Source organism: Myotis myotis, unplaced genomic scaffold, assembly GCF_014108235.1.
Source record: "Myotis myotis isolate mMyoMyo1 unplaced genomic scaffold, mMyoMyo1.p scaffold_m19_p_1, whole genome shotgun sequence".
Lineage (NCBI taxonomy): Eukaryota > Metazoa > Chordata > Mammalia > Chiroptera > Vespertilionidae > Myotis > Myotis myotis.
This window is the reverse complement of record NW_023416313.1, coordinates 213,431,216-213,503,304: the sequence shown is the minus strand read 5'-3', so window position 1 is coordinate 213,503,304 and position 72,089 is coordinate 213,431,216.

The window sequence follows — 72,089 nt, the reverse complement described above, 5'->3', positions numbered from 1 at the left end:
TTTGGTCCATTATCTACAAGCTGGAAATAAAAATCTCATGTCATTGATACCAAACATCTGTTTTTAGAGAACTGCACTGTAAAAATCCAAGATTTCTATTGCCTTGTATTTTAAACAATCTTAAAATCTCTTGTATGACATAACATTTATTCATTCCTTAAATGTTCCATGACTGCCTATTAAGTATTCTTAGTCAATGTCCTAGTTGGAGTTAGAGAAACACATGTTTCTGACCTTCAAAAATTGAGGAACTGGAAGAAAAGAACCATTTTTATGATAATTTTTACTTAAATATTAATCATCTCTGCTTTATTATGAACTCGATAAAGGTAGAATTAATATGCAATTCCTTTTAGTTTCATTGGTACCTGATATAGTGCTTACAAATAATACTCAATTCATGTTGATTGGCACAATGTTAAAGAAATTAGTTTATTTGACAATTATCTCTTTTTTCAAAGGCATGTGTAATAGTACAGTAATAAAACAGCAACTGTAATAAAAAACCTGTGTGGTTTTTTTGTTTGTTTGTTTTTTGTCTTCCAATTTTTCTGAAACTTTATTCAGGCATCTTGTGGAGCCAATCTTCCCTGCTTCAGAATAAAGACTCCAGAAGATCCCATGTGTTTGTCTTGTGATTCTTAGTAACTGTCAACACTTTAAGTCATAGATAGAGTCTCAAAGCAGTAGTGAGACTGTCCAGTCACAGATAAAAATTAAAGCTTGAACTTGACATAGGGTTAAGTATTTCTTTCTCCAGGTCAGAACTGATTCACTCTGAATCAGAGACCAGAGGTGATAACTCCATCTTCTTACCCCTGTTCACCTCCTGCCATCCTTGCTAATTGCCATTTGCTTCTGCCAAGGCCTCTCTAAGAATGAGTTTGTGTTGAGGGATAGGAGAGAGGGTATGGGTGCCCAGCTTACCTGGCTGTGTCTGAACATCTCTGGGCCATGGAGATTTGTAATGCTGTCTATCATCATTTCCCATGGCACTCTATAGGACAGTGATGGTGAATTTATGATACGCGTGTCAGAGGTGACACGCGAACTCATTTTTTTGGTTAATTTTTCTTTGTTAAATGGCATTTAAATATATAAAATAAATATCAAAAATATGTCTTTGTTTTACTATGGTTGCAAATATCAAAAAATTTCTATATGTGACACGGCACCAGAGTTAAGTTAGGGTTTTTCAAAATGCTGACACGCCGAGCTCAAAAGGTTCGCTATCACTGGTATAGGACCTTGGCAGTTTCCCTGCAAAGCCCTTCTCTACTGTAGATGTCTTTTCTAAGTCCTGACCTTCTGAGGTATAGCTCAGTTGCTTTCTGCTGCTTCTCCTTCATCTTCTTAAAGGGTCTATGGACAAGATACAGAGGGAGCTCCATCCCAGTTCCCTCAGGAGTGGGGTGTTCACCTGACACCAAATGAACAAGAAACACACACTTCTGCATTGTCACTGTAGGGGAGGAAAGATGCTTCTTCTATCATTTTAAGTTTTGTGACTGGGGTCTATGAATTAAACCAAAAAAGGACAGATTGATAAGAGAAAAAAGCATTCACATTTTTTGATGTTGATATTTTTATGTGACACGGGGGTTTCACAACAAGAAGAAAAAACTCTAAAGAAGTAGTTAGACCTGAGAGCTTATATGCTAATTCAATTGAAAGTGATCACTTGTGGAGATATGACAAGACAAAGGTAAAAGGAGTTTGGACAAGACTAGGAAATATGTGAAGGAAGCAAATAGACGATAGGGGCTATTTTGGTAAGGTTTGTTTGTAAAGACTCATCTCAGGAACCACTCCCTATCTCCAGTGATAAGAATTTTTTTCTCTTTCTGATATAGGTATGTCTCATGTCTCATGTCTCAGGAGAAATTAATGCCCCGCTTCTAAGTAGAAAGGAGGAGGGCAGAAAACCTTCCTACATCTGCTGTTTTTCAATTGCCTTCAACTCAAAATAATCAATATGTCAAAATCGCATTTTTCTGGGTGGTATGTTTTGTTCCTGTTCAACAGACTCCCAGGGGGAGTCCTAGAACTATAGCACTCTCCTGGGATGGCCTCCCAAATTATGAATCTGGGTGTTTCTTCAGAATTCTTGTTTCTGGGTGAATCTTGAGTTCCAAATAAGAGTTAGAACTGTGTCCACAGTCTTTTTTAGCTTTCTCGTAAGATCTACACTATGAATTTTGTGTCTCCTTCGTTCAGGAAATACATTTTGGAGTTTTCTGATAGTTTCTCTCTCTCTCTCTCTCTCTCTCTCTCTCTCTCTCTCTCTCTCTCTCTCTCTCCTCACTGTAGTACACACATATACATATACTGAGTGTGGACTTAGAAAGTAGCAAGGTTATTCTCCGCTGCAAAGGGAAAATGCTCACAATACATCAATAGAAATTCCAAAGAAATATTTTTCCTAATGGCCAGATAATTTTTTAAAAACGTTTATCTTTATTGTTAAAAGTATTACAGATGTCCTCCTTTTCCCCCTCATTGACCCCCTCCACCCTATACCTAACCCCTTCTCAGGACTTTACTGCACTAATTGTCTGTGCCCATGGATTATGCATATCTAATCTAATAAAAGAGAAACATGCAAATTGACTGCACCCCCACTATGCCCCAAGCCACGCCCACCAGCCAATCAGAGCGACTATATGCAAATTAACCCAACCAAGATGGCGGCTGGCAGCCATGGACCTGGAGCAAGCAGGAGGCTTGGTTGCCCCGGCGATGGAGGGGCAATCTGCCTGCCCTGGCCGGCTGTGGCTTCAGCTCAAGGCAACAAAGTTTCAATTATAGAAGATAAATAAATCCCAGATACCTGCATCCAGCCAGCCTCCACTGGAGCTTGAGTGGCTGGGGGCCATGGCCAGCCTGCAAACAACCATCAGCCCCTCACCCAGGTTGGCCACACCCTCATGGGGTGAGGGTCCCGCTGGGGGGCTTGGCCAGCCTGCAAACAGCCATCAGCCACTCATCCAGGCTGGTCCTGAAGGGGGTGTGACCAGCCTGAAAATGGCCCTCAGCCCCTCACCCAGGCTGGCCAGGCACCCCAGCTGGACCCCCACCCTGATCCAGGACACCCTTCAGGGCAAACCAGCTGGCCCTACCCATGCACCAAGCCTTTATCCTATATCATAAAAGGGTAATATGCAAACTGACCCTAATAGGAGAAGGACTGGGAATGACTGGTCACTATGACACACACTGACCACCAGGGGGCAGATGCTCAATTCAGGAGATGCCCCCTGGTGGTCAGTGCACTCCCAAAGGGGGAACTCTGCTCAGCCACAAGCCAGGCTGACGGCAGCCAGCACAGTGGTGGTGGTGGGAGCCTCTCCTGCCTTCTCAGCAGTGCTAATGATGTCCGACTGCAGCTTAGGCCTGCTCCCCGCTGGCAAGTGGACATCCCCTGAGGGCTCCTGGGCTGCCAGAGGGATGTCTGACTGCCATCTTAGGCCCAATCCCTCAGGGAGAGGGCCTAAGCCAGCAGGTGGTCATCCCCCGAGGGGTCCCAGACTGTGAGCGGGCACAGGCCGGGCTGAGGGACACCCCCGAGTGCACAAATTTTTGTGCACTGGGCCTCTAGTCTATATATATAAAAGCCTAAGTGACCAGAATGATTGAAACGACTGGTCACTATGACACACACTGACTACCAGGGGGCAGATGCTCAATGCAGGAGCTGCCCCCTGGTGGCCAGTGCACTCCCACAGCCAACCTCCCCTGGCCGGCCAACCTCCTGCAGTCCCCTGGTCCCTGGGCTGGGATGGGGAACGAGGGATGTGTGGCGGTGGATGCAGCCCCTTTCCCAGGGGGGCAGCGGGCCGGCTCCCTCCTCGGGCAGGCAGCCAAACTCCTGTGCGCTGTCCCTCCCCCAGGCCAGAAGGATCCAATCAGCCTGCTGCCTGCCTGCTGCGGTGGTGGCACCGCAGCGAGGGAAGGAGGAGGGGGAGAGGCGGAGAACTATGCAGTGGCAGAGCGCTGATGATGGTTGCATCAGCATCCAGCGTCCATTCCTTCCACACACAGCCTGGTGACCACTGCCTCCTCTCGGGCCCGGCCCTGATAGGCTTAGCCCTAATTGGCCCTGATCGCCGGTAAGGCCTAGGGACCCCACCCATACACAAATTTTGTGCACCAGGCCTCTAGTATGCATATAAATTCTTCGATTAATCGCTTTCTGACCCCTACCCTTTCCCTCTGAGCTGAGATTTGTCAGTTTGTTGTATGCTTCCATGTCTCTAGATCTATTTTGTTCTTTTTATACCCTTTATCACTCTGAGGTGTGCAGGTATGATAGGAGAGTTTCTACCTCACACTCATTTTTATTTTATTTTTTTAAATCAGGAGAGCTTTGTTTTTGTACCTCCAGACAAACTGAGGCAGAAGGTTCAGATCTAAGACCCCAGCTATGGAACCAACAGAGTTCACCAGTTCTCTGGTTTGCTTCCTCTCAGAGCTCTGTGTGTGCAATGAACATGTTGGCCTTGTATAGCTGTAACAAAGAGTTATCCGAAATAGCCAGTATTGCTTGAAACATGCTCTAGTGTGACAAGGAGAGTGATATCAATCAGTTTTTCATGCCCCTGATAATGGTGATTATAAAAACCTTGGATTTGATGATAATGACCAATGGACGTACAATAGAAGCATAGGCTGAGAATCTTTCATCCAGAACAGGGTAGGCAAACTACATGCTGTGAGCCAAGTCTAACCCACCACCAGTATCTATAATAATAAAAGCGTAATATGCTAATTAGACCAGACAGCCAAATGACCTTCCGGATGAAGCTGGGGCAGCGAGGGCTGAGGCAAGCCGCCGCTGCTGCTAGTGCTGAGCCCCTTGCTTGAATTTCATTCATTGGGCCTCTAGTATTTAAATAAAGGTTTATTGGCAACAACTTATGCTCATTTGTTTATATATCATCTATATATTTTTTAATACTACAATGGCAGGATTGAGTAGTTGCAACAATAATCATATGATCTAAAATACTATCTAGGCCTACAGAGGAAACATTTGTAACCTCTGATTTTAAAGGACTCCCAAATTGATTACTATGCAAAATACACAGGAAGCACATCCAAACAAATGGTTCTCTTTCCAGATAATAAAATAAGAAAAAAAAAATCCATATTTTATATTAATTGCATTGCTTTGCTGGGAAACAAGGAATCTTGCTGCTACTTCTGACCTGGAATCTGTTTCACTTGATTTTTGGGGGGTTGCGATGTTTTGGAGTGTTTTGCGTTGAAACTCTTTTTTCATGTTGAAACTATGGGTATACTTTCTATTTATTCATTCACTTAACAAATATTATTTGAAGGCCTTTCACAAGGCAGACACTAGGCTAAGTGTTAGCAACATAACGTGAAACAGATTAAGCCACTTAACTCATTCGTTTCTTAGGATCTGGTGGAAGGTAGATCAGAGTGGGCAGTTACAGAACCCTGGTTACAGTTACAGAACTGAGTCAAGCACAGATGTTAAGGAGTTTATGGAGGTGGTACCTTATGCAGTTTTGTACTGTTGCACGGGGCTGGGGGGGGGGGTGGGCATCCAGGAAGGCCTATGACAAGAAACAATGCCAAAGATGAGAACTGATTGCTGAGGAGAGGCCAGGCAGCCATGGAGGAATTAGGAAAAGAAAAGCTATTTTCAGGTAGAGGAAACAATAAAGCTCAGAAATATGAAGGCATTCTATAGTGAATTCAAGAATTAGAATCATCAGTGCTTCTGAAACATCATCTTTTATTTAAAAGAACACACAGAAAATGATAACATTCGTATGCCATCATGTTCAACAGAGTTCTTCAGAGAAACAGAACCATTAGGATGTGTATATATTTAGAAAAAATATTGCTATGGGAATTGGCTCATGTGATTATGGCATCTTGCAAGTCAAAAATGTGAAGGGTAGACTAGCTGGCTAGAGATCCAGGAGAGCTGGTGTTCCAGCTTGAGTCTGAAGGTTGCCTTCTATAGAACCAGGAAGAGTCGACACTGCAATTATTACTGGACTGAAGGGGCCCATTGGCCTGGCATATCAAAGCCCATAAGACACACATAGGATTTTGCAGCCAAGAAAGTAAGGGTTTATTGTGGCACATACTCAGAGTCACAGGTGAGATGATATTCAAAGACCTGGCTCTCTGATGGCTTCTAAGGGATGGTTTATATAGGGGGAAAATAATTAGTCACAGTGGCTATGTGAGTTAGGGCCATGGTCTCTTCTGATTGGTAGGTGCTAGAGTTGAGGATAGTTGATCAGTGCATCTGGTCCTGATGCCGGCCACAGTGTCACTTCTTCTGGTTTTGCTGCTTTTCTGGGTCTGGTGTTGAAACACAATTGAGGCCTAGATATTATCTTTAGTTTAATTAAAACTCTGTCTCTATAGTCAATAGACTCAAGGCTTTGTTCCTAAGATTGTTTTCGGCTGATCAGGGCTCTCATTGTCCTAAGGGCTTGATAATGAAGGGAGTGGACATGTAAGAAAGAAGAAGGTAAGTCAGAGTGCTGGATGAGGCCACTTTTACTCAAAAGAAAACAAAGGAGAAAAATGTCAGATTAAAGAAGATGGGGTTTCTGTGCCATTACACAATAAAGTCCAAAGGTACTCTGTTGGAAAATTCTCTCTTGCTAGGAAGAAGCCAGTTTTGTTTTTCTTTTCTTTTTTTTTAAATATATTTTATTGATTTTTTACAGAGAGAAAGGGAGAGAGATAGAGAGTCAGAAATATCGATGAGAGAGAAACACCAATCAGCTGCCTCCTGCACATCTCCTACTGGGGATGTGCCCGCAACCAAGGTACATGCCCTTGACCGGAATCGAACCCGGGACCTTTCAGTCTGCAGGCCGACGCTCTATCCACTGAGCCAAACCGGTTTCGGCAGTTTTGTTTTTCTTAATCAATCTAAGCCTTCAACTGATTGGATGAGGCCCACCCATATTGTGGAGAGAAATCTGCTTTACTTAAATTCTAGTGATTTAAATGTTAATCTCATCTAAAAACACCTTCACAGAAATACTGAGAATAATATTTTACCAAATATCTGAGCACCCTGTAGCCCAGTCAAGTTGACATATAAAATTAACCATTATAGTCACCATGAAGCAAATAAAAGAGGTTGTTTGTAGCCCAAATTACTAGCCTGTATTAGATCACCCCAGGTTAAGAGAGTATCTGTATTTCAGCACATCTGCAATTCTCCTATCACATCACAAAGGGCCTTGTAGGCCCTGTTGAGTGATCTGCATTATAGTAGGAGAAAATTGCAGAATCATTGAAGGGTTTTGTTCTTTGAACTTTAATGATTTGTTTAGACTGGAGGAGAGTATTTCTATAAGTACATGTGGTTAAAGATAGACACATTACCACCAAGAAAATGCATTTTTAAAAGTATTTAGCACATCAGTAGGGTCACTGTGTGCTTTGTCAATCTCATTTATACTTCACTACACTGCCTCCCTAAAGATAAAAAGAAAAGGAAAGTATATTTATTGTCAACTATATGCTTGCAATTTTGAAGTTATTATCTTATTAAACCTCACTGTCACCCAGTCATATAGGCATTAATATTCCCATTTCCATAGTTGAGGAAGAAGACCCTGAAATTTTAAATAATATTCCCAGACCCACAAATCTAGAAAGTTGCAGAACCAGAAGCTAAAGGTGTGCATGCATTGACCAGGTAGAGATGAAGGCGAGTGTTCCAAGAAAGGAAAGCAACACTATCCAGGACCAGTGGAGAAAGTTCAAGGAATGGTGAGAAGTTGAACTTTAGATTGGTATATTCCACACTATAGACTAGGTATGAATAGGTATTGCATAATAGCTGGATTTTATGTTCAAATAAATTTGTGAAACAGGAAAAAGGCAATTAAATCTACCTTTTTTAAAAATTTAAGACCACTTTGAGAATCCTAATGAATCGTTCAGTATTTAAAATATACGTTTGTGGTGTTCCAAAACCCTGTACAACCACTGAGCACTAGTGTAGCACCAGATAAGGTAAGGAGTCCCTGGGCACATTTCAGGGAAGAGATGCTGGGGTGCATAGGCAGATAATAGTCTGATATGCCATTGAATGACCCAAGTGGTCAGGGAAAGTGAGGATTGTTTGGTCACCTTATGATGATGAGTTTTCCATTTATATATATAAAAGGCTAATATGCTAAGTATCCAACCTTCTGGGTAATGGCATCTTGTAGCAATGCCCGGCTTCCTCTCCCTAGTGACTAGCCTCCTTGGAGTTTCTTCAGCTCAGGAACACGACTTGCTTTATAGCCAGGTGGAAACATTTCACACTTTAACAAAATGCCTATGAAGTGTTTTCCCGTGCCTCATCTCATTTGATCCTCACAGAAGTCCTGGAGTAAGTAGATAGGAGACTCAGTGGAATCCTATTTTCTTTTCACTAGCCAGAAAACAGAGATTTAGAAAGCTTAGAAACTTGACCCCACTGAAAAGAAGTAAGAAATGGTGGACCTTGAAAATGACTTCATCTTTGTGTTCCTCTCTGAGAGATGTCTGATTCTGCTGGCACTGTGGCACCTATGGTAGGTGCTCCTCCATGAGTAATAAAAAAGTAAGACTTGGAAAATATATGTCATGAACAAAACAATAGCTTTACACAATAACACAAAAAAACTGAAGCTCGAGTAAAATGGTAATTTACTAGTGGGAAGGAGACATGATTGTCCCTAATTAAAAATTAAGAATAAATGCTAGATATTTAAAAAAAAAGAAAATGACTTCAGATTTTCTTACTGCAAAGGATATAGTCAAACACTGCTGCAGTTAAATAGTTTACCCTTTGTTCTCCCTGGGTGATCTACATTAATAATCTGCTTTGACTTGATATTTATGGCTTTGTTGCTGACAATTACCTGAAAGAGAAGTTGGGGTGCTTCACTGGGCGGGAAAAAGTTTAGCTAAGTCAGAAAGCAGGTCTAATTAAGCAAGTTTATTCTATATCTATAAAAAGCTAAGTTGACTTCTGCATGCACGATACATATAAAGCTCTTGCTGGCACCAATTGCACATGTGTGTTTCCATCTGCCATTGTTGATCGTGAATTTGGTTGACACTTCTATTATAGAGAAAGGGTGAATAGCAATATTAAAATATTTCTTCTAATTAATTTCGTTTCAATGTTCACGGATTTGTGCACTGGGCCACTAGTGAATAATAAAAAGAAATTATTTCTTTTTGTTTTTCACATTCTTTTTTGAGCATTTTATATAAAAATGTCAAATATTTAAAATTATTATTTTCAAAAAAAGACAAAAACATATTACTCATAGTAGCCACATTACCAACCACCTAGTCAGTGGTCGGAAAACTGCAGCTCGCGAGCTACATGCGGCTCTTTGGCCCCTTGAGTGTGGCTCTTCCACAAAATACTGACTTCTGCACATGGGCCACGAAGTTTCAATTGCACTGTACATGCATGCCCGCACGTGGTATTTTGTGGAAGAGCCACACTCAAGGGACCAAAGAGCTGCATGTGGCTCGCAAGCCATGGTTTCCTGACCATGGACCAAGATTCTACAATTGTGTTTTTCCATACTTGCTTCATTTTATAGTTAGCCATGTATCTGGCCTTCAGTCTATCTATTCATTAAACTTTTTATTTGCTTTTGGGGTGGGGGTGGCTTAGGTAGGCAGAAATGAAAATATATTATCATTTGATTATGTTACTTTATTTATTTTTCCTCTTTATTGAATTTATTGGGGTGATACTAGTTAACTGAATATGTTATATCTGAGGTCCTTATAGAATACTCAGATTTGGAAAATCAGTGGCCAGAGGTATATAGACATGAAAGGGGTAGGGCTACAGAGAGATAGAGACCAGGCTAGGGGATTGGAATAATAGGAAAGGAGGACATTTTACAAGGATAATATGTAAAAAGACAGTTGGAAACAGACCATAGGAAAAATTCAAGTTTACAGATAAGTACAGAGGAAAGAATAACGAATTGCTTGACAAGGTCACTCAGTAAGTTCTCTTTTCTACTTGTGGCTTCTTCCTCCTTTTTGTCATCAGAGAACTCTCCATTTGACTTTTAGAGTAGAGAAGAGAGTAAGAATTACATATGGGTAGTTTTTATTGACTAGGTCTAGAAGTGGCTCATATCACTTCCATTTACTTCTAGTGTCAAAACTCAGTCACAAGTCCATGTGTAATTGCAGGGGACCTGACGATTGTGGCTTACATGTGTGCACCAAAAGAAGAGATCCACTTAGATAGTATGGAGATCTAGCAATCTGTCACAAGAAAGAATGGGCGGTGGGGTGGGGGGACAAGGGGGAGAGATAAGAGATCAACCAAAGAACTTGTATCCATATAAGCATAACTAATGGACACAGACAATTGGGAGAGGGGTGGTGAAGGCTGGGGCTGAGTGGTGGGGGCAGACTGGAAGAGGACAGTGGTGGGGAAGAGGGGACGTATGTAATACTTTCAACGATAAAGATTTAAAAAAAAAAAAAAACACGAAAGAATGGTCAGAGAGGGAGGACAAAAACTAACCTCAAGCACCATTTCTGCCCTGGAGAAAGTCAGTTCAGTGCGGGAAGGAGACAGAAAAATGCCTAATGACCATACAGAGTGAGCTGGCAGTCACTGGGGTGCATCCAGAATGCTGAGTCCTCTCAGAGGAGGTGCGCATAGCACTCTGGAAAGAGTAAGGCTTGAGCTTAGACTTGACATATGAGCCGATGCTTCCTTAGGTGTTCTATGCTTTTCAGAAAATAAAATGAATATGCAATCGGGGACCTAGTTCAGGCAACATATTTGTGCCATTTGTGCAAAGATGATTTTTTAGAGGGTTTGATATTTTGTTATTATTATACGTTCCCTTTACCAGAACTTACTGGAGAAGAGCAAAACTGAGATGAAACAAAACAAACAAAAAAATGGCCTTTATCTAATAACCAACAGAAAATACTAGTAAGCTGGGGTGTTTGTATGAGCCCTCCAGCCACCCAACTACAATAATTTGGGACCTTGGTCATAAATTTATAAAGCACACATCGTTTTGAAAGAGGGCTGCTGAAGTGAGAGCAGGCTGAACAAATTAAGTACAAAAGAAAAGGACTCCACACAGGATATGGAGGAATAAAGGAAATTAAAAGGCGATTGGCTGAAGCACTTTGTGGATAGAGGTCTCCATCACATAGAGGGGATGAAGTCACACAGAGGACTGAAGAGAAAACTGGGGCATAAAAATAATGACCACAGTTATGGAAACAGTAGAATAACCAGAAAAGCATTCTTAAGTGCTTTCTGAGTGAAATAGGAGAGGTGGGATTGGAATCCTTGAGCTCTCCCCAAAGACGTGATGAGAGGAGCTAAGCCAGGCCAGCCAGGATGCTGGGGCCTCATACTCTGCACTGACTTTGCCTATAAGCTCACCTTTGACCTCTGCTTGGGAACCTAGTGTCCCAGGGAGGGAGGCCTTCTTAATGATAGCTCTCAAATTCACAGGAATTGAACAAATGGAAATTTTTCTTGGCATTCCCCAATACTTTCTCACTTTCTGACAGATTTTTCCACCAGGAGAGCAGAGAGGAAAGGAAGCAGTGGAAATCTCCCATGCATTCGGATTTCTCAGATGCCTACTGAATACAGCACCTTGGAGAACAAGCATCCAGCACGGGAGCTGCAGGTAGGGGATACCTTTAAGGTTGGTTATTTTCACCAGGAAAGAGGAAGCTTTACATCTGGCCCCAGCTCTGTGTGTGTGTTTCATTGTGTGTGTGCTCTCTAAAATGGTTTATTGAATACAGATGCTGCTCAACTTCTAGTGGGGTTACATCACAATAAACCCATCTTAAATGGAAAATATCGTATGTTGAAAATGCATTCAATGTACCTAACCGACCAAATATCATAGCTTAGCCTGGACTACCTTGAACATGTTTAGAACACTTACATTAGCCTTTGGTTGGCAAAATCACCTACCACAAGGAATACACTGTATAGTATTTGCCCTCCTGATCACAATACTGACTGGGAGCTTTTCAGTTGGCTGCCACTGCACAGCATCACGAGAAAATATGGTACCACATATACTAGCCCGGGAAAAGATCAAAAGTCAAAATTTGATCAAAAGTCAAAATTTCTACTGAACATCACAAAGTCAAAAAATTGTAAGTCAAGCTATTGTAAGTGAGAGACTCTTCGCTGGTGACTGAAGAATAAATATTTGGTGATCATATTTATTGCATAAGCGCTTTTTGAGAGAAGAAATGGATATAGCTGCTAAACAGATATATACACAAATAAAATGTGACAGTTTTTTCCTTTCTAGTTTTAAATGTGGTGTTCGTCATCCAAACACAAGGCAACTCTGTCTTCCTTTCCTTTATCCCATGAGAACCTTGAGGATGAAATGAAACATCTTGCTCCAAGAGCTACGGTAAGGGGTCAAATAGCCCTGGGATAGAGTGGGTTGCAGTTATGAAACTTGATCCCCATTGGTATTAGGGTAACAATTTTCAGAAATGCAAGGGATAAATCTTGGGCAGAACCGACGTGCTAAAGTGTGTACACCAGTAACAGAATCCCAACCCCTGGAGCAGTATATGCTGATACTCTATGACTATGACGGATGCTACCAATTACCTCAAAAAGCTCTTGGTATCTTCGGTTGGGAATCAGTGGTGCTTTTTATTTCCCAATGTGTTTCAGGCCACTTCCTATATAAAGACCACAAGTGGAATAATTAAAAAAAAATAGATACTGTTTTAGAGCTGGAAGGGATCCTAGAAATAGGTGGTGTTCACTTTGCAGGTCACTGAAGTCCAGAAAGCAGCGCTGCTCCACCCAATATCACTGAGCCTGGTTATGGCCCAGCTAGAGACACAGCATATGTGTACTGACACCTAGTGCAAGCCTGTTTCTATTGAATATCTCTTCTTGGTCCAGCAATGACTTCTATTTACCAAAGGAAAAAAATTCCAAATTCTGGAACATGGTTCTTCAAGGTCTGCTAAAATATGCTTCCTTCTCTAACATTATTTCCCCTTGTTCTACCTTCCCATTTTCGTTACCTTCTTTCTTCAGGTGCATTTAACTTCAGCCACTTCCAACTTCCCACAGTTCCCTCCAAACCCCACGAGTGAGCTGTGGTCCTTACCTGCAACACATACTGAATTATTGTCTGTTCAGCTTCTTTAATTAATACTCAGATAGCATCTTTCCTTCTCCAGGAAGCCTTCCTCACCTGTGTCCTATGTCATGCTAACTTACTTCTCCCAGAATTCTCCATTCACATCTCAAAGCAGCCATTCAGTGGCAACAGTTGGAAGAATTTTTAAAAATTGTTAGTCTTCCTCCTTAAAGACCAAGATCTTGTCTTACGCGTTGTCTTATTTTCTCTTCAGTCCTTCCTGTCCCTGAATTTGGCACAGACCCTTAGTAAATGCTAAAGGAAGAAATGAGTTGAGCGAGCCCACTGGACTCTAAATTGACAAAAAGGAGAGTAATTGGCTTAGACGCTTTTATAACCAATAACCCATAATAGTCACACAGGCCATTTCTGTGGCTTGAGTGACTGCTCATACAAAGCTTAGGCCAATGTGACCAAATCATAAGATTGGCATCTTCTTTGTGGTTAGTAGCACAGACTTTGGAACCAAACTTCCTTTGTTCAAAGCCCAATTCTGCCATTACTAGCTAGTGTGTGGTAGTTCACAGGCTACTTATCTTTTATGGGTCTCATAAAAGTTGCCTTTTCTGTAAAATTGACAATAATAATAGTATCTAACTCTCAGGGATTTTATAAAGGTTATATATTTATTTAGAACAAATAATTGGCAAGTGTTACATAAAAAGTGATTTTTTCTTCTCCTTTCCTGTTTCCTTCCTAATATAACAAAAGCTACTCCCAAGTTTAATAAGTGAGAGAAGGCAGAAGCTAAGAAATGAAAAAAAAAAAAAAAAAAAAGACAGCAAATGATGTCATAGTGGTTAAGAGTGCAAAAACTGAAAGATATACTAGTATTTGGGGTATCTGCAATAGTGTTTACTGGACTAACCCATTCACAACACTTGCTAGAACCCTAGAAAATAGATGTTATTATCTTCATTTCACAAATCATAGAACAGGTTCAGAAAAGAAAATTGTCCAAGGTTGCATAGCTGATAAAATTTACACCTAAGATTTATTATGTGGTTAATGGTGAATGTATAGTTTCTGGAGCTAGACTCCTGAGTTCAGATGTGCATCATGAGCTGTTGGGAGATTATACGAATTAAAACATAAAAAGTGTTAGGAACAGAGCCATGAAAGTATGTGTTGTTGTTTTTTCTACTCCAGTGGAGCAAGGCACTGAATCTTCTGATGAAGTTACTCAGAGTTACTGAGACTGCCTTTTTGTATTTCTTCTGTCTAAATAGATGAACAATATATGAAACCTGTAAATAATAAAAAGAAGTAAAAGAAGAAATAAGACTGCCTATGTAAAGGCTATTTTTCCTTATTATCATGTCCATTTAATTTACTAGGTTCAGCACATAAGTGAAGAACAAAGGACAGCTGTCCTATCCAGAAAAGAGGGTCTTTCATGGGTCTATTAGATGAACAGCATTCAACAATGACCAAGGTCTGGGCCAAGTGCTTAGTATGCACATAGAGTAGTAACTGTTGAGAATGACTTTTGCTGGGAGTCAGCTTATCTGACTCCACAGATCAACAGGTGCAGAAGAGAACACAGAACACAATACCGATATGCACATAACTGTCTCTTCAGTATGTGCTCAATTCAACCAAAGCAGAGGAAGGGCTCCACAAATAAATCATTTCTATCCCCACTACCCATCTCACTGAACTTGGTTCATGACACATACAGAGCTCTAAAGCACTCTGTAAAGGGTGACATACTTGCTTTTAATTAGCACTTATTAAAAGCTTGTGCTTGGAACACAATAAATAACTTCAGCAACACAATAAATAACGCTAGTATTATATTATAACCCAAAGAATCAAATACCCATGAATTCATATTAATATAAATTTATAACTGAATAAGTAAATGAATGAGAAGCAACAATTCTGCCCTATAGAAAAATTTTAATAAGTGACTATGGAAAGATTGAAGAGATTAGAAAATCACCATTAGAATGCCACAGTAATAATTTCCACAGACAAGAAACAACAATCACAGCTGAATTGAATGCACAGAAGTTTAAGCAGAAATGGGAATATTTGCATAATCTCAAAGTCTCTCCTTCAAGATATTTAGTAATTATAATTGGAAAGGAATATTTTTAGAGTGGAGAATCACAGCAAACACTGTCTTAACTAAATAGCCAAGGTTAACATCATTGCCACTACATATAAACATCGTTCACTTATTGTTTTATTGCACTGAGAAGGGCACATCACCTCTGTAGAATCCTTTTCAATAATATATAACCTCAAAAAAATTATGAGAAAACATCAAATAAACCTAAATTGAGGAACATCCTACAAAATAGCTGATTTGTTGTTCTTCAAAAGTGTCAAGATCATAAAAGACAAGGAAGGACCAAGGACCTGATGGATGACAAAGAATTTAACAACTAATGCAATGCTGGATCTTGGATTAGATCCTGGAACAAAAAGAGAACATAATGGAAAAACTGATCAAATCTGAAAGTGTTCTGTACTTTAGTTCATAGTGTTGTCCCAAGTTAATTTCTTAGTTTTGATAAAAGTTCTACGATAATGTAAGTTGTTAACGTGAGAGGAACTGTGTAAAGTGTAAGGTAATGTGTAAGGTATATGGGATTCTCTATACTATTTTTGAAAGTCTCCTGTAAATCTAAAGTGATCTCAAAAAAATAAAAGTTTCCTGACAGGGACCATTTTCTATTTATGTAATGTGCTTTCTTTTTTATTGTTGGACTGAAGGTCAGAGAGCCCAGTCTAATTGCTGTACAATTGCTATTGAAACGATAATGTTGTGCCCTCCAAACTTATAGTCATTGAAGCAAAAGAACCATATAGGCCTGAGGGGGGGGGGCAGGTGAAGGATGGAAGGGGTAAGTAGGGGAGTAAGGGAACATCTGTAACACTTTCAACAATAAAGATAATTTTTTTTTTTTTAAAAAAAGAACCATATTGAATCCCAAAGCTGGTCTTGTTTTCTTCTGTCCTACCCTAGAAAAGATTCCTTTCTACATGGGTCAAAATTTATTTTAGTCTATTAAATAAATATTAAATAAATACGTACAGGTAGTATAGAGAACGACTTGATGTTTAAAATGGGATCAAGTCGGACAATAGTAGAGGAAGACTTCAAAAGAGTCTGTGTGTGTTTGGTTTGGCATTTCTCAGAAAACAGAACATTAATCTTACAAGATGTCAAGAAGAAGGGGTTCCATGTTAAATAAGTTTGATAAATCCCTACACATTACATTTCTTGGACAATCAGAAGGCATATTGGCAATGGCAAGCTATGGGTTGTCTTGCTGCTAAGAAAACAAAGAGAAATGCAAAACTATTTAACATTACACAAACTGCTAAATCCTAAACATTTGAAGGAAGAAAATTTTCATATACTACCTATTAACATTGTGAGGGACTGGTATTCCAGAAAGTTTAGGGATGCCATTCTATCATATAAGTTCTCTCTAAAAGCTCTACACAGTCACAAAAGTAAAATTAGAAATGAGAAGGTCAGTGGTGAAAAGTATGGTCCTTTCACTTTTACTACTCCTTGGAATTAAAAAATAAAGATTTTAATATCCTGTAGAAAAGGAAGCTGGAGATCAAATGTAAAGGGAGATGGTAGGCAACGAAATGAAATTTCATGGTCTGGGAGCATTTACTACACTGTTGAGAAATGTAACTTTTGTGTTTTTGTTTTGTTTTTGCTCTAAGTTGTAAGAATTGTAATCCCCTTAACATTCTAGACCTAGAGTCATGATTTAGACAGATACTTCAATTTAGTACATAGGAACCAATTATAGACAGGAATATTTTACTAAGCTAACTAACCTGAAATTAATAGTACTTCCCCTAAAGACTGGAATTAAATTGTACCACTTTCAGCATTCTGAACACTGCCATTATTGGTGTTCTATTTTACTTTGTCTTTCCTTATTCAAAATAAAATAAAATATGCATACTTAATATAGGTAATATGTGTATAGTGTGACTTAAATATAAACTATTCCACATACATGTATGAGCACATTTTTTAGAATGAAAACAAGGTATTTTGGCTAAAACAAAATCCATGTACATATAAGCTGACAACAGGAACATTTTATTTCCTTCATTTCTAATCATTTTCAAGTAGTGGAAATATGACTACTTATTATCCTAATGAAAGTCTTTTATTTTTCTGGCATTTTTGAGGTTATTTTAAGCTTTTCTTAAATTTTATCTATTTTGAAAGAGAAGAAATAAATAAAAGTTAATAATGTGAGATTTGTCATGGCAACAAATTTTTCCAGGTAATCTGCTCTTATACAACTATTAACCTGTAGTCTCTATTTATTATTCAAAAGAAATAAAGTTTTGGTAGAAAAAAATTGCCTGTCATCACAAAGGACAAGATCCTCTATGTAAATCTAAATTACTTGGCCAAGATGAAAATAGCTTCCTAGTCCTAAAGAGATTACAATTTGCATTTTTCATATTTTCTTCTTGGTTGTTTTATATTCTTATGGGATATGAATCAATGAGATCAAAATGTATCATCCTGGCTGAGGGATTAACTTGAGATTTGCAACAAAGACGGTTGTGCATCAAAATTTGTGCTCCTGTTTCCATAATTTTTGCTGGAAAGTGGCCACACTATCAGGAATGTTTCCCAGCTTTCAGTGCATTGAGGCGGGACCAAGTGTTTAATTCTTTTATATGGAACTAGAGGCCCAGTACATGAAATTCATGCATGGGTAGGGTCCCTAGGCCTGGCCTACGATCAGGGCTGATCAGGTTCCCTGCCTCCCCGCCTCCTCCTTCCCTTGCCACCAGCACGCCACCACCCCACCACCGCACAGTCCCCTCCCCTACCCCATCTCCTCGCCTCCTGCCTCCCTGCCTCTTCCTTCCCTCACTCCCTTGGTGCCCTGCTGCTGCCTCTGGTAGCCTGCCATGTTGTGTGCCACCCCTTGCTGGTCAGCGCATGTCATAGCCAGCAATCGGTTTTCCCAGTCGAACTCCCAAGGGGACACTTTGCCTATTAGCCTTTTATATATATAGATATGAGAGAGGGTAATGTATTCCATTTTTATGTTGATGTATTTATTCTTTTTCCACGTTGCTTGTCCCTCCTCCAAGGGGGCGCAAAGAATATTGAGGCTCTAAGGAATTGAGAAAAGGGCACAGATTGGAAAGAAATTGCATCCTCAAAGTATCACTGGAGATAGCTTCCACTGACCAAGAACACCTACACAGATGTTTTACATGAGAGAGAAACCTCTGTTGAGTCAAGCTATTGAGGTAGTCAAGCAGTAGAGGAGGGATAGAAGTGAATAGGGGCTGGCTTAGATGCTTTACTTTTTTAAAATAAAGATAATTATTTTAGAGCCATTTTTGATTCACACCAAAACTGAAAGTAGATCTCCCATAGACCTCCTGCTCCCACATATACACAGCCTCTCTTGTTATCAACATCTCTCCAAAGAGTTGTTACAGTTGTTGCAACTGATGAGCCTACTCATTATCATCATCACCCCTAAGTCCATAGTTTACAGTAGAATTCATTCTTGGCGTTGCACATTTTATGGGCTTGGACAAATGTGGAGCAATGCATAGCCACAATTATAGTACCATAGAGAGTATTTATTGATTCATCTTCCCCCACAGACACTAACAACCTATGATCTTTCCACTTTCTCCACTTTTGCCTTTTCCATAATGTCATACAGTTGGAATCATATAGAATGCATGCTTTTCAGGTTGCCGTTTTACTAATTATGGAAAATGTAAGACCTGACTCATGACAAATTCTAGTCATCATCATTCAATTTATGATTGTTATTATTGCAAGTCATATTGAGGAAGCCACCAGTTGCTGGGGCTTTTAGCTGTAGTAAACATTGGGGAACCTCACTTCAGGAAGCCACTTTGATGGGGTAACTGGACTGGGAACCTGAACTTGAAGCTTTGACTCATTCTGCCACAATCCTCGTGGAGGTGTTCCGTGATAGGCACAGATGGACTTTATTTTGTGAAAGAGAAAGTAATGAGTGTGGAATTGAATAAACATATGGATATTTCCAAGCTTTACTGAGATTTTTTTTTCACAGCGTACTGCTCTAATTCCTATTAAGGTTACAGGCAAAGCCCTGTTTTCCTACAGTGGGATGAAGTACATGCCACCATTTCATCCTATCTCAGTGGGTGCAGAAGCTCAGGTGACAGAGGGAGGGGCTATTGTCTGACTGATTGGCCCAACTCTGAGTTTTTAGGGCCATGCATGTGTGGTTTAGCACAATCTAAGCCTGAAGACAATGTCTAATTAATCTGTTTATATGTTTTTATTTATTTTTTTAAATATATTTTATTGATTTTTTTTTACAGAGAGGAAGAGAGAGAGATAGAGAGTTAGAAACATCGATGAGAGAGAAACATCGATCAGCTGCCTCCTGCACATCTCCTACTGGGGATGTGCCCGCAACCCAGGTACATGCCCTTGTCCGGAATCGAACCTGGGACCTTTTAGTCCGCAGGCCGACGCTCTATCCACTGAGCCAAACCGGTTTCGGCTGTTTATATGTTTTTAGACTTGGTCTCAATTTCCCTGATTTCATTGGATATTCACTCTATATTATGATACAACTCAGCATTAGAATTTAAAGGCATGGGGAAGAGAAAAAGAAAGTTAAATTTACTAAAGTCTAAGCCATTCTGATGCCAAATACTTTCTGAAATCTTAGAGAAGTGTCTGAACCACAAATCCCCGAAAACAGAGGGAGGAAAAAACAGAGAAGGAGCAAAGGACAAAGGAAGGTCTATTCCCCTAGAGTCTAGGCCTAGACTTACTAGGGCCTGATGCTGCCTGACCTGCTGAGAAGCCTTAGAAAATGCAGCTCAGAACAGTTCCCCCAGGAATAAAATAGCCACTTGCTCTCATTGCATTGGTTAAAAATGGCTCATGGACACTGACCTACACACACACACACACACACACACACACACACACACACACACACACACAGTTCTTCACTGGCCTCAGACAGAGGCTGTATCTGACAGAAGAGAGCCCTAGAACCCACATGGAACTCATCCCTGTAGCCATGAATGGAGGAAGAGAGAGCCAGTTGATGTTGAGGTAGTGCAGCAGAAGAGCACCGCCTGTAGGGTGGTGCATGTACAATTACCCTTATTTTGTACCAGGTTCCCCATTAAGTATGGTCTGTGTGGACATGACATAGAAGTGCTTTCTCAGAAAAACTCCTTGACCTCAAGGAGCAAGTCAGGGAAAACTAGCATATTTGGAGAAAATAGAGGATGTTAAAGACAGTACAGTCTGGAAGTGAGTTCCAGTGCCAGAAGTCCTGACTTAGGCTAAAGCACTCAGCTGGCCCGGAAGGGAGAGTGGCATGTCTCGCTCACTGACTTCCAGGATTCAGCCGGTCATGTAGTTGATCCGCATGTATAGTTTACACATTGCTTTCACGGACATGAACACACTCCAAAGAACATTTTTAAAAGCATTGCTAACTCCTTCATATTTGCAGGGGAACTGAGGCTTAATGAAATGTAGTGGCCTACCAATCTTATATTCAGGAAATGGAAGAACCAGCACTAGAACTAGGTCCTCTGACTTCTAGACCAGTGATCCTCCCATAACAGAATCATATAGGGTAGAATTAGGTACAAGAGCCGCAGGGACATCTTGAATACGGGATTCAACAATGCCCATGCAGCACCGTATGTGTGCACTGAACTGGATGGAGTGAAGCCTGATCCAAGCTGTACTCTGGTGTTTCTAGAATAATCACAGTCCTAAAAATACACTAAACACTTACTTAGTATCAGTAATGTTTGCTACTGCCATTCTAAAAGTTTAAGGCAAGTTCTAAATGCCTGGGTAAAATAAATAAGATGCATAAAGAGAAAAATGAGAAGGAGTGGGCAATATATCCTCTTCATTGGCAAGAACTGATGCATTTTCTGCTTGTGCACAGACTGGGGAAGATGGAGGAAGATAATCACTTTTTTTTTTTGTCCTACAGCATGACTAAATGCATGTGTGCCAGGTTTAAATTCCCAGCGGCAGGTTTCAGTTTTACAGTCTTTTCTCCTGTTCAATAACCATTAGTTGTTCTTAATAAGCTCTAAACATCATAAGTCTGACTGTGAGGGGCACAGAGTCACTATCTGTAAGTAGTGGCTGGCAATCTAGGTGAGGAGATAAGCCTGGAACACATGAATTTCCCATCCAGGGCAGTAAAAACAGTGCTGGAAGAGACTTTCAGACAACATGTGTTAACAGCGGGAGTGAAATAGAATGATTAGCAACTGATCTGTGTTTTTCCTCTGGGATGTCTTCCGAAGCCACCTGTGGTGACAACTGCTACTGTTCCCCTCAGCAAGCCTCTAGCAGAGCCTGCAGCACAGCGCTGTCCAAGCTGAGTGAAATTTGCATATTTGAAGAACTGTTATCTGGGCCAGGACCAAGTAAGTCTTCTTTCCTCCAGGCTTTGCCCCTGGGGAGCTCTGCTCAGGGCCCCACACTGGCTCTTAAACCCAGAGGCAGGAGAGTGATGAAAGAACATTTTGCAAAACCTCATATAGGTCAGAGCTCTTGTCAAAATCTGAATTTACAGAGGCTTAGATGTTTATAGCAAATCTGTGAATAAATACACGCACCCTATTTAAAAACAGTGTTTTGAAACTCATGTCTTATTTAGTGATTGTAAACATTAAGTATGACTCAGAGTTTTAGGAGAAAATGGTATACAAAGGTAAAGAAGAAAATTTTGTTACTGGCTAGAGAATATAGAATGGCAAAGGATAAATTATCTATGACGTCCACATTTATCTCCAGTGACAGACATAAATATGTCCTAATATTTAATTGCCATTCATGCTTTTTATAAATTTCACTAATGGCCAACTAAAAAAAAAAATACACACACACATATATATACATTTTTTCTAAACGAATTGCCTACCCTAATATTACTGTAAACTTGTAATTCTGACTCAGATCTCTTTTACTTTTCACTCATATATCTTCAGACCAAATTAAAATCTCACTTATTATGTAGGGAGAAATTAAGGAAGTGATATTGACCAGACAGTCTTCTAAAACTTCACCATTCTTAATTGTCAGGAGACACTTAGTTTCTATATGAATAGGATGAGCCTGGTTTTCAAGGTTCAATCTGGCCATGAATGTTACTGCCAGCCTATAGATGGCAGCAAACTTACACATCATTGCCAGTCTAAGCTTCCAATGCCTACCTCCAATTACTCTTTCCTGCAATTTTGTTTTTCTTTTTGTTATACAAACAAGTTATTTATTATTATTAAATAATATAATGAAGAGAAAGCCATCGCTTCACTGTGACATGATTTAAGAAACCATTGAAAAATTAAGGGGAAACAAAAACAAAATTGAAAAGGAAAAAGTTTGGAATTAAGGTTGGCAAAAGACAAGAAAGTTGGTATTCTCATAGTCAAAACCTGTTTTTTTGCATTTATTGTCACTGAGTGGGGATTTGGCTACCTTTTTTATTAGAGCATTTGGCACGATGTGTTCTTTAGCATTGTCAAAGCTAAAAGATGGTGCCCTATTGTACTGTTTAATGATGTGTTAGACTGCCAATAAAGCCTTTCTCCTGAAGCGAATGATCTAGGATTGAGATATTTATGAGGAGACATAACCAATATGCCTAAAAGAATATGACCAATTAGCCGTAATGTTAAGTTTCAGTCTATACGAACCATCACTGTGTGTTCTATGACCATAGTCATACTAGCTGTTACCCTGTCTGAAGAATCATTACTGCTAAAGAGAAATTTAATTCAATTTATTGATGGCAAGGCCATTAAACCTTTGATATCAGTTGTATTCTGTGCATCAAATTTCTTAGCGGAGAATGGATTTCTTATGAGGAATAATGGGAGATAATGAAGATAGAAACAATTACTGAAAGTAGGGTTCAGTGATTATCAGCACATCAATATTTGCATTTTAGGCCCCAAGGAACTGCACAGAGGACATCTGCTTTATTAGCAAGACTTCATGAGCCATAAAGGATTTTGTTTTGCATTATTCATTGTTTAACAAAATGTCACAGCAACTAGGCCCATTTGCCTTTTAAGCCACCTGTCTCCTGGCAGAAACAGGTGTGCTATGCAGGTAATGTTCTCAGTGTGAAGAAGCACTGACCAAAGAAAGGCCATGAGAGAAATATGCTTACAACAGAGAAGCTGAAACAATGACAGCTTGGCCATTAGCAGGTGACTGTGGTTATGTGACACCTCTTTATGTTAGCACCTGTTGAGGCTAAGAATTTGGATTCTAAGGGTGATAATAGAGTAGTCAGATATTAACCTCCTAAACTGGTATTCATGAATGTTGAATGTGTTTTTTTTATTAGATAGAGGCCCAGTGCATGAGATTCATGCACTTGGGAAGGGGGGGGGGGGTCCCTAAGCCCGGTCTGTGCCCTCTCGCAGTCTGGGAACCCTCAGGGGATGTCCAACTGCCTCAGAGGAGGGAGAGGCTCCTGCCACCACTGCTGTGCTTGCCAGATGTGAGCCTGGCTTCTGGCTAAGTGGCACTCCCCCTGCGGGAGCGCCCTGACCACCAGGGGGCAGCTCCTGCATTGAGCATCTGCCCCTTGGTGGTCAGTGTGCATCATAGCGACCGGTTGTTCCACTGTTTGGTCAATTTGCATATTACCCTTTTATTATATAGGACCATTATTACTGTACTTTTATTGTATTCAAGTTCAGATCTGTCATGTTTGCTTTTATGAGACTATTTTTTAAAGTGAACTTTAAATTCACACTACTCCTCTGTTTTATTCAATGTGAGAATATCAGAACAATCATACAATAGATTATATTTTATATTACATACTATATTTGTCTAGCATGCACAAACTAGCACATAATTTAACATTGTAAAATGTTTCTATGTTTAAAAAAGCTTCTTATATGCATAAAGTATTTTTAATTTTCAAAGCTTTGTTAATCTGCTGGATATATTCAATTAGAACAGAATCATTAATATGCTGTGAACACTTTGAAAATTGTAGAAACTTAGTAAGTTCTCTTGGAATGCTTATTGATTGAAATAAGGAAATATTGGAAAGGGGACCGAGTTTACTTGCAAAGCATCTCCTATGAATCAGGATTTGGTCAAGGTTCTTCATGCGGTATTATGTAATCAGAGAAATGACTTTGTAAAATAGAATTAACCACATGTAGTTTACAGATGAAGTCACTGAGGGTTAAATTTACTATACTTTCATAAAACCCCAGAGATGGAAAGTAAAACGTCAGCATTTAATCCCTGTGTTTGCCTTGATGGCATACTACAGTGCTTGGAAATAGGTCACCAACTCAGAAGCTTTTGGGGACCAAGAAAATGACATGGTAGTAGATTAGACCAAGTAGAGGAAAGTGCTTGGTGAGGCTGAACTCCAGGATTGGGTAATAATTAGGGAATGGTAGAGCATCCTGTGAATTGGAATGGAGAGACACCATAAAGAAGCTGCCCAAGCCACCTGGCTCTAAAATGTTGACCCAGAGTTAGATCATCCCATTTCTCAAAAAAAGCCAGAAATCCAGGGTAGGATTTTTTTTTTTTCCCTCTATGAAATTGCCTGGTTTTTAATGTTGACAACTAATTTGAATGTGGCCAAATTTAAATTAAAATAAATGAAAAGCATATCTAATTGTCACAAAATCACTACATTTCAACTTCTGCTTTAGAGGGAACTCCTGACCCACTTCCATTTCCAGAGTAAAATAGATGCTAACATAAAGCAAACAAGCAAACAAATAAACATGGACACAATTGGCCATCTTGACCAAAGAATGAATTTGTAAAGAGAAAAAGTAAAATAAGTCTATACTGTGATTAAAGAAAAAAAAACAATAACTCTCCATGGGTCCTCTTTCTTTTATGTTTTATTTCTTTTCTTGAGTTCTTTTTTATCTACTCATAGTTATGAAAAAGTAACGAGTCATAACTTGTCTGGGTCAGAATTTAAATATCCTGTTGGCCAAAGAGCAATGAACAGATTCCTGAAGCTTATACATGTTTTATGCAGTATGGGAAGAGCTGGGACCACTATATCAAAAATAATTTTTCTGCCGAAACCGGTTTGGCTCAGTGGATAGAGCATTGGCCTGCGGACTGAAAGGTCCCAGGTTCGATTCCGGTCAAGGGCATGTACCTGGGTTGCAGGCACATCCCCAGGAGGAGATGTGCAGGAGGCAGCTGATCGATGTTTCTCTCTCATCGATGTTTCTAACTCTATCTCTCTCCCTTCCTCTCTGTAAAAAATCAATAAAATATATTTAAAATAAATAATAATAATTTTTCTTTTAACCAGGAAGGCACGTTTCTTGTTCAAATTTCTGTTTTTTTCTTATATAACATGAAGACTTGGAATTCATGATGCTCCAATATATAGACCAATGAGATTAGTTAACAATTCCAGAGACTCATTTTCAGAAGTGACCATTTGAGTTAATTTACGTGGCTGGTTTTGGAGAAAGGGTCATAAGGTCAGTGTTTAGGTCATGGTAATTAAGAGAATGTGTGTTCCTGTTGATTCTCTGGTTGATTTGGTCAGTACTGAAGATCCACCCAACACTATCAATCAATCTTTGAGGACCACAGGTAGATTAAATGGTGAAGAGCCACTCACAAAGAATCTACTGCTTAATTCAAATTTAATTTTCTGCCATATATAATATATATTTAGTCAAATTATTATGTCTAAGATGATCATTTGCTATCGCTTTACAAGTCCCTTTAGTACTTTCTTCAAGGCATTCTATACTTAAATTTTTTTTCAACTAAACAAATGTGTGTTTAAAAAAATACAAGTAACCCTCTAATTTTGCATTAATCAAAGACAGAAATAAATGAGTGTGCAATAAAAGCAGTAATTTTCAAATTATATTAAATTTTTGTGTTTACTTAGGTATAGTTGACCCTTGGGCAACATGAGTTTGAACTGTGCAGGTCCACTTATATGCTTATATTTTTCAATAAATATTGTAAATATATTTTGTCCTCCTTATGACTTTCTTAATAACATTTTCTTTTCTTTAGCTTACTTTATTGTAGAAATGAAATATATTATATATTTTTATATAGCTACACATATATGTATATACATATATAGCATATAAAATGTGTATTAATTGATTGTTTTATAATTGATGAAGCTTTATGTCAACAGTATGCTATTAGTATCTAATTTTTTGTTGACTCAAAAGTTATACATGGATTTTCAGTTGTGTGGGGAGTTGGGACCCCTAACCACCTATTGTTCAAGGGTCAACTATATTTGATATTTAGCTATTCTATTCTTTGTTGTTGTTTTTGTTTTTCTTTTTAATAAGCACATGCTTTCCTTAGATAATAACTTGAAGATCATACAATGAGAATACCTTTTGTGATCCACAATTTAGACATTAAATTCTTTATATAATTCTTTTGTACTCAGAAATATTTCTGGATACCTTTGGTAAGTCTCATCCTTTAAGGATGCTGTGGTTCATTTGATTGTATGTACTCACAATTATTTTTTCCTATTTTTTGATGAGCAGAATGCAAGGCTACCTTCCAAAGACACATCTTGGTGGATATGCAAGATTAGCTCTAGATTGTAGGAAGTGGATAAAGTCATTATATATCACTTTTTGGTCTGGCCCTACATTTCCCATGAGAGTTTTTTTGCTCATTCTCTCTTTTCACTCTCTGGGTAGTCAAAGACAGAGAATTTGTCACATACCTTTGCTGTTGCAAGGGGCCACGATAACACTTAAACCCTTCCTCAAAATCTGTAGATTACTGTGGGTGTGTTAGGTTTATGCCATACAATTATATTGTGTTAGCTCCTGGGCTTTCAGGATAGACCTGTGTCAGCATCTGGTGTTGCACACCCTGATTAATAAAGCTCCAGTCTTCTTTTCACTCATTCTGCCCTCTTCATGGTCATGAAAGGGAACTCTTTTTTTTTCTTTAATCAACCCTTGACTCAGTCAATATTCACATGGCAGTATTTCTAATGTTCTGATTCTGAGACTGTGATAGGATAGATATTTTATCATCTCCATTTTACAGATGAGAGAGCTGAGGCTTAAAGATATTAAGCGAATCTAATAATTGATGAAGTTGGAACCTCAATCCAGGTCTGTTGACTCTAAACCTTGGTTTTCTGCCCCTATATCATTCTATTTATTGTGGAAGCTGTATTGTGGAAGTCTTTTATCACATCAAGGTTAGATGTGATAGACTAATTATTGCCAGTGGAAGAGAATCACAATCTTCCACCAGCCACTGGAAAAACAAATACTTTGCATTTTAACCCTATAGTTACATGGCCCATTCTGTATCCTCTCTGCTGTTGAATCTAATGAGAAATATTTTAGAGGACAACATATTGACCACAAGAACTGAATAAAGTGATCATGACAAGTGCAACAGAAGAGGTGTCTCATATCATGTTGTTGTTCTCTGGTTTTGGTTTTATGTGAGACTAACCTGACCCATACCAGTCTTCTTATCCATTTTCAGGTAATTTCAAAATTTATTTTTGAAAAAAAAACTGGTAAACAAACACTTTTGTTTCTTTTTACATGGGGTAAGGATATGAGACTTGGAAAAACCACTGTCAAAATGAGAAATAAATGCCCCCCCCCTCTCTCCCTCTCTCTCTCTCACACACACACACTCACACACACACACACACACACACACTAAATGAAAATAGTAGTTTCTTACATATACACAATGGAATACTACGCAATGGTAAAAAAGAAGGAGTTCTTACCATTTGCAACAGCATGGATGGAACTGGAGAGCATTATGCTAAGTGAAATAAGCCAGTTGGAGAAAGATAAATATCACATGATCTCACTCATTTGTGGAATATAATGAACAACATAAACTGATGAACAAAAAAAGATCCAGAGACAGAGAAGCATCAATCAGACAGTCAAATCTCAGAGGGAAGGTAGGCGAGGGTGGGGGTAAGGGGGAGAGATCAACCAAAGGACTTATATGCATGCATATAAGCCTACCCAATGAACACAGACAACAGGGGGGGTGAGGGCATGAGTGGGGGGTAATGTGGGGATAATGACACATATGTAATAACTTAATCAATAAAAAATTTAAAAAATAGTATTTTCTTTTCATGAAAATTAAATCTATTTCTGTTAAGTTTCATCCTTTAACAATTCTATCTCATTTTATGTTGACAAAGATATCAAGTAAAATATATATTGCATCTCCATCTGGCACATAGCACATAATACCTACTCAAAATTGTTCACCAGGTGAATGAATGAGTAACATAATTTTTCTCAGCTTGGAAACCCTCATTATAAACCAGCAAAGAAAGTCAAGTGGATTTTTTTGTTTTCAATATTTTTAGAAATCTGACAGAAAATGAATATTTTCCCACAATATTGTTCCCACAAAACTGATTGATACTTATACATCTGATAAAAAAGGAGGAAATGGATTAGCTGTTATATAACCAATGTCCTTTCATAGATAATATTTCTCATCAGAGGTGACTGATGAAAGGAAACCATAAACTGTATTATTATTGGTGGTTGAATACACAACTGCATTAAAGCAATAAACACCTAAGAAAAAGAATGAGTGTTTCACTGAACCTGTATCTGATAATTGCTGAGAAACTACTGAGTTTATGTGCTTTGGATAGTCACTCCATTAAAAAGGCATGGAAGCAAGTAAATTTATGGTTAATCCAGAAGAACACATGCCTGGTTTGATTCAGGCCAAAACTTGAATCTAAATCCTTACTGGTGTTGCCAGGCATTTTTCTGTCCCATTTTCAAAAAACTTTCAACTGTGGTTGAGTTTGAAAGGCAATCCTATAAGACAATAAGAGGTTTTCTCCTCTAAAGATGAATTAAGAAGTCACACTCTCAACCAGCCCCTCATAATTCAACCCAATTTAAGCATGTCAACTGTTGTATCTGAGAGTTGGTAGACTTTCTCCCTGTATTTTTTTTTTAATGAATTATGCATCCCTTTGGGTCTGTAAAGCTTGGTATAAATCTGGAAGTCTCACAAAAACAGAATCTCATGAAATTTTCAGGCCTCTAGGCCTTGATCAGGCTGAAATATGCTGGCACAGCCAGCTTTTGCTCCAGCCAAGTCATGGATGTACAGAGGGTCCTGAAGTATGGAATGCAAAGCAACTTTAGAAAGTAAGTTCAAAGTGTTTTCAAAACTTCCCAGAAACAGTGCCACACTTTCTGGGCAGTGGCTCAGGTACGAAAGTTCTTATTTCAAATGAACCTGTCCAGTAATTCCTGGCACAGCAATACTAAATGGAAGGGAAGCAAAGCTCCCCTGGTCCTCAAGGTCACCCAAGAGTATTAGTCTCTCCAACATAAATATTACCCTTCAGTTCTCATTCCCTAGGAAATGAGGCACCAAATATTAGATTTTATCTGTCTCTTTAATGAAGGAAATCAACATTATTAGGGCCCTTGTTTTGTCATATTCTGTATGAGACAATTTATAAATGGCATCCCATTTAATCCTCATGAAAACCTTTTAATGTAAATATTATTATTCTTATGCCACTGCGGAAGCTTCTAGAGAAGGTGGAACCTATCCAAGGTCACACATCAGTGAGTGTTATGTTTGAGATGCAAACCTAACTCTAACATAAAATCCCAAACCCTCTTCAGGATACCAAGAATTTTCTTTGGAGACTGTTTTTGAATTTTGAAGTGTAGTATCTTTTTTTCAAAGATGCTCCTATTTTTTAGTTCCTGTTTCTAAAATATGCATGTTATTCCTTTTTATTGAAGGACTACAAAGCCTCAAAATCCATTTCAACAAAGTTCACTAAACTCAAGGTGCTGGGTGTTAATAATCAAAGTTGAATGACTTTTAAGTCTTGTAATTTCTCAATGATTTTATGAGTCTTATCAAAAGCAGAAAGGAAATAATTCACACAATGGTCACTGATCTCAAATGACTTTTTTTTTTGTCTTTTCTTTTGCTTCTTGGCTAGGTTTCAGAGCTTCCTGCACTCCATTGAACAGAAAATGAAGCTTAAAGCCCATAAAAATGGGGGGAGGGAAATGTTGGGCTCATGGAAATATAAGAATGGGTGCAGGTAGCAAATGGAGCTTGGTAGATTGTGACCAATTATGCCTGAGAGTTACTAATACTCCACCTTTGTACTGCTCCTGTCTCTGGTAAACTTACCACCTTCACTCCACCACCCTTTTCCCCTTACCCCTGGGTGCTAGGTTCATTTCAGTTTCTCTTAGGCTTATTTTGGGCAACTATATGAGTAGGGGTTCCATACATGAAGCATGGAATTTGCTGGCGTTGAGATTGATTTCTAAGGTAACACCCCGATGCTGTGAGGTACAATTAAACTGCAGAACAAAGGGCTCCCCTAAATTTAAACACATGCACAAAATAGAGACCCAGAGTTGGATGGATCCTTAGAGACTATCTGGTTCAAATTCTATCCTTTAAAAATGAGAGCAGAGGCTTAAATAACTTTCCCAACTCCACAAAGCTGTTGAGTGGTTGAGCTAGTAGGCAAATCAATGGCTATCATTTAAAAGTATGTGTGCTTTAATGGCTAGCTACATTCTTTGGCTTTGAGCAATGAACTTCCTTAAGATTTCTTTTTGTTATCTAGAAAATGGGGATGCTAACACCCAACTCACGAGCATTAGTGAGGAGATTATGGCATGAACTAGTATATGATGGTTGGAGCTGAGCCTCTGTTATGCGGGGAGTGGAGAGAGCCCTGTAAGTCTTTCCTGAGGTTTGCAGCCATAGTTGAAGAAGTAGCAGCCAGAGTTCAACTGTGGTGCCGTTTGAGGGAGAAACCGTGCCTGGAATTCAGGCCTTAATGCTCAATTGAATGCCCTTTCCAGGAAAATGAGTTTTAATTTCCTCAAACAAAAATCATTATTTGTGGCAACATGCAATTTGGACTTACTGCTTTTATTAAAAGCTTACATGCAACATTTTTTATGCATCATTGGTGCCTGCCTTTTAGGGAGAAAAAAAAGCAAAAAAGCAACACACATTTGGATTCAATTTCCATATCGTTAGATGACTAACCAAGTTATCTTCTGTGAGTCATTTTGATCCTTTTGATCCTATGAACCTGAAATTCCTCATCTATAAGAAGGAGGCATGGTGCTCCCCACTGAACATGAAAAATCATTGTAAGAATTAACATTTTAAAATGAATGTGAACATACTATTTACCCTTAATGTACTTCAGTGTCTGTTCCCAATGCCAAGGCTTCATCTGGCTAGCTGGCTTGCAGAGTGGCTAGCTCTCACAGCACATGCCTCTCATGGGACCCCAGGCTCCTCTTCTATGGCGTCTAAGCCACAATGTTCACATAAACATCACAAGGTTCTTTTTTAAATCAAAACAGATAAACTATATAAAATGTCTGGAACATAGTACATTTCATAAATTGTAGCTATTATAATTATGATTTTTTTTAACCTTGGGATATTTTTATCTATCATCTATCTACCTATCTATTTATCTATTATCCATCACCATTTATCCCCTCTATAGCCTCTTCCACTTCCACCTCCCCTCCTGCTGCAGTCACTGCACTGTTGCTCATGTCCAAGAGTTCTCTCTCTCTCTTTTTTTTCTTTTTTGCTTAATCCCCCCATTCCCCAAATCCCCACCAGAGCTGCTATTTTTAATAAACCTGATAAATGTCACAAAATCTGTAGTTATACCAGTTTTAACCTCTTAGTTACATGCTGTGAAGAGTAAAATTATCCTTTTACTTGTCCCCAGTTTTTCTCTAGCACCTAAAATTGTTTTCTGGTCTCAGAGGCATCAATATATATGAGTCTGAATTTTGAGAGAACCATGAAATACACCTCCAGAACAGTTACAGATTTATGAAGATTAATAAACAAGCTAGACTGATCTGTTAGAAGCACTCTGCTTATAATAATAATAATAATAAAAAATCAGGGGTCATTTTGTGCCTACTGGAGGAGGGCATGAGAGCTGTTCTGGCCGCTTGTTCCTATGGTAATAGGTGAGAATGAGCAGATGCCCTGGAGGCAGTTAGCTATCACTGTCATGTTGGTGAATAGTGGCAGGGTGACATTAATCCACATGGACAACTTTATTCATGTCCCCAGCCAAAAACTTAATCACTTTTCTGATTCTTCCTCAGTCTAATAGGTAGTGAATGACAGTCATTTAAAAACCTCGAAGTTTCAAAGTCAAGGTGGTAGAGCTCAGAGAGAGACTGTGGGGTCAATTTGAACAATGGAGGTGCACTATGGATTAAGTTGTCAGTGCTTGAGGGTGTGTGTGTGTGTGTGTGTGTGTGTGTGTGTGTGTGTAGGTGTAGGTGAGTGCTTGCTGTTGCAGGCACAGAGATGTCCTTCAAGGAATGACTGGTTCCCCGGCAGCGGAGTGTGTGGTCAACAGCTATCTTCCAGCTCTCAGCAATCTCAGCAACTGCCTCAGTGTCTGAGAGCTGCCTTGCTTAAGCTCACATCTTTCCAGAACAGTGACAGTTCATGCTTGAACTGGGCAGAGTTCTAAAGTCTTATCCTAGAGCTGCCTACTGGGCTGGCTGAGGTTTCTCCACACTTTGTCAGGCCTGTGGTGGAGTTCAACTTATTCCTCTGTCCCATCCTTCTTCCACTCTGTTCCTGTCAGAGGCGTTGATTCCTAATGTTACAGCTTAGAATCCCTTTCACCATCTGTTTCCTTAGAACTCAAGCTGCAGCAAAGGAAGTTGAGGGTGGTGCAGCTCAGCAGGAGACAAAGTGAGGTTTGACCTAGTTCACTCCCAGCTCAGTTACCAATGAGGAACTCATCATTGGTCGCAGAGCACAGACATCGCTCTCACAAGATGGCCTTCCAATTGGTAAAATTCACCCATGGTGAATTTAGAGGTCATAGAGGTGGAAGAGAATGTGCTGCTGAAGATGAAGGTAAGACATAAAATGTTACTGCTAAGACATTTTTTGTTCTACATAAAGATAAATAAAGAGCAGAGGGAATAACATAGAATTGAAAGTAAGATGCAAAACAAAGGGCATCTTTGGATGCATACAAAAAAGGCCTCATTTCCCTAGCAGGAGGATACAAAAGTCAAGGACTGCACCTGATATTTATTAATCAAAGGAGCTGAACTTCACAGAAAGCTAACTGCCCAAATGAGACACATGATATATCAAGATTAGTACCAAAAAACCTGGTACTCTGACACTTGAAGACAGCTCAATGGATAAACCCAAAGAAACGGATTTTCCAGACTCCTTGGGAAGAAAGACACTGGGACTACCATATTATTAAAAATTGTAATGCTCAGTGGTCAGAGATATGCTAGGTCATCCCCTTCAAAGTACAAAACCTACCTTTGATTTTGCACATCCTACTGTGAAGAAGGAAGCAAAATATTAGAAGGGGACCTCCTAGCATTCTGAAGGAAGCATACCTCACACCTAAGGATAATGGTCTAACTCATATACTATGTGAGTCTTTTGCAAGGAGCGCCCAATAGGATATAGCTACTGCAAGTCTAGGTGGCCCCATCACTTAGACCATATAATCTGGCAGACCTTATGATGTTAGGAAAAGCATTGGTGGAAGAAAAGTTCTCATGTACAGGCAAGTCTGAAAGATTGTGGGCAGGAAGGTCTGGAATTCAGACATGTGGATAGACATATGAGAGTAGTCACAAAGTGTGCGAGTCTTTGTATCACATGTTAATGCTTATCAGAGAGCATAAATCATTTGAGACACACTAGAACAACCAAGTATAAAATAGGATTATGTCAACTAGTCTCTGTCATTAGCCTCTCCAGGTCTGGAAGAGTAAACACACAAACAAAATGGCCATGATGGAATATGGAAGCCCAACAACATAGAATTCCAACCTATAGAAGCGTATCTAGCTACTGCAGATTCTGAACATCCAACTCATTATCAATATTGAGACACTGCTATGGCATGATTTTGAGGAGGCCAATTGACCACTTGATGGCAAGTTGACCACATTGTGTTTCTACCCTGGAGGGGACAGTGGTTTATTCTCACTGAATAGATACAGGACTATTACAGCTATCAGGTTGTCTTTCCTGCCCTCGTGGCCTTATTCAGCATCATTCACTACTTAAGAATTGCTTGGGGCCTGGCTGGTGTTGCTCAGTGGTTGAGCATGATTCAATTCCAGGTCAGAGCACATACCTGGGGTGCAGGCTCGATCCCCAGTGTGGGGAGTGCATGAGGCAGCTGATCAATGATTCTCTCTTATTACTGATGTTTCTATCTCTCTCTTCTCCTTTCCTCTCTGAAATCAATATATATTTAAAATGCTTGGAATCCATTGATGGTAACAAGATCCCATACGAGATCATGTCAGACAAGAGCACACTTTATTGTAGAGGAGGTATGAGAGTATACTCAGAGGTATCCTTTGCTGAAGCAAGGAATAGAGTCATCCAAGGGAGAAGCTTTTCCTTGGTGCCATATTTAAAAAAAAAAAAAAAAGAATTTGATAAGTGTGTCTTTGTAGAAGAGTCATTCAACCAGAGAATTAATATTATCTTCAAAGTGACTTTATAGAGCAAGCAAATGTGATCTTTTCATGATTAATCCTTAGATTAAACACCAGTAAAAATAAATAGTATTACAATGTAACTTATTATATATATATTTCTAAAAGGTGACCAAGCCACAGAGGTGAGGCTGTTTTATATATAGCTTTCTGTTATTTTGAGTTGACAAAAAGTAAAATTAAATGTGCTGTATATAGGTATATATGTAATTGCTTATTTATTTACATGCTTGTTATTGAGGGATAATTACCCAGGGATATTTATCATTGGCATGCATTTTGAAAGCAAAGACACTGAATGCCCTTCCTCTGATAATTTTGTCAAAAGAGTGTATACAGCAAACTGTATTGTATGATAGAAATTGGATCTTCCTTTATAACAAAGGGAAGACATTTTTATGCCCATTATAAAAGCTCAGATTCCCTAAGTTCTGAGTGTCTCTCCTATAATATAATCCATTATAAATGCCACTTGTACCTCCTCTTGTCATTCTGTGGAAATTGGGGCTCAGGGAACAAGAGGAAGAATGTGGATACTCTGGCTAATGCTACTGCTTTGAGGGATCAAGTCTTTGGTCTCTGGAGTATTTTGCCAGCACCCATGAAAAACTGTAACAGTTTAATTTGTTAGCTTGCATATAGGCTAAAATCTAAAGTCTACACAGTTCTTGATATTTATTTACTTATATATAGAGTTCTGAGTAGGTAATATCTTTTTAGATACATTCTTTTTCAAAAATGTTAATATTCATTCAATAAAAAGGAAAGTTAAGTAAAAAGGAAAAATGCTAATGCTCTTTTCTTCCTCATAGGTGCTCAATAGCAATCCTGATAATATTCTGTCATGAAGTTGGAGAAAAGAGATATATCTTCATGTGTAAGAGTGTTTTTTCTTTCAGTTACTTGTAGGATGGGGTAACAAACACTTCAGAAGGCAATTTTAGACCCCAAAGAAAATTCTAGAATATTAGGTACTCTACTAGGCAGAACAGAATCAATAAGGTGTGTATGTATATATGTGTGTCTGTATACATATACTGCATAACTATATACACATATGTATATGCATATCTATATCTATATCTATATCTATATCTATATCTATATCTATATCTATATCTATATCTATATCTATATCTAATCTATATCTATATCTATATCTATATCTATATCTATATCTATATCTATCTAACTATAGAAGCCTAAACAACCTTTATGATGGAATGACTGCCAGGACTCCCCATGGGTTCACGCAGGAGCCGGTCTGCAAGGCTGGCTGAGAGAGAGTGTGGCTCCGCTGGGTGGCCCAGAGGCCTACGCTGTGCCCTGGCCCGTGGTTTCCGGCTGCGCTCACCACATCTCTGCATGGGGATTCGGGCGCCATGACTCAGGTGGTGGTGGGGCGTTGCATAGGGGCCCAGGGGCCCAGGTACTTCCCAGGGCCCAGAGGTCAGTTGGGACCTGCCCTTCCATGCCAGACACTTGTGCTTCAATCACCAGCCAGGCCTAGGGACCACGCTGTGCACAAATTTTGTGCACCAGGCCTCTAGTATATGAATATAGATAAATAGATAGATAGAGAGACGGTTTTTTAAAAAGGAATTGGCTCATAAGATTAGAGGCTGGAAAATCCATAATCTGCAATTGGCTCATAAGATTAGAGGCTGGAAAATCCATAATCTGCAGATCTGCAGATTAGGCTGTCTGTCTAAAGATCCAAGGAAGTAGTTCATGTCTGAGGGCCATTTCCTGGTAGAACTCCCTGGTAGATGAAGTCAGTCTTTATTTTACTAAGACTTTCAATTGAGACCTGGCTGGTTTGGCTCAGTGGATAGAACGTTGGCCTGTGGACTGAAGGGTCCTGAGTTCAATTCCAGACAAGGGCACATTCCTGGGTTGTGGGCTCAGTTCCCAGTGAGGGCATGCAGGAGGCAGCCAATCAATGATTCTCTCTCATCATTGATGTTTCTATCTCTCTCTCCCTCTCCCTTCCTCTCTGAAATCAATAAATATATAGTTTAAAAAAAGACCTTCAACTGATTGAATGAATCCTTCCCATACTATAGAGAGCAATCTGCTTTACTTGAAGGTTTCTGATTTAATGTTAATGTCACCCAAAAAACACCCTCACAAAAACATTCAGAATAATGTTTGAACAAATGTCTGGGCACTGTGGCTGAGCCAAGTTGAGATATAAATGTAGCCATCACAATACCACTGTGAGTATATATTCATATCTCATGACAGTCACTGCAATTAAAAATAAAAATTCTCTTGTCAAAAATTTTCAAATATCCTATACAATTTTATTTTCCTTGATATGTATAATATACAGTAATATATTAATTGCTTTGAAAATTCTACAATAAATCTATGAAACTATGCTAAATAGACTTGAAAAACAAATGTTTTAAATTATATAACACTTTTGAGTAAAACTTATTAACAATGGTTGGGACTAGTATTCTATAAAACACTCTGTTAAATGGTCTTATGGAATGTGGCAGAGATGATATTTTTAGGTTATATAACCCAAGATGCAAGTTTCATTAACCTTGATTAAAATAAGAGTTTTTGAATATTTACTCACCCATCCAATATTTTATGGTTCGTCTATATCAGTTTACTATTTCAATATTAGAAACTGGAAGTAATTTTAGAAGAGGACTTTTATTGTATAACATAATCCTACCCAAAATTCAGCTTCTCTGTATGTTTTATATTTTTCAAGCCTTTTTTTTTTTTAAATAAAAAAGCCCATTAGATTGTTTGCTAATAATGTTACCTTTAGAAGCTTATAGTCTACATGGTTCACACATATTTTCTGGAAAGGATCAGATAGTAAATATTTTAGACTTTTCAACTACTCAACTTTTCCATCATAATGCAAACATAGCCATATATATTATGTAAATTAATAAAAGTGGGTGTGTTTCAATGCAACTTCATTTATAAAAACAGGCAAAGGGTTGTATTTGGTTCATAGAAACCGTCATTTGCTAACCGTTTTTCTAGAACAGCATTTTAGACAAATAGTGAGTCACAAATGGAAACTACCTATGTAATTTTTAATTTTCTAGGAGACACATTTAAAAGGGAAATGTGAAATTATTTTTAGTGATATATTTTATTTATTTCAATATATTAAAATATGATCATTTCAATATGTAATCAATATATACACTATTAATGTGATATTCTGCATTCTTTACTTACTAGGTCATTGGAATCCAGTGTATATTTTAAACTTTCAGTATAGTATCTCAATTCAGCCTCACCACATTTCAAATGCTCAAACACATAGAGCCTAGTGGTCATCATACTGGACAGTATGTCTGTCCTTCCCACAACTCAGGGTGCTATTTCTTTTTCAAGTAAGGAATATTCCTACTCTATTTCTGCTAAAACAGAAATACAAAAATGACATTTTAAAATTAAAAATCTAAAAATATTGTAAATGTTGCCAATAACAATTTAAATTGTTCTAGATTGTAACTAAATAATGCATTCACATGATTAAAAATCATCTGTCATCAAAATAAAAAGCTTCTGCACAACAAAAGAAACCGTCAACAAAACAATAAGAAAGCCCACTGCATGGGAGAACATATTTGCCAATGATATTTCAGATAAGGGTTTAATCTCTAAAATTTACAGAGAACTCATACAACTTAACAAAAGGAAGATAAATGATCCAATAAAAAAAACATGGGCAAAGGACCTAAATAGACACTTTTTGAAAGAGGACATTCAGAAAGCCAAGAGACATATGAAAACATGCTCCAAGTCACTAATCATCCGAGAGATGCAAATCAAAACAACAGTGAGATACCATCTCACACCTGTCAGAATGGCTATCATCAACAAATGACAAGTGCTGGTGAGGATGTAGAGAAAAAGGAACCCTCATGCCCTGCTGATGGGAATGCAGACTGGTGCAGCCACTGTGGAAAACAGTATTTGAGTTCCCTCAAAAAACTAAAAATGGAACTCCCATTTAACCCAGTAATCCCACTGCTAGGAATATATCCCAAGAAAACCGAAACGCCAGTCAGAAAGGATATATGAACCCCTATGTTCATAGCATCACAATTTACAATAGCTAATATTTGGAAACAGCCTAAGTGCCCATCAGCAAATGAGTGGATTAAAAAAACTATGGTGCATCTACACAATGAAATACTATGCTGCTATAAAAAAGAAGGAACTTTCACCATTTGCAACAGCATGGATGGAACTGGAGAGCATTATGCTAAGCGAAATAAGCCAGTTGGAGAAAGATAAATATCACATGATCTCACTCATATGTGGGATACAATGATCAAGATAATTTGATGAACAAGAATAGATCCAGAGACAAATTGCAGGGGAGGGAGAGGTTAGAGAGCAACCAAAGGAGTTGTATGCAGGCATACTATTATTACCATAACCAATGGACACAGACACTGGGGCAGTGGGGGCTTGCCCAGGGTTGGAATGGCTGGGTGGGGGGTCAATTGGGGGAAAAGGAGACATATGTAAAACTGTAGACAAAAAATAAAAAAGCATGTAAAAAAAATCTATGTGTTGACAAGGGGGGTACAAAAAATATAAATATTTCTTTCCTACTACAGCCCCAGACACTTAGTTTGACTCCATTAATTTAATTTTCTGGTTTATCCTTCCAAAAATTTTTATTTATTTATTTCAAAACTTCAAAGTTCAAGTAAAGAACACCTAGTTATGTTTTCAGTTCTGATAGGAGATATAGAAACTTGTTTATGTAAAAGTACATTTAGGAGTGCCCTAAATATTTCTTTACTCAAAGAAATTTAAATTTAGTTTTCTCTGGGCTTCCACATTTAAGCTCTTGCTTCCATACAATTATATGATAATTTTGAAACTGTAAACTAACAGCAATATGCACCATAAATGTTTATATTTATTTTTAAGAGCTTAAAGCCGTGGTCAGCAAACTGCGGCTCGCGAGCCACATGCGGCTCTTTGGACCCTTGAGTGTGGCCACGAAGTTTCAATACCACTGTACGTGCGCGCCTGCATGTGGTATTTTGTGGAAGAGCCACACTCAAGGGGCCGCAGTTTGCCGACCACTGGCTTAAAGTAATTTATCAGAATATCAAATTTATTTTCTTTATAATACACACAAGGTACATAGGCTTGTGTGCATACTTGGAAGTTGCAATATGACAGAGAAGATATCAAAGATGTAAGGGAAGATGGATGCTGAGAATAAATGGTAGGACAAATCAATTGTAGTTCAACACACAAGAAATCAGTTATTGTAATTATTTGGTAGAAAAAACAATGAGAACTGTTTATTCCAAAGAACAACACCTTGTTTATTTGATAGAATATATATATATATATATATATATATATATATATATATATATATATATAATCTCCTCCAAAGCTTACATTTTAACAAATTTTCAGAAATCCTAATTTAATCTATCTGCTATACTAACTATAAATATGAACTAACTATTAAATTAGCCGAGAAAGAGTCTCATTTAAAAAATTCTGTAATATATATTTCCTTTAGAATCTGACATCAGATTATACTTCAACATGTCTACAAAACACAGTTGTACTTATTTGCTGGAGAACTAAATCTTTGTATTGCATATTTTCTTTTTAACATCAAAATTGTATTCAAGACTAGCCTAACAAAATGTTCTAGTTGTGAGCAAGTCAAAAAGACCAGATTTATGCCTCTCATGATAGCCATAACTAGGACACAGTGCATGTAATTAGGGTATCCATTTAACAACCTGCACCATAACAGAGTTCTATAAACAGGCAGGAAGCAGTGAGTTACAACAGTTATGGGTCCTCCCTTCAGTGTTGAGTTTCCTCTTCGTCAAGTAGTCACATTCACAGCCTGATGGTGTATCCTTAAGGGATACAGGAGTGACAACTGTCTGCTGGTCTCCCCTTTTCTCCTTGGTCTCTGGGTAAGCCTTCTTCCTATCTTCCAAGTCTATCTTCCCTGTGCACAGCATTGCCACACTCAGTTGGCTCAATGGCTCACTTTGAAAATGAACTGTGGCCCCTTGGGCTCTTTAGAGAGAAGGTAATGTATAGCTACTAAGCCACATGGAGGGTTTTATTGAAAAAACTAGAGGCCTAGCCCACACGAAATCGTGTGTGAGTAGCTCGCTTCCACTTGCCTCAGCTGGCCACCCCACCCATTGCCACTCTAGCTCGTGCCCCGCCCTCCACAGCTCCTAGCTCTCTGCCACTAGTAGCTCGTGCCCATCCTGCCTGCCTGCCGCAAGAGCCACTGCTCGTTTGGTCATGACACCGTAACAGGCCTTTTATGATATAGAGAAGTCATTTGGTGCATGCACACAACCAAGCCCAATCAGCTTTATCTAGAGAACCTCTGATTCTGAGCTGGAGTGTTTCCTCATGATAAGGTTGAGGCAACATACAGTGAAAAGAGACTAATAGGCGATGTTGGGTAAACTGTCCATGAACTGAGTTTAGATGACAGAAAGAATGCATTAACTTTTTGTTTAATAAGAACAGACTCAGTGTTGCAAAGTTATTTCTTTAACAAATATTGGAATGAGAACAGCTAATAGAAAATGTAATCTTATGGCAGAGATGATTAGAACATTCTGGTTTTATTCTGAAGATGCTAGTCTATCACTTGTTTTGTGTGTGTGCTTCTTTGCTTATCTGTGTGTACTGCTTGGCAAACAGCTTGTTCATTTCTTTGTTAGGCATTTACTTAATCTTTTTCGTGATTGAACTTGCCTCCACAGCACATGGTTAATCTATATTATCTTTCTCTCTGACCTAAAAAAATTCTCCTAGGAAAGAACACCCAGCTTGATCCCATTTGTTTTGCTGCCTAAGGATCAGCATGGATGAAGTGGGGCTGGGTGAAGGTGGGTAGGAAGGGTAGGGTAGAAAATTCAATTCTATCTTTAGCTTTTCTTCTGAAAGGGATCATCTCTGTGGCAAGCTAAAGGACGAGAATCAGCAGCTCAATTCCTATAAAATTCTTTGAGCTGCTTTGGGAATTCTTACCTAAGAAATTCTTGAGGCTTTTAAAAATGGATTTCTATTAAAAACTAGAGGCCTGGTGCACAAAATTCCTGTACTGGGCGAGGGGTGCCCCTCAGTCCAGCCTCCACCCTCTCCAATCTGGGAACCCTCGGGGGATGTCTTGCCAGCAGTTGAACATTCCTCTCATAATCCGGGACTGCTGGCTTCTAACCACTCGCTTGCCTGCCTTCCTGATTGTCCCTAACTGCTTCTGCCTGCCAGCCTGATCACCCCCTACCCACTCCCCTGCTGGCCTGATTGACGCCTCACTGCTCCCCTGCTGGAATGATTGCCCCCAACTGCCCTCCCCTGTTGGCCATCTTGTGATAACATGGGGATGGCCATCTTGTGACTGCATTCTTGTGATGACATAGGGGCAGCCATCTTGTGACACAAGGGCATTAGGGTCAATTTGCATATTACCTCTTTATTATATAGGATACCCAAAATCTTTTCCAAAATATTAGATAGCATCAAAAAAAAAAAAAATGTGGGATCCAACTCCCAGGCAAGCCACTTGGACAAAGCACTAAAGTGGGATCTTAGGATCAACATTTGTAAAAATAACAGTGATAATAAATCTACTTCATATTGTTCTTGTGAAATTTAAGGAAATGTGTCTGTATAGAATATTGATCAATTTCCCCCTTACTATTAGTAATACCATTAGTTTAAAATGATACTATTCATTATTGTCATATGATGAGAATAGGAACAGTGAGCAACAGAGAGAAAAATAAAATGTATATGTGTTGGCTGTGTGAACTGGTGTGGGTCAGGCTACCATGTGTCATAGACGACCATATTTACCATACTCTCAAAAATGAAATCTAGCAGGTGTTTGTTATTTTGGAATTTTAGCTACTTAAGAATGTGGGACACCATGAGCTCGATTTATTGGGTTGAGTGTGTGACCTTGTTTTCATTTGGAATCACTCATACAGTTTTGCCAACTGCTCTTTATAACAACACAATGACCTCCTGAGGGCAGGGTGGGTTGCATATTAAATGGAGAAGCAGCCTGTGCGTATGCTGTGAGTTCAACCCAGAACAGAATTTAGAACTCCTGGTCCCATGACCAACATCATTCCATCCAACTCTTTATATTATAGAGTTAAAAGCAGAACAAAACCATCATTTGAAATGTATACAGCTGAAGAAGATCTACAAAGTAGAAGTGAACTGAACTTCAACTGTAGAAAGTCCAAAGAAAAAGGTGTTGATGTATAAAAATGAGGCTGGTCCTGGAGCAAAGAGGGCTTCCCTCTGAGGCAGGATGGATCACACGCCAGGGCCAGAAGTTTCCTGTTGCTGCAAGGTACTGTGCGTTTGCTAAGATTAAATACCTAGGGCCCCTCTACTTGGGATCATGAATAAAACCCTGTGGCACCTTTGATAAGACTGTTAACCTTGGAACTGGACCAAATTCCATTTGGGAGGCTGCATTTGACATCTATTTTTCAATACTTCATAGAATTCCATCTTGCTTTAAGTTTCTCTGCCATTAATCATTTACCTCATTTCTTCTCACACTTTAGAAACTATAATAATAAAAACTCATCCCATAATGGCTAATACATTGTGCCAAGCTAAAACAAAACAAAGCAGTCATTCACAGTGTGAAGATCTTTAAAAACATTCTCCCCAGCTCCCTGGACTCATACAGGGGAAAAAAGAAAAAGAAAAAAGGAAAAAAAAAGAATTGTTCTATTTCACAAGAGAAATTACCCAGAAAAATATGGGGTCAAAGACTGAAATTAACCTGGTTGCTGATCAATCCATAGCCTAATTAATTATTGACTAAGTATCTACCTAACTGCTAATGTGTCTTTTATAACTGATGGTACAGACATTTTTCCACTTACATTTGAGGATTTTTAAACTTCTGCAAATGCACTTGTAGGATTTTTCTTTTCATCTTGGTTGTGTCAGCACTGCTATTGATAAGGCAGCAGAAGTGACTTTCGGTGCCATTTGTGACTCAAAAATACCTGCTGACATCAGATCCATAGCAGAGCTGAGTCATCAGCCACATGGAAATGTTCCCTGGTTGTACTTCAGCGTGGGTTACTGAGCTCGGAGATGGATTTCACAGGACATCGAAGGCTCTTACTCATACTCTCTTTAGCACTGTGTGTGTTTTTGAAGCTGCAGAATTTGAAACCTTTGCACTTTTCTGGTCTTAACAATCACACACTGAGATTCAAGCATCCTTTAGCCAAATCGGCCAGGCAAATAATATCACTGTGGTCTGTCAGTGAATGAGGGTAATTTCTGAGAAGAGCAAGGCAGCATTGAATTTTTGAAATGGAAGAAATAAAGCTGGGATTCAGTCTAGTCCCCTCCTTCCTACCCCCATTCCTACAGATGCATATACTCATAGAGTTGGAGCAATGTATTATATCTATATCGACAGCATTGCAGCCAGCTTTCCACTGAGTGCTCATAGCTCACATCCTTATTGCATAGCCCGAGGGAGGCAGGGAATACAGGAAAGGACATCTGCTATGGTGTCACACTTTCTTATTTTGTCTTCAGAAATGCTGTGTGAATTTGGGGACAGAGTTCTTACCCTCATTTGTTCTTAATTATCTCACAGAATTCTTAGTCCACATTCCTTCAACTATTTCAAGACATCTCTATTTTCTCAAAGCATCTCTCTTTATTTCCCTTTGGCTTAATCTTTAAAGGATGTACTCATAAGCTCTTCTGCGGTCAGTTTTCAGTAGCCTGAGAAGCAAATAGCCCAAAAGAAGAGTGTCATGTTTCTGGTCTAGACTCCTCTGTGCTCCTACATCATACCAGTGATTCTGGAAGTCAAGAACCAACAACAATAATAACCAAGAGAAAAATAAAACAAATGAGGGAATCTTAAAATTCTCCTGTGGTCAGTGTGGGTCCATTGGAATCACTGTGCCCTGAGGAAACCCCGGTTAAACTTACCCAGTAGCTAGTGATAACACACCTCGACAAGTGATCAGTGGTCATGAGCACTCTGGCGGGAGGATGAAGACTTTCCATTGGCCCGGTTGGTATTATTCTCTTTCACTGGTAAGAACTCACAAGGAACATAATGAGTTCATTCAGGGTTTTAGGTTAAAAATGTGTCCTGGCCCTAGCTGGTTTGGCTCAATGGATAGAGCGTCGGCCTACAGACTGAAGGGTCCCAGGTTCTATTCTGACTAAGGGCACATGCGTGGGTTGAGGGCTCGATCCCCAGTAGGGGGCGTGCAGGAGGCAGCCAATCAATGATTCTCTCTCATCATTGATGTTTCTATCACTCTCTCCCTCTCCCTTCCTCTCTAAAATCAATAAAATATATTTTTTAAAAAATGTGTCCTGAATACCACAGAGCAAAATAGGTAACAAGTGTTCTTCCTATCTTCTCTCATTAAATATTAGATTTCATGCATTTCTGGAGAAAGATAAGCCCAGTATTCCCATGGATATATATTTTCTTTTCTTCAAGTAGACATAAATGGTTTTGTAAGGTCTGTCATTGGAAACCAACATAAAGGAGCGAGAGAAAGAAATCGACCTGCTGCCACATGAGAGGCCTGAAATATTAGATCGTTCCGGGAATGCCGGCCCCGCAGAGCCTGCGAACCCACTCTCCACTAAGCTCTGATGGAGGCAAGAGTGACAGCTATTTATTAGGACAGAAAACAGGGTATGTACTTTAAAGATCAGCAACATGATGTAAATATTGACTCACCTCCATGTTTAAGCTGATGAAAGGGTGTTTGTAATGTTAAACCCCCCTTCTGCAAATCTGTCCTGTCAACACAGGATGGTGGGAGGGGTGGATATTGACAAGAAATGAGAAAGGATTTGCCAAGAGTATTTGTATTTTTTCTCATTTAAAATACATGGAGAGTCCCAGCGGAGAAGGAGAGAGCAGGCTCTGAATTCTGGAGCACCCTGAGAGGCACATTTTTTTTTTTTTTCTGTTTCTTGGTTAAGAAAGGACCCCACTAAGTCATGCTTTTTCCAGAGAAATATCAGTGTGCTGCTATTTTAGCGATATGATTTCATGTAAGGTCCCCTAACGAAAAGGTTTATCTTTATATCTCCTTGGAGCTCCTCTTGGAAATGTTCAAATTTGATGTTTGAGGAAAGTGCTGGAAACTTAGAAGTTGACATCTGTGTTCTGCTTTTGCAAACCTGGCCCTCTGGAGGGCTAGGGTAAAGTCCTCCCTCCCCATGGTTTCAGCTCAGGTCAGCAGAGGAAATCCATTTGTTTTCCTGGCTAATTTTACTGGCTCAGGAGGGCATCAGGAGTCCACTTACCTCACAGTCTCGACCTTCCTGTCTGTGGAAGTGCAAAGCATTTCCCTGACGCCTGCCTTAAGTCGCTGTTTAGGACTTGATTTAGAAGTGCACGCAGAGTGTAGAAGGCTTGAACAAGAGAAGCTGCTGTGAGCTTTAAGGTTCCATGCACTCAGGTTCCTCGGCCATTCTGCTCTGATGAATGCCACGGGGGCCGCAGGCCACATCCAAAGTGATGGTGTTTCAGGTCAATGTTCAAGATAAATGCATTGTGTAATACAATCAATCAAATACATGCACTTTCTTTCGTCAAAAGAACATAACAATGACACTCGGGTTACATACCTTAGAACACCTTGTGCTTCTACACACTTGGATGTCCCATGTATGATTTCCCAGTATTTTCATAGTCAGGTGAATTCTGAGTCTAGAGGTAACAACGCCCTCCTCCCATCTTTTGAGCACTTCTTTGCCCTGGAAGCAATTCAGCTTCATAGGGGAAGGAGAGCTATATACTCGGGCAAAGACACGTGGCTGCGGGGTTGCCCAGGGTTATCATCAGGTGGTCAGTGGCTACGAGCAGAATCACCAAAGCAGTCTTTTTTGGCAATTCCTTCTACCTTTCTTAACTGGTTAGTAAACTACTTGGGCTTTAGCCCTGACTCTGGACATACCTCTGGAAAATTAGCATTATTCCAGTTTGTGGCAGTTTGTGGACTCAAAGCTGAGGGGGCGGAGAAAAAGGAAATTTAAAAGGCTGAGATGAGAAAAGGTCTGCATGATGTTAAGGTAATAAACCACCTCTGGTTAAATTCCAGCTGCCAGTTTATGATCTTGTTCAAGTTTTTGAGCCTTACTTTAAATCTCAATCTCTCTCTCTCTCTCTCTCTCTCTCTCTCTCTCTCTTTCTCTCTTTCTCTCTTTCTCTCTCTCTCTCCTCAGCCTCATTTGTCCCTGCTGCTTATTCTACATAATGCTATGGTCATGGGGACATTTGAGGAAATTAGGACCCAATCTCTTCATATGTGCCCCACAGTCATTCTTCTCTCAGGTCCTATCACCACCAACCCTGGAAGAGAGAGTGGTTCTCTTCCAAGACTCTAAGAATCACCTGCCTTCTGCCTCTTCTGCTTGAAAGGAACCAGAAAGAAAAACACAGGAAAGATACACAACTGTTTTTTTTTAATTTAGTCATCAGTTTTAATTTATATTGTTTTTGGAGTATCTGTCTCATTCACTAGCCTGAAGACTTCGGGGGAACAAGTTCTATGTTACTCTCCAAGCTACCGTCACAGTGCCTGATACACAACTGGTTTTCTATTAATATGTGTTGAATAATTTAAGTTATTCTACTCCCACTAAAGGCATTCTTACTACCTAATTCCCCCCAAAAGAAATCTAAGTATAATTATTTGATGCTTAACAAGCACCCTACAACCAAGGAGTCGATACAATCTTAAATAACTTGACTAGTCTCACTCACATCAACGGTTTGTTACAAAGCATTTGTGAGACCAAAGCTGAAGCAGCAACAATTTGAGATAACTTTCTTTTCTTCTGAACAAGATGTTGGGTTTCTAAATTATACATATAATGAAGATTTTAGGTATAAGAAGATTGATTTTTTTTTTTTTTACCTCTTTAAACAAAAATACTACACTGGTTTAAAAAAATGTGAAGGACACAAAAATAAAGTTTTGAAACCCTCCCCTTATATTGAACTTTCCATATAAGTGCAAACGATTAAAGGTACTGATTTTTTCTTCCCACAAATTGATGGCCTTAAAATGCTCATTAACTGGAAGGTATATGGGTGTGTGGCTGGTCAATAAAGGGCAGACTTGGGAGTGACAAGCAGAAAAGTTCACAGTTAGCATAAAGCCAATGGAATTGAATGAAACATGCACTTTGAGGTCAGACTCTTAGAAAAAATTTATATTTATTCATACTCTGACATCTCTCAACTCAGAAAAATCACCTTTCCCCACTTTAAGTGATCCTGAGAAGGCTGATATTTTATTGGGTTGCTTGTAGAATCTTGATTATGTAGAGGAGGAGTAATAATTTTTCCTCTCAGCTTGCTAAGTTTTTGTGGCTGGACTAATAATCAAATTAGTATGAAACAGATTCACTGGGAAAATAACCAAATTTATTATATGTGTGCATGCGGGAGTGCTGTACAAATATGGAACCAGAGGACACACTGGACAGTTGAGAATTATATTCCATCTGGAGCTAAGGAGAAGGGGGTGGTGTGGTTTGGGGATTTAAAGGGCAGGAAGTCAATGCACGTGGAGCTAGAAAAGCATATGTTTGGTAAATAAATGTTTGTTGGACCTTCATTAGCAGTGGGGCACAGAGAAGAGTTTGATCCAAAGGGCCTTGCTAGGTTCCTCCTTGTCTAGCACACATAGTTCATATTATACTACAGCTTCCTATGATGATGTCTCCCTTTCTGGAGCAGATCTTCTGCCTAAATTCTTTTAGGCAGTTAAAGGAGGGTCAACGTTTCTTTCTCAGTCCTTGCTTCTTAAAAGTAATAGTTTAAAATAATCAATTCACTCCAAGGCATATTTTGAGGTGACAAATTCTGCTTCCCCTCAATTGCCAGCATTCTTCAGGTCCAAAAGCATCCATAGGTGTTTCTGTTATTGCTACAGCAAATTAATTATGTTTGACTGTCCAACAATCATCTCTGTTAATGTCTTTTCTACTGTGGTCTCTATGTCATTGGCAGGTAGCTATTGTTTTCTCCTGTAGAAAAAAAGGGCAAGCACTTTGGATTTGGAAAAGGCAGTATTGCTGGCACAGAAAGTTGGGCAAGTCTCCATGTCACTCGGGCTCAGCTTTCTCTGAGATAATTGCACTTGCTATTGGGGTAGTTTTTAAGATCCAAAAAATTCAAATGCAGTGAGTGGTCTGGAAATTACTTTGGACAGAGTCCTGATGATTCCCTCGAAGGAGGGGAATCCCTGAGGCCCCTTGAAGTCTCTAGAGGGTATATGTCAGTGTCTACTATGTCTTTGTCTCAACAGCCTTATCCTTACTATAATGTCTCTAACTTGTATCTGTTGTAAAATACAGTGGTCTTCTGCATTATATTTTGTTTAGAGCAAGATTACACTCTTAAACCTATTTTTAAATATCACTAAATGAATATATATATATATATATATATATATACACAAAGTATTATATAAAGAATATGATGTTATTATGCTGTTAGTTTTAATTGTGCTCTGAAGTAGGTTCCACTATTACTAATAAAAAATACATTTTTAAAAAAGTTTTATTTATGTAAGAGTGTTATTTTCTTTTGACCTGACTGCCCATATTTTATAATTCATATTTTTCTTTTAAGTCTTCAGGCATGTGGCTCAATACTAATTGTTACACATGATCAAATGTGATTTATGCATTTATATGTTTCAGCACTGATTTTTAAAGGCCGATTAGCACTATTCAGGGGTTGGCTGATCAGCCAGTTAGAGTGTTGCCACTGCTTATGTAACTATGATCTAAAATACTCACTTTAAGAAAAATAAACCTTGAAACCAATAATGCATTACAAGAATAATTCTCAATATTCAGTGTAATATAACACTGGGCACATTTATTTAATTGTCAAGTTGAGTTTTATATTAAGTTTGCAAAATCTGATGTTGTTCCTAGGTTGTATCTACATACTTTACAGTTTTAATACAACCGTACTATAATTCCAAAGTCCCGGGTCTTATTTGTTTTGGAAAAGTGACACTCACCATTTGGCACATCATATTTGATCTTAGAATCCCTGGAGTATTGTTTCCATGGCTGTGGGCTTTCAAAGAACACATCATAGGTAACAAGGTATTAACTGACTAAAGTATACAGTTTTAATAAGAGGGGGGCATCAAATAGACTTAATGTTTTAAATTGGGAGCTTGACAGTTCAAACACAAGAGCTAGTCTGCAAAAGAGGCTGCCTTTTGAACAGGTCTTTATTTCCATATGAGGTAGATCACATTGGTACTACAGACGTTCTTTGATCTTGAGACTGATACTACATGTACACAATTAGTGAAGACACAGAATTAAGTACCTTCACAGTGTCTAGGTTTTTTCAGTCTCATCTTTCATTTCCTTAAATATAATCAAGGAAAAGTTACTCTAACCAAAACAGATTGAAAGAGACACCAAACAGATGTCACTTAACTCCTATGGAAAAACACAGGGTTGGACAAACATTACAGATTTTGTAATTGAACACCTGAACACCAGGCAAGAAGGCAGTCCTGGAGTGTGGGGGATTCAATTTGCAAAGAAAGGGGCTCCAAGGACCAAGGAGGGGGAATAATGACTCCAACTTCCGAACTAGAAAAAACAATTCTACGTGAGGTCAATGTATTGTCTTCATCTTTTTTAAGTGTTTAAATTGTGTCGATGTGTTTTATAGGTGAATTTGGTTAAATAGGGAACAATATGATTGAATCAAACAGTAGTAGAGAGGAACGCAAGGAAAGGGGAGTGAGTAGAAGACACAGAGAAAGGAAAGGCAGGTCTGTGAAACTGTGACCATGACAAGAATTACCAAGGTTTGGAGGAGAAGACCGGCAGCCATTATGAATGCAATTCACTGTTTGCTTGGAGGTAATCTGGAGATCATTAAGGGACAAAGAAAGACATTTCCATTTTGGAATACTGTGAGAAATGAAAATAAGGAACTAAACATAAATCCATGATGTATCTGCAAATAATATTCTATATCCTTACAGGAACTCTCAAAAATTAAAAGCGTGGTGATTCTCATTTTTCTCACTGTAAACATGAGAAAACTGAGGTCTAAGAAGCAACTGTTTCTGGAGGTTCCATAACCAAAGCAAGCCAGAGCCAAACTCTCCAAGTTGCCTGCTAATGTTCTGACACCTCAATTCCTGTCCTTTCTTCTCTCAGCGGTTCTCAACCTGTGGGTCGCGACCCCTTTGGGGGTCAAAAGACCTTTTCACAGGGGTCGCGTAAGACCATCGGAAAACACATATACAATTACATATTGTTTTTGTGATTAATCACTATGCTTTCATTATGTTCAATTTCTAACAATGAAAATACATCCTGCATATCAGATATTTACATTACGATTCATAACAGTAGCAACATTACAGTTATGAAGTAGCAACGAAAATAATTTTATGGTTGGGGATCACAACATGAGGAACTGTATTAAAGGGTCATGGCATTAGGAAGGTTGAGTACCACTGTCTTAGAGGAATCATGTTTAATCCCAGTGTAAGCCATGTAGAAAATATTTTCTTCTACTGATTAGATGGACAGTGTGTTGGAAGTTTCTAGAAAAATTCACCTTGATATGACTTTTATTAGCTTCTCCTTTACCTAATGGAAAACCTCACCTTCAACTAGTTCAATGAAGTTATTGCCAGAATACAGAATTTGGAAGAGCTTTCTTAATTTTGTATTCTTCTCGCATAATCAGATCCTAAAATCCTGAGTACCAAGAACCCTATTATTTTCCATTTTGTATTTGAAAACTTAACAAGTGATTAATTATGGTTGCTTTTGCTGGATATATATGTCATTAATATTTTCACAGAAAGTACATGCCAAAAAAAAAGAAGCTTACAATTAATTGTTTAATGGAGAGTTTTTCTGACATAATAATTGCTTTATCTATGCATGTTAAGACTTTAGAAACTCTCAAAAGCAGACATTTCTATTATTACTAAATATTATCTCTTCGAGGAACACTTTCCCTTAATTGATTTTCTTGGAGTTTTGGTATTGATATCTCTGTTTGCAAAATTCTCTCTCATATCACATAAGTGTTTCTTTCCATTTTAATGAAACAATTTACATTATCCACAGTTCTAATCTTATATTAAATATCAAAATATTTTGTGATAACTGAGGGTCTGAGATAACTTCAGTCTTTTAACTCCAGTGCAACTCTTTATTTTGGTCTGATGACAGGCTTCTATTTGCTTTGGTTTTAGAGATGAGTCATCTTAAAAAAAATAAAATAAGTGTCCAACATTGTCTTTCCTACAGCTCCTAACTCCCCCTAACCTTAATCTCATAAATCAGGGCTTTTACCCTTCTCAGATTCTGAAAATAAGCCCAAACCTTTGCAAATGCATTTTCTATTGATCCAGTGCTTATAAATCCCTTTCCCTTTTTACTAGGGTTAACCATTCATACCTAACTCCCAGGTACATCACAATTTCAAACTGAGATGAGCTAAACTGGTGCAAGCGCACTTTAAAAATGGGATCTTCTTTTATGGAAAGGGTTTTGAATTGAAGGAAAGACCAATCTTGAAAAACAGCCCTATGTTTCCCCAAGATCACAACCTGAGAATTTGTACAGTGCATTTTCTGGGATGTATATTTGTCAGGAAAGGGAAAAAAAGAATCACTCTGGTGGAATTGGAGTGAGCTTATAGACAGGAAATTGTTCATGGGTAGATGCAAGAGCATGAGGAGAGTTTTGTGTGGCTGGAGCGAAGTGATGACATTGCTGAGTGACACACTGACTGAGTAGAAGAGATTGGGGAAGAATGGTGAAAAGGATTTCAATTTAAGTTGAGTAACAATGGGAGATGTGGCAACTGTAGGTTCTTTAGATGAATGATGTCATGACGTGGAATGTCATTAAGTTCTGCCCAAAAGCCAGGGAAAGATGGACTGGGATAGGGACAGTGACTACCTGACTCTTGAAAGAGCTTTTGAGTTCTGAAGTGAAAATAAATAGAAAGTGGAAGGAGTACAGTCATGCAGGGCAACCACTGGTCATTGTCCTGTTATGTAACAAACTTTTTCATAGAACATTCCTTTTTGATAGATGAAAGCAAATAGCAGCACCTACCCTCAACCATCTGGCATTTCTTTAAAAGTTTTTCATTTTATTTTACAGTGTAGTGGAAGTCAGGATGGAATTTCCCTCTAAACTCTCAAAAGAACTAAAACATCATCAATGATCTTCATGAGAACAGGAATGGTGACAGTGCTGCCTGGGATGGTATCTCTAGTGCCCAACAGAGTAGTGCACAGATTAGGTGCTCACAGTACAATTTGTTGAATCAATGGATGGATGGATGGATAGGTGGATGGATGAGTAAATGTATTATTGGTTAGGTAGAATTAGTTGGGAGACTGAGAATAGTTATATTGTCAATAGATCTTTTGTGGGAAGACAACATGTAGCACATAACCAGGTTGCATTAAAGAACAGTACAGTGGACTTGTTTGAAAATGTTTGTCTTCTTGCATAGTTCAGAATATGACCAAGTACAAAAATTTAGATTATTAAGGGGAACTTCTATGTTAAATCTTTGAGAGGTAGTATATGATCTGAAATTATTTCTCTAAATTGAAATTTGGTTTTTCCCTAAAGGTGGCATGCCAGTGTTGTAGAGCACTCAGAGAAACTATTTACTTCCAGCTTTTATCAGAAAGCATTTCAACAGGGAAACTAAAGTTCTTGGAGGACAGGCAAAATCTTGTCTTTACCTGTGACTTGTCCTCTTCCAAATGCTGAAATTGCACATTTTAATATCTCTGTCAGAATTAAACCTTTTGGAGAATCTGGCTGATTCTCCAAATTATAATTGGACAATACAATAGTTTGTTTACCTCAATTGGGGCAGCAAAACTATTAACATGCACATTCACACACACACACACACACACACACACACACACACACACACACAGAATTTTTAATTTTTTTCTTTTGGGATAGAATTGCCTTGCTTTGTAAATTTCAGTTACTACTAGCAGTAGCACTGGTTCTTTCAACTAGAAGCTACCTACTGAAGCAATCTGTAAAGAAACACCAACCCATCCAATCAACTATCTTTTTGTCAATTTACTGGTTGCCTTTTAATTTTCATTCAAGTGTATCATTCATGTAATCTGAACTTCAAAATTCCCAATTCCCAATACAGCTACCACTTGCAAAAAAAACAAAACAAAACAAAAACCCTTTCTTAATCTCCCTTTCCCCCTGTAAATCTTATCTTAACAGTTCTAATCTCAACATCCTCTCTTGTCTCCATTCAGAGGAGTTAGAAGTGGAGCTTTTACTATTCTTTTATTGTTGTTTAAACCGAGTAAACTCCTAATTTCACTCTTGTGTTCTCTTGTGTGGTTCTATTACTTCATGGGTGAGATGCTTGAATGTTCATCTAATCAAATGCAACTTTATAAACTGAGGTGAGATCATTGTGGATTGTTTTCTTATCTGATAAGAATAAACTGACCTCTCTCAATCTCTTTTACATAACATGACACTGAAGCCTGACATTGCTTTGGATGAAGTAAGCTAAACTTCTTGACAGTAATTATATCCTTTACTGAAGTATGGTGACTGGGACTGGAACTGTCCCCAGGCAGGACTTTAATAGGAGGTTTTATATGCTAATAAAACCTTAGTTAATGTCAACTGCATTTCCCTTGTTATTCCTGTCTCAATATCTGTAACATTTTTCAGAAAAAAGAGAGTTGACATTCTAAATTTGTAAATGGAACTGGAGTAAATTTAGGTGTTTCTAGGATATAAATAGAAGATAGATGATATACAGTTATCTATATCATTCTAGGGTTTTTAAAATAGATATATTACAAGTTACTATATTTTTCCATGTATAAGATGCCCCCCACTTTTCCAATCCAAAATTAAGAAATCAATATTTTAAAGATTTTGCTGGTTTTCCTCTTAAGGTTTTCTTCTTTATTGGCGTCTTAAGAAGTTGTTCTTCCTGTTTTCTCCACTGTCTGATCATACACTCAGTGGGAGAAGGTCCAAATTGTCTCTCTACAGCTCTATTTCCATCCCCTTTGGCATAGCTGATTACATTGAGTTTGAATTTTGCAGAGTAAAACAATCTCTTACCAATATTTATCTTTTTTTATTTTTTGACATCGTTATGGTCTTAGAACACTGATGCCTGTTACATCTGCACACTCTCCACCTCCACCTCCAATTATGGCATCAGCTGACATCAGTAACAGTAAGGCTCATGATTGGAGGAAGCCTGTTTGACAAGGTATGGACAGCTATGCACCCACGTGGCTCCCTCCTCAGCTGACTTATGTGTGTAAGACGCCCCTTGACTTTTAGTCTAACGATTTTAGAAAAAAATAGTGTCTTATACATAGAAAAATATGATAATTCAGAAGATAATTACAATAGGTATTAAAATTTTCCTAAATACCATATTCATTATTTCTCATTTGAGGACCGATTTATACTACACTTGATTCAATATCTTAACCATACTCCTATCTAGCAGACTTAAAAACAAAATGTGCCCGAAGCCGGTCCATCCTTGCTGCTTGACACAGTCGCTGCAGGAAAGAAACATCTGCACAGCATATGTTTCAAGGGACCTGGCGTATATAGCATACTGTTCTTAATATGTTTGCTCCCCTTAGCACTGTGTGTTTTAACCAAGGTCACCTCTCCGAGAAAGGTTGTTTCCCCAGGTAGGGATTTTTCCCTGAAGTTAGGGAGGGGATGAAACTCCTTAACTAAGTGCCAGGCGGGGAGTTAATCACTTTAACTACAAACAATCATGCTTAAGCTACCTAATCTTTACTCCCTGGAATGGAGATAAGAAACGCCCTAACCTTTGTAATAGAAATTGACAGGATTAAAATCAACTGGTATAAATAAGGATGTAACAAGACAATAAACAGCAGAACCTCTCTGGAGATCCAGACCAGAACTTGGCTGGAGATCCTGGCTGGAGATCCTGGCTAATCTGCTGATCAACTGAACACTGTCTCCTTGTCCTTCCTTCTTTGCCGACTCCGTCTAAACCTTTGGGAACCCCTGGACCTGCTGGGGTTGGACCCCGGCAAAAATGGGAAAAAATAACATAAAAATATGTACTCAAAAATAACATCTTACAATAAAAATATAGAAAAACTATATTTTCAAGTAGATTTTATATTCTCTGAGTTATATTCTTCTAAATTGTTCCAAGAATAAAGTGACTTTGACTTCTTAAGCAAACACTGTTTTCTTATATTTTACATGCCACTAAATATAGAGATTTTATTGTTCTGTTGACATAAAGTTATTGTGTGTTCATAACTTTTTTACCAGACCATCGTGCTTGTCAAAATAAACAATTATTTGAGTGCAAGGAATCCTTCAAAAGTGAATATTAAGAGGTCGTACTAAGATTTTGCTGAGAAAAGGAGCTGAGAATGTCAATACTCATCTAATTCTTGTGTAATTCTCATGTAGGCAATTTAATCTTTTTTACACAGTGTCCTTAATTCTGAAATTAACTATAGAAGGATAAAGAATATGACATTTCTTTATAATTAACTCCTAGTATCTGGGGACTAGTAGAAAGGATTTCTCGGCATCTTCATTGCCCAGTTAATGGACCTTGGTCCCATCTGAAGAAGTATCAATAGATGCTAACAACAACACTATAATGGTTCATAATCAAAAGTGATAGAAACCAAATTCAATATTAAACAATGAGATACTCAGTCATTTAATGGCATAACTAGGATTTCTCCTGATATTTGGGTATTACGACCTACCACACTGTTCTAGAGCAAGACTTGTAGACATCTTATCCTATGAGGTCTTCTTTTAGAATTGTTCTCTGAGTTTCCATGGAAAATAATACTTCTGTAAAATGAAAATAACTCAGCTTGGACTTTCAGGAGTTTAGGAATGCTTTTGGGATTTCAGGTTCTAAATAAACAGTTAAGAATGTGACTTATTCACCCCCCCTCCCACACTGGCTATAGTTGGCATGGAATGCATGATGGCCTCCCCTATGGTCAGGCAATCACATACCTTTTACCAATGGCCTTGTGCTCAGTGTTTAGTCAGTTTTTAATAAATGTTAGTTATGATGAGTTGACATGATTTTCTAAGATAAAATAATTTCAGAAATCAGAAGAATTATCTGTTTCCTATATCCCTGGTACAACCTTATTTATTTACTACTGTTGTCTTTGGTTATATGAACTCACAAAATAACTTACATATAAACTTCTCTTGGAAAATGTTATTGAAACTAGACTAATACGTACCCTACAATATCTTGTACTCATAATTATGCCCAACATTTACATATTGGCCAAAGAGAGTGAGTATTAGATTCTAAAGAAAAAAAAAATGTAAAGGACACATAGAACAAAAACATTCAAAAAGAGGTGATTTAAAACAAAATGAGAGCATGTGGTAGTTTAGGACTGACTAATAATAGCACTGTTTTCCATGTCCAGAAGCAAGCATTAAGAAAAATGCCACCCAATCCTGCAGAGTCAAATAGCCTAGGGTTGCTAAAATGAGGTGTTCTGAAGGAACAGAACTTTCCTTTAATTCTCTGTTTTCCTATGATAAATGATTGAAGAGCTATTCATAGTCAGGGGCCTCATTCCATACACTCACTATTTCTCCTTCAGAGGTTTCCATGTACTTGCAAGTTTACCTCAGAGTAAAATTCTTTATCTCTGGGTCCAGAAGGGGTAGGAAAGGGTTGAAGAAAACCCTACACCTTCTCTCTTATTTTAACTCCTGCCTTCCTGCAAATGAGCTTTTTTTTCTGAAAGCTTGCATGCCAGTATGTCTAATTTAATCAACTTCAATTAGGTCGGTAAGGAAAGTCGAAATCAGAATGCTGAGCAGTCTAAACTTTCCCTATGTAATAATAAAGTAGTGGGGTATTTCCATGACAGTCTGTGAAGCTCTAGGCACAACCACATTCCATCTCTCTGCAGAAAAGTCTGGCTCTGCAGAGAGTTTTAGAAATTCTAGGTGAAATGTAAGGGAAATGAAGTATTTTCCCAATTTCTAGATATCCATCATGGTTTATTGTATCTTTATAGCTCGGGCATAAAGAAAGAAAATTTCTCTAGCCAGTTTGGCTCAGTGGATAGAGCGTGGGCCTGTGGAATGAAAGGTCCCAGGTTAAATTTTGGTCAAGGGCACATGCCTGGGTTGCAGGCTTGATCCCTGAGTAGGGAGAATGCAGGAGGCAGCCGATCAATGATTCTCTCTCATCATTGATGCTTCTATCTCTCTCTCACTCTTTCTTCCACTCTGCAATTAATAAAAAATATAAATTTTAATATAAGAAAGAATATAAATGCTTCTTTGACAGGTAAGTGACATCAGTGTTTTCTGGAGGCATTATAGTATTGAGGCTGAGAGCATCAGCATGTATTGAAGATCACATCTACTGTGTCTTCATGGACCGAATCCTTATGACCTCTGAGCCTCATTTTTCTAAAATAATAATAATAATATTCCATTAGATGTTTCTGAGAGTTAAATAATGTATTATATATGGCACATAGGAAAATTGCAGCCTCTGTAATAAATATTTGTTACTTTGGTTTTTTTTCAGTATCTCTTCCTCCCAATTAATGTTAGAATGGGAACAGATATTTATGGGCCTGTACTTCTCCAGTTTCTACCTGTTGGCAGCATTGGTTGGTCCGTAGCTTAGCTACATGATCCAAACAAATTGTTCATACTTTTTACCTAAAAATTAATGCATGGCTACTAGGAAGAAATATGTGTTTCCTTCTGCTATACTTGTTGAGTCTGTAATCCTGAACCTGTTGGGTTCATTGTCCCATCAAAGGAAGGAGACCTGCACACAGGGCAGCCAAACTGAAGTATGGGTGGGTGTGACTGGGAAGAATGCAAAAGGCTTTGTGATCATTTTATTCTTGGTTCTAAACTGAAGCTCAATCTATCCTTGGAATTAACAGTTATATCATCTAATAGGTCTGTCCAACCTTGTTCTTTGCTTACTTACACTGGGGTTCTGTAACTAGCAGTTGACAATTCTAGTATAATCAATATCTATTAAGCATTTGGGGGCTTCCTTGGTACCCTATTGCAATCTTGAGTCACATTTTGGTGTGATTAGAAGAATTTTGAAGAAAATCTTCTCTTTCCTGACTGTCATTTTTCTTCATTGTAGTTTAGATTTATTAGTGGGATGTCAAAAAAAAAAAAAAGAATAAGAAAAAAGTAAACTTCATCTATTAACTGTATAAAATGTTTTAAAAAATAAGTTTTTAGATTATTTTGCTCATCTCATGTGTGAGTAAAATTGGTATTTCTAGGTAAGCATGACCAAGTAAATGGGAAATATGGTGCTTCTTGTTATATAGCATAGTTTCTGGCAACTAGCCAAGGTTGGTATAAATAACTATTTTGTCACCAATTTGTAATTCTGGTCAATCTAGTTAACCTCTTAAAACTTTAGTTTCTGATTCTGTAAAATGTGGAATTTAATAATACAAACTCCTAATCTTATATTGAATAATTGAGAAATATATGTGCATAGCTCAGCTAGTTTCTTCTATAGACAATACCCTTAATAAATGGAAAGTATTGCCATTGTTCTTTCAAAGAATACACTGAGTAGCCAGATTATTATGAGCAGCCAGATTATTATGACCACCCCATCAGTACTTCATTGATACTTCCAAAAATACTGAATATTGAAAACTTCCTAAGCAAATACTCTCAAGGTTTTATTATTATTTGCATAACTAATTCACTTCATTGTACTGATGGGGTGGTCATAATAATCTGGCCACTCAGTGTATAAATCCATTCTGACTTTATCACCACCCCTGCTCTCTTAGCAAGGATTTACTTCCCTGCTTTTGGGAATAGACCTGTGTTTATGTATATAAATTATCAAAAATTATATTCTGACTCTTTCTACGTGGTCCTTTCTTAACTAGATGCCCATCTCCTCTCTAGCTTGTCTATTGCTTTTACACTGGGTTTTACTTGATCAAATGCTTCTCACTTAGAGTGGGTTTAAAAATGAAACTCAAGGCAGCTGTACTGATTTAGAGTCTATGAAGCATAATTATTTTTAGGAGACTCTGTAGAGGTTAACATCATTATTTTGATTATGAATCATATACAGAACACTTTATTTTTGCAAAGAGCTTTGGCATCGGTTTGGTTCATAATTTAAATGTAAAAGTGACTTGGTGGGGGATGTGTCACCCATTACAGATGGGAAAAGTAAAGCCAAAGGGAGTTAAACAATTGCAGAGCAAGTTCATCATTAACCAAAGTATCTGGAAATGGATTTCCTGAAGACTGTCAACCTAAGACTGATTCAACTCTGGAAGTGAAAATTCACACAACTGGCTATCATTAGGTTAGCTGTTTCTCTTTTTTACCCCTAAATAAACATTTGGGGGCAGGGTATTTAATTAACAGAAACAATCTATTTTAATGGTAGTGCACTGTTAACTTACTTGACAACAGTTCATGTATTTAAGAAATTAAAGAAACTAGATTATATTGATTTAAATAATATTTTAAATTCTTTAAACTTACTTTGTTTTAGTGTAATGGTCTTCATCTATAGTTAACCCTTACTGCCTTGAATTTACATCAGAACTGTAGTTTTCTCTATTTATATCTTCTCTGCCTATAACTACTATCAATTGACCATAATAAGATCAGTACCATATAATAAATTAGGAAATCTCAGATTATCTTGTTTTATGATGCCCTATTTACTTACGTCATACTTTCATGCCGGGAGCCGGTCCATGCTTGCTGTTTCAAGGGACCTGGCATATATGGCATACTGTTCTTAATATGTTTGCTCACCTTCTTGGCACTATGTGTTTTAACCAAGGTCTCTGAGAAAGGTTGTTTCCCCAGGTAGGGATTTTCCCCTGAAGTTAGGGAGGGAATAAAACCTCTTAACTAAGTGCCAGGCGGGTAATTAATCACTTTAACTATGAACAATCATGCTTAAGCTACATAATCTTTACTCCCTGGAATGGAGATAAGAAACGCCCTAACCTTTGGAATAGAGATTGATAGGATTGAATCAACTGGTATAAATACAGATGTAACAAGACAGCAAGAGTCAGAACTTAGAATACAGAGCTTAGAACACAGAACCTACAGACAGAAGAACTTTGCTGGAGAGAACATGGCAAAAGATCCTGGACTGAACCTGACTACAGAAATTGGCAAGAGAACCTGACTAGAACCTGGTGACTGAACCTGGCTGGAGAACCTGGACAGAACCTGGCTGGAGAACCTAGTGAGGGAACATGGCTACAGAACCTGGCTGGAGAACCTGGAGAACCTAGCAAGAGAACATGGACACAGAACCTGGCTAGAGATCCGAAGCAGAACCTCTCTGGAGATCCAGACCAGAACTTGGCTGGAGATCCTGGCTAGGCTGCTGATCAACTGAACACTGTCTCCGTGTCATTCCTCCTTTGCCGACTCCGTCCACACCTTTGGGGACCCCTGGACCTGCTGGGGTTGGACCCCGGCACTTTCAGAAAAGAGAGAATCTCATAAAATTTAAAGGCCTAACTTTTTAAAGACCTATTCAGTAGTGATACATATGCAAATTTAAGATGAATCAGAAAATTCTCAAAAGAGATCAAGTATTTTCTTCAGGGAGTTAAAAAAATACTGCTCCATAAAGAAAGCTTTCTTGAAGAATGAGAATTAATTATTTGCTATTACTGTAATCTGAATAAACATGTACTTTTCATTCATGAAATGGTATCACCAGATTGAAAGACAGGTGTGAGGAAATATTTATTTCACTCTTTGCAAACAAGAGAAAACAAAATCCAAACTGCATTATGCAGAAAGAGGAAGGATCCTAAAAAAGCTCAGGTGGCCCAGCCTGTGCGGTTCAGTGGTTGAGCGTAGACTTATGAACCTAGAGGTCATGGTTTGATTCAAATCAGGGCAGATGCCAGATTTCAGGCTCATGGTTTGATTCAGGTCTGGGCACATGCCCAGTGTGGGGCATGCAGGAGGCAACCAATCAATGATTCTCTCTCATCATGATGTTTCTATCTCTCTCTCCCTCCTCTATAAAATCAATAAAAATGTATCTCTTTAAAAAAAAATCCCAGGTGGAGGGCTTGATCCAAGATTCCAAATTTTATTACCAGGTTTGACTTCTCTCCATTTCTTTCTTTCTTCCCATGGTGAAACTAGCAGATTTATGCTTACATTCTCTTGGTTCAAGTCCATCCAAAATAAAATGAAGTAAAATAGAACTTATATATACCGAACCATCTATATGTATGTATGTATATGTGTGTGTATATATATATGCTAAGTGTCCCTCTGCCCATCTGACCAGTTGCTATGACACGCACAGACCACCAGGGGGCAGATGTTGCACGCAGGAGCTGCCAAGCTGCAGTGACTTGGCAGCGGCAGTTCTCTCTCGGGTGATACACCCTGAAATCAGGGAGGAGGGAGACTGATTACTCATGGGACCGCACAATTCCACCTTCAGCTGAGGGTTATGTTGTTGCTGGGGCACTATTGGCCCCAAATCTGATTTACTACACACGTGCGTTTGCATTCCACACCCGGTACGACAGTAACTTTGCAGAGTGCCCTCTTGTACTATGGAACCCCTTGGGGGATGTTGAGGAGCTGGTTTCAGCCCAAACCCTGCAGGCCAGGCTGAGGGATCCCACCTGCCAGAGGGACCCCGCATACGCACTTTGAGTTCAAGGCACCATCCAAGGTGCAGCCAGCTGGGGAGGGACTGTGAGAGGTTGGCTTGGGGCCATGTCCAGCCCATCTTGCCCAGTCCCATCCTGCCAGCCACCTTCTAAATTAATTTCCTTTCAATGTGCATGAATCTGTACACCGGGTCACTAGTTTAAATATAAATACTAAGCCTAATGTTTGCTTTGCTGTTAGTTTTTGGACTAAATTGAACCACATAGCCACCCTGATCTTGGCAAATTACTTTTGACTTGAATTACATGTACCCAGTGGAACTGGGGATGAGTTATCCTCTCAAAAACCATATGGAAAGAGAGGAAAGAAGAGTTGTTTCTCAAGGGAAATTCTACAAATACTGGAACAACAGGTTCCCATTAATATGAGTGACAGCACAACTATTCTCATTATCATTCACAGCGTTGCCTACTTTATACCACAGTTAAAAAGAAATCATTCAATAATAATTCTATTTTTTTCAGAGTCTTATTTATTTTAATAAAACACTGAATTCTAGAAAAAAAAGTCTAAGAGCAATACATAACCCTTCATTAGATAAAAATTCTATTAAAACTTCCATTTATTTCTCAGAGAAAATGGCTCCAACTAGCTTTTATTCTAGAACAAACAGCCCATAAAATATTTCAACTGAAAAATGTACTCTAGAGGATAGCTGACTCCCCTATCTAGATAACTCTTCAAATGTTTCGTTTTTTTCTTTGGAATTTTATTTTTTCTATAATGCTTTGTGGGATTATACATTATATAATATCTGAAAGACTATTTCTAGTACACCAAAGCTTAATTCAAAGCAGCCAAACCATATCATCCCAGTGATTCAGTAATTTCCCATGAAGACCTTCGGGCCCTAAATTAAAAGGAGTCAATTTCAGTGCTTAATTGTTTTTACAGATTTTTTTTTCTTCATTGATTTAATTAAGGTCTTTCTTGTGTTGTGAACTGGGAAGACTTCCATTACATATTGAAATAACTTTATTTGAATACAGGTTGGCTAACATGTCACACAAACCTAATAATTTTGCAGAAGCAAGTTACTGTAAAATATTGGGAAAAAAGAATTTACCTTTCCTTGTCAGTGACAGTTAAGGTACACATTGATTTTTGTTACATGTTTCTTGGAAAACTAAGAGGAGATAGAATCCTAAGGAAGATATACTCCAAGAGCCCACAACTGTGGGCACAAACTTTATGAAGCCGACTTCTAAGTTTATCTGTAGGAGCTGGTTTTGTAACTTTTAAATGAGATAGTTCCTTTTTTAAAAATATGTATGCCAGGAAAAATAATTTAATTTGGAAAAATATGACCGAAACTCCTTTTCTTTTTGGAAGGACAATAGTGCAAGAACTTATTTTTCAAATTTAATGAACTACTCTGGACCTCTATTTCCTCTTCTGAAAAATGGAACTCATAATAGTTTTATTTTTAAAAAAATATTTATTGTTGAAAGTATTACATGTGTCCCCATCCCCCCCTCCCCCCCGCCCCATTGACCTCTGGTAGCCGGCCCCCAACCCCAGCCCCAGGCCTTCACCACCCTATTATCTGTGTCCATGGGTTATGCATATATGCACACAAGTTCTTTAGTTGATCTTTTCCCACCCACCTACCCTCCCCCACCTTCCCTCTGAGATTCCATAGTCTGATCCATGCTTCTATGTCTCTGGATCTATTTTGTTCATTAGATTCCACATATGAATGAGATCATGTGATACTTGTCTTTCTCTGATGGCTTGTTTCCCGTAGCTTAATACTCTCCAGGTCTTACCCTTTGAGATAGTTCATCTTTCTTGTGGAGAGGTAGTTCATTTTTCTTATGCTGGAGGAGGGTCTACAAACTTTATAGTTAGCTTTCCCAACAGCAACAGAAATAGCCAGTTTAGATTATCTCCTTCCTTTAGGAACTGCCAGAGACTAAAAATGTGTTCAGTCTTCTATTTAAATGTGGAGGATTTGCAGTTAGTTAGATTGGGTTCCACAACTCTGGTCTGCTGCTCACTAGCGTATACCATTGAGCTTTGGATAATTACACATCATCTCCAAATATAAGTGTTCACATCTCTGAAACTGGGAAAACAATGTTATCTACCTTAAACTTGTTTATATAGAATCCTCTTCAATCTTGTTGAGGATTAAATGAGTATATGTAGTCCTGGCCTGTGTGACTCAGTTGGTTGAGAATTGTCCCATGCACTGAGAGGTTGCTCATTTGAGGTTTTATTTCTGGTCAGGGGGTCAGGGTACATGCCTGGATTTCAGACTCTATCCCTAGTAGGGTGCCTGCAGGAAGCAGCCGACTGGTCTCTCTCATTAATGTTTCTTTCTCTCCCTCCCTCTCTCTCTATAAATCAATAAAAACATATTTTTAAAATATGAGTATATACAGTGCTTGATGGTATGTAAACATCATTGTGTAATATGTGTAATAATATAATTTTGTGCCGAAACCGGTTTGGCTCAGTGGATAGAGCGTCGGCCTGCGGACTGAGGGGCCCCAGGTTCAATTCCGGTCAAGGGCATGTACCTGGGTTGTGGGCACATCCCCGGTGGAAGATGTGCGGGAGGCGGCCGATCGATGTTTCTCTCCCATTGATGTTTCTAACTCTCTATCTCTCTCCCTTCCTCTCTGTAAAAAATCAATAAAATATATTTTAAAAAAATATATAATTTTGTATAAAATAATAGGGAGAAGGTAACTCTTTTTCTCTCACATGGTGAGTGATAAGGGAAGCAGGACCAGGACTAGGGTGAGGAGAATAACAGCATAAAAGGAATAGAAGAGGACAAAATTAAAGGGGGGATTAAAAAAACCACAGTAACCAAAGTAAAATATATTTATTTTAAAACACAAAATTAACGCAAATATTTATGATGAACAAAATAGAAAAATGTTTGAGTTCAGAGTGGCATCCACATCATGATGGCAAAATATATACCTCATTTTCCTTTTTTTAACATCTAAAGTTCAGCATCTATCCATAGACAAAAGTGTGTCTGTAGGTGCTGTATGATCCATCAGCACAGACCAAAGGACAGCTGTGTTGGATAATAGACAGCCTGACTCCAGTATAGGCTGTGGAAGTGGCAGTAACCTACGAACCGGCTCCAGATACTCTTTGCCATGAACCCCGGAGCACCTGCAAAATGCTGACTTGGCCAGATGCACATGATTGAGAGAGCCTTTATAGAATTCCAAGTTTCCAGAGAAAAAGGTCCAGCATTCCATTAGAGCAAATATGTATGAATTTGGACACATTGGAGTGGGTAAGAGAAACTTTGCCAGTATCACCCTTCTCCCCTAAGCAGCACAGATTAGAGAAAGCGGAGGCTGGGTACTCATCCGGCAGGGGAAGAGAGTAGTAAATGAGTGCTCAGCTCCCCCAGCTGTGCCAGATGCTGTAAAAAAAAAATGCATCTCTCTCTGGCAGCATCCAGAGTATTAAAGCAAGAGCTCCATGACTGGGAGAGGGGAGGTGATTGGAGGAAAGACAGGTAAAAATATCAGAGGGCACTAAAGGGACAAGGTTCCTGCCATTTTCAATTTAGACTCCAGGAAGAAGTAGCACATGAGCCACTGGGACAACCTCATGTGAGGGTCTTTCCAACTGGCCAATAGGCACCTCTAATGTCCTGAGCACCAAACCTACTTCTCCCACTCTGTGTTTAGCTCCTTGTGTATGCTTCTGAAGGTGTCATTGAGAGAAATTCAAGTAGACAAGGAGTGCATGCAGAATGTAGACAGTCTGTGGGCAAGGGAGAAATTATAATCATGAGCTATTGGGTAACTTTTGGGAAAACAGGTTACTGCCTGGTACAGCGGAAGATTGAGAAAATACATACAAACTTAAGACTTTCTCATAAAGAGAACAAGAAGCACGGAGTATATGTATCGAAGGTTGGAAAAAGCCCCCAAATACAAGCAGAACCAAAAAGAACACCTCTGACCTGGAGGCAGCTAGTAAAGATTGGAGGAAGTGACTGCTAGGTCAAATGTGAAAACAACAATGAGAAACTTCAAGGAACATGAAGAGTCAAGAAAACATGACATTAATAAAAGAACATAATAAACCCTTAATATTCAAACCCAAAGACAGGGAGATCTGTGGTTTACCTGATAAGAAATTTAAAGTAGCTGTTTTGAGGCTAGTTAATGAGCTATGTGAAAACACAGAAAGACAATTAAAAAAATAAGGAAAACCAAACATGAACAAAATGAGAAATTTAACACAAAAAAACAAATCATAAAAAAAAGCCAAGTATAAATCCTGGAACTGGGTATTTTAATTAATAAAGTAAAAATTGCAAGAAAGAATACAAATATCAGAATAGACAGGCAGAAAACAGAACCAGTGAATTAGAAAACAGGAACTTGTAATAACTCCATCAGAGAACAAAGACAAAGAATAAAAAGAGCAAAGAAAGCCAAAATGAACTGCGATATATCATCAAAAGAACCAATATCAGAATCATTGAAATTCCAGACGGTGAAAAGAGTAGAAAGGGGCAGAAAGCTTATTTCATGAAATAATGGCTAAGAACATCCCAAACTTGGGGAGAAATTTGGACATCCAAGTCCATGAATCTAATAGGCCATCCCATTATTTCAATTCTGAACAATCTTCTCCAGGACACATTATAATGAAACTGTCAAAAACCAAAGACAAACAGAGAATACTTAAAGGAACAAGAGAAAACGCATTGAAACCTACAAAGAAATCCTCACTGGGCTATCAGCAAATTTCTCAGCAAAAATCTTACAAGAGAATATAGGATAATGTATTCAAAGTACTGTAATAAAAAATATTGCCCACCAAGAATACTCTATTGGCAAAGTTATTTTTCAGAAATAAAGGATAAATAGACTCTCCCAGACAAACAAAAGCAGAGGGAATTCATCACTAGACCTGCCTTATAAGAAATGCTGGAAAGAGCTCTTCAAGCTGAAATGAAAATATGCTAATTAGTAACATAAAACAATACAAAAATAGACAGCATATTGGTAAAGGCAAATATATAGTTTGATTCAGAGAACTCTAATTCTGTAAGGCAATGATGCATTAACTATGACTGTATTATTAAATTTTACAAAAGAGTGGTAAAATAACTATTATAATTTCTTAATGATAAGTAATATAAAAAGAGATCTTAAACAAGACACTGTGACATTAAAAACACAAAAGGGGGGAGTAAAGGAGTAGAGTTTTTGTAAGTCATTGAATTTAAGTTGCTTTCGGCCTTAAATGGATATGTGGGGTTTTTTGTTGTTGTTGTTTAGTTTTTGGTTTTGTATGCTTCATGTTAATCACAAAGCAAAAACCTATATTAAATTGACAAAAGATAAAAAGAAGGAATCAGAGAATGTCACTGTATATAATAATCACTACCTAACAAAGGAAGACAACTGGAGAGGATAAAAGGAACAATAGAACTATAAAGCAACAAGAAAAAAAGTAAAAAGTAAGTTCTTACATATCAATAAATCTTCTAAATGTAAATTGATTGAATTTTCTAATAAAAAAGCACAGAGTGGCTGAATAACAACAAGACTCAACTATATGTTGCCTTCAAGAGAATCACTTCAGCTTTGAGGACACACATAGGCTGAAATGGAAAAATATATTCTATGCAAGTAGAAAACAAAAGAAAGAAAGGATAGTTATACTGATATCAGACAAAATATAATTTAAGCCAAAAATGGTAACAAGAGTCCAGCTGACATGGCTCAGTGGTTGAGCTTCAACCTATGAACCAAGAGTTCAGGGTTCAATTCCCAGTCATGGCATATGCCTGGGTTTCAGGCTTGATCCCCAGTTTGGGGCATGCAGGAGGCAGCTGATCAATGATTCTCTTTCATCATTAATGTTTCTATCTCTCTCCCTCCCTGCCTCTTTGAAATCAATAAAAAATATTTTAAAAAATGGTAACAAGAGACAAAGAAGGTCATTATATAATGATAAAGTGGTCAACTCATTAAGAAGATATAATTATTGTAAATATATACTAACCCAAATATCTTAATCAAATACTTACAAATATGAAGAGAGAAATACACAATACAATAATAGTAGGGGACGTCAATACACCACTTTCAGCAATGGATATAGATCAGCCAGACAGAAAATCAACAAGAAACATTGGACTTGAACCACACTTTAGATCAAATAAACCTAACAAACATATATAGACCATTCAATCTAACAGTAGACTACTCATTCTTCTAAAGTGTACACAAAACATTCTCCAGAATAGATGATATAATAGACCACACAATAAGTCTTAGCAAATGTAAAAAGATTGAAATTATACCAAGTATCTTTTTCACTACAGTAGCATAAAACCAAAAATCAATGACAAGAAGAAAACTGGAAAATTTATAAACATGTGGAAACAAACTAAAACATTCCAAGACTATCAGTGGATCAAAAAAGAAATAAAAAAAGAAATAAAAATAATTGTGAAACAAACTCAAATAGAAACACAGCATACTAAAATCTATAGGATGTCCTAAAGCTGTTCTTAAAGGGAAGGTCAAAGAGATAAATGCATATATTAAGGAAAAAAATAAAGATCTCAAACAATCTACCAGTACACTTCAAGGAACTAAAAAATGAAGGACAAACCTTTAGCTAAACTAATAGTATGAAGTTTCCTCAAATGATTAAAAATAGAATTCCTGTATTATCCAGCAATCCTACTTCTGGGTATGTATACCAAGGAAATAAAATAAAGATACCAAATCCATATCTGTATTTTTATGCTCATTTTAGTGTTATTCACAATAGTCAAGACATGGGAACAACCTAAGTGTCTGTCAGCAGATGAATGGGTAAAGAAAATGTGATTGATGTGCATATACTCACAGTAGAATATTGTCCATTTATGAAAAGAAGAAAACCTTGCTCTTTGTGACAATATAACACAGAAGAATCTTGAGGGTATTGTGCTAAGTGAGATTAGTCAGACAGAGAAAGACACCTACTGCATGATCTCACTTATATGTGGAATCTATAAAAGCAGAAGTCAGGGAAACAGAGTAGAGAGAATGGTAGTTGCCAGGAGCTGTGGGGTGGAGGAAATGGGGAGATACTGGCCAAGTATATAAGTTTTCAGTTGGAAGATGACAAATTCTTGAGGATCTAATGCACAGAATTGTGATTCTAGTTTTCAAAGTTGTTAAGAGACCAGATCTTAAATGTTTTTATCACAGAAAAGAAATGATAATTATGTGACATGATAGAGGTGCTAGCTAATGCTACCATGTGGTAATCATAATATGAATACAAATGTATCCAATCAACATGTTATATACCTGAAATGTACACAGTGTTATATGTAAATTATATCTCAATAAAAAAGAAGAAAAATAATAAAAATGATGCCAGAAGGAAGCAAAGCAGATAGAGTCCAAGAAATCCCGAGCTTGCCTGGTGGGAAGTCTCAGTTGCCTCACCTTCCTCCCATCCCTGCGGAAAAGTTTTCACACATGAAGCAAATACCTGCTCTGGTGTTTAAAGAAAGGACAAAGGGGAGCTGGGCAGGTATTCAAGAGGGAAATGGAAAATCCACCAGACACAGGGAACAGACTGGGCAAAGACACACTGCGCACACAAGGAATACTGTCAACAAAACAAAGACCTGAAAACTGGGTCATAGTAATTAGAATAGTTGAGAAGACACTGAAGGGAGAGGTCAAAGGGCAGATAATGCCTAGGGTTTTATATGCCATGCTGAGTATGTAGGATTTATTCGGTGACAGGTTAAGAGAGATAAGCCATTGACTTCCTTCATTTTAGATGCTTTGAGGCTATGTTATTAAAGCCCCTTTGTACAGACCAAATTCCTGAGGCCCTTAGTGTGCTTGTCATTAGAACAAAGATCTTGTTTGTTTATTTGTTGTTTTTAAAGAACATAAAAATTGAGTAATAGAACAGCACTTGCATACAATTTTCAATTATTAAATGATAGTTATTGGAATCATCATCAATATCAGTATTATTAATATTTTTTCAGGTAATCTTTCCTCTATGCTTCTCATCTTACCTAATAATAGACAAACATGTAAATTGACTGTACCTTTGCTGCACTAACCAGCCAATCAGAAGAGTATGCAAATTAACCCAACAAAGATGGTGGTTAATTTGCATACATAGGCTCCAAGCCCTGGAGCGAAGACTGAAGGTGAGCCGGAGCAGCGAAGATGGAAGACTGAAGGTGACTCCAGCTGGAGCAGCGAAGACGGAAGACTGAAGGCGGCTCTGGCTGGAGTAGCGAAGACGGAAGGGCGGCTCTGGCTGGAGCAAAGGCCTGGGTCCCGGGTGCCGGAGGAAAACCGGTGCCGGCAGCCAGAAGAAGGGAAGACCTGTTGCATGAATCTCTTCGTGCAACAGGCCTCTAGTCCTATATAATAAAAGCCTAATATGCAAATTGTTCATCTGGGAGTTTGACCACTTGCTTTGACATGCACTGACCACCAGGGGGCAGTGCAGAACATGGCAGGTGTCAACAACCTGGCACTGGCACTGGGTGGCAGTAGAAGTGCTGCTGGCCCTGATGGGCCCTGATGGGCCCTGATGAGAGTGGGACCATGGTGGGATGGTGGAGCAGGTGAGCGGGCGGCGCCAGGCCACAGCGTGGTGCCAGGTGGGACTGTGGAGTTGCGAGGCTGGGGGCACAATTTGGGGCCGATCCCCACAGGCCACCCCAAGGAACCCCACCCATGCATGAATTCATGCACTGGGCCTCTAGTATTAAGATAAGATGATCAGCTTGCCTAAGTCAGGCAGAGGGAGATAGCAGGCTCTGGGACTCACTCCAGGGATTCTCTACTCTGCAATCCTGTCTCGAATATTATATTTTCAACAAAGTCTCCTTCGGACACATCAGACACATCCCAAAGCCATCAATTAATAAAATATCAACTTACAGAACCCCTGCTTTAATTTTTTTTTTTTAATCCGGACAATTGTTCTGGGCAGACTAGTGAACTTTTATTTGCATAAATTCTTATATCTCTAAAAATGTTTACTCGTCAATCCAGAGAGGTTTGCTTCATGCTTAAAGAAATCTTTTATATTTGAGACTAAAAGATTCATTCATGTATAGTTAAAATTTTGTCACAAGGACAAATGCCTAAATATCTGTTTAAAGCACTGCTCTGGTTAGATGGCAAAAAGACTTACCTCCTTCAGACACAACTGTGTGGAAGGAAATTCTTTGAGTGAATACTCCATTTAGGAAAATGCAAGGTTCTCTCCAATGATCCAGCTGGTTCAACAACTTCAGCCTCTGGAGGAATTAGATGCACAGACATATTATATAACGTGGGTGTAAATGGTACTTTATTTGTATTCCTTTGTCTGTGAGGTGTGATAAATAAAATCCTTAACTGCAGGGACTGGTCAGGTGACTCCCCT